The sequence below is a fragment of the Eupeodes corollae genome, chromosome 1 (genome assembly GCF_945859685.1).
Source record: "Eupeodes corollae chromosome 1, idEupCoro1.1, whole genome shotgun sequence".
Taxonomy (NCBI): Eukaryota; Metazoa; Arthropoda; class Insecta; order Diptera; family Syrphidae; genus Eupeodes; species Eupeodes corollae.
In genome coordinates, this window is record NC_079147.1 from 120,504,979 (window position 1) to 120,577,067 (window position 72,089).

Sequence of the window (72,089 nt, forward strand, 5' to 3'; positions counted from 1 at the left end):
GAAGCCTTTTTCAACTCGCGTCCCCTTTGCCCAGTCACCGAGGACTCAAGTGACCTATCTATTTTCACACCAGGACATTTTTTAATTGGATCTTCGCTTAACACTGTACCTGAGAAGGATCTAACCGAAATAAAAGACAATTACTTGGACAGATGGCAACTCATGCAGAAGATCCAACAAAATATCTGGAAATCCGAATACTTGGTTCGGTTACAACAACGTCCGAAATGGCTTAAACCCAATTCAAAACTTAAAGTTGGACATCTAGTGCTCCTACCCGATGAACAAACACCTCCCACTCTCTGGCGGTTAGGCAGAATCACCGAAACGCACCCTGGAGCAGATGGAAAAGTTCGCGTTGTTACAGTTAAGACTGCTACTTCCTCATTTAAACTCTGTGTTCTACCTATGCTAAACGACTCGAAAACACAAACCGGCACACACACACTTTAAAACCATTCGCATCTTTATACCACAACTGAACAAAATAATTTTACTTTATATTAAATTTTAAAACATATTCTATCTAAACTATATTTATACATTTCTTTATTTCACATAACTTCATTTCTATTCTTTTTCATGTACACAACAATCACTCATCAATAAGTCACCGTCTCACAAATCTACACTGGATGTCTCGATCAACTTCAAGAGACGATGACTTCTTCTCCTTGTGCGGAGGCCCGGCAGGATGTTGCAACACAACATGCAAATATATGACCAAACAAAAAAAATGTTACATCCAGTTGCCGACGGCAAAACCATTTTTTACAAAGTCAACTCCCGACGGAAACACATTTAAAACTTCTCCGCAATTATAAAAGGCGCCAAAATTACTTACTTACTTACTTAAGGTGGCGCTACATCCGGGGCGGACCTGGGCCTCAACCAACAAGCGTCTCCAGCCAGCTCGGTCCCTAGCTAGCTGTCTCCAGTTTCGCACGCCAAGTTGGTTGAGGTCCTCTCCCACCTGGGTGCGCCACCTGAGTCGCGGTCTTCCTCTACTGCGCCGTCCCTCGGAATTGGATTCGAAGACCTTCCGGGCTGGAGCGTTGATGTCCATCCGCTCTACATGACCTAGCCATATAAGCCGTTCGACTTTAATTCTGCTAACTAGGTCAGTGTCGCTGTACAGCCCGTACAGTTCGTCGTTATATCTTCTCCTCCATTCTCCATCTATGCGTACGGGACCAAAAATCACCCGAAGAATTTTTCTCTCGAAGCATCCTAAGACGCTCTTATCTTTCTTTGACAGGGTCCAGGCCTCAGCGCCATAAATGAGAACCGGGATGATGAGTGTCTTATAGATGGTGATCTAACATGCTCGAGAGAGGACTTTTCTTCTCAATTGCCTTCTAAGTCCAAAGAAGCAGCGATTTGCAAGAGTTATTCTTCGTTTGATTTCAGCGCTGGTGTTGTTGTCTGCATTAATAGCGTTGCCTAGGAACACGATGCTGAAGAAGTCGCATGACAGTGCATCTCCTTGTCTAAAACCTTTTTTGACATCAAATGCATCGGTAAGATCTTTTCCGACCTTGATAGAGCAGCGTGCATTCTCCATCGTCATTCTGCACAAACGGATAAGTTTGACAGGGATGCCAAAACTAGACATTGCTCGGTAGAGCTCTTCCCTATAGATGTTGTCATACGCGGCTTTAAAATCGATAAAGAGATAGTGGGTATCGATTTGAAGCTCCTGGGTTTTTTCCAAGATCTGCGAATATTTGGTCGATAGTGGACTTTCCTGGTCTGAAGCCACACTGATAAGGACCAATCAGGTTGTTGACGAATGGCTTCAGACGTTTACATAATACGGCAGAGAGGATCTTATACGCAATGTTAAGGAGACTGATGCCTCTGTAGTTGGCGAAGTTTAGAGGGTCTCCTTTCTTATGTATCGGGCACACTATGCTGAGATTCCACTCATTGGGCATGCTTTCTTCCGACGATATTTTGCAGATGAGTTGGTGCATGCTCCCTACCAAGTCATCGCCTGCTGCTTTGAATAGTTCGGCGGTGATGCCGTCAGCTCCAGCAGCTTTGTTTGACTTAAGTTTAGATATAGCTATCTTCACTTCGTCAAGGTCGGGTAGGCGGAATTGTTGATCTGCGTCGCCGAGGTTGAGTGGTTCTATCTCCCTTACAGCGGAATTCGGTTCTTCATCGCCGTTATATAATTTGGAGAAGTGATATTTCCATATTCTCAGCATCGACTGTGGTTCTACTTCGATGTTCCCTTGATCGTCTTTACAGGCTTCGGTTCGTGGCTGGTACCCTTGGGAGGTTTTTTTTACCTTTTGGTAAAATTTACGAACCTCATTCCTGTTGTGACATCCCTCTATCTCCTCGATCGCGCGCTTCTCATACTCTATTTTTTTCCGTCTAAGAAGCCGGTGTTCCTCTCTCCTCTTCTGCTCGTAGAGCTCGCGAGCAGCTCTAGTCCTTTTGTGCAGCGCCGTTTTGTATGCCTCTTGTTTCGCTGCGTGAGCTTGCCGGCATTCGTCGTCAAACCAGGGGTTTCGCTGTGGTGGCCGTGTGAAACCTAGCACTTCAGAGGCGGCATCTCTGATGGCTGCAAGGCAATGTTGCCACTGGTTTTCAACGCTTAATGCAGGAAGCATAGGACTCCTTAGGAGGTTATTAGAGACTCGATGGGAAAAGGACATGGCAGTCTCTTGCGATTGTAGCCGTCTAACGTCGAATCTTCTCACAGTACTTCCTTGTTTTGGCTTGGATCGGGATATCCGTAGCCGTACCTTGGCTACAACGAGAAAGTGGTCCGAGTCAATGTTGGCCTCTCGGAATGTTCGGATATCCTGGATACTGGAGAAGTGCCGTGCGTCGATCGCAATGTGGTCAATCTGGTTGACGGTTGATTGATCAGGAGATTTCCATGTCCCCTTGTGGATATTGAGATGCGTGAACTGCGTACTAGCTACCAGAACGTCTCGCCCCGCAGCGAAATCGACCAGTCTGAATCCGTTGTCGGAGGTGGTGTCGTGCAGGCTGTATCTACCGATTATGCCACCAAAGATGTCTTCTCTTCCTAGCTTGGAATTAAAATCTCCTAAGACAATTTTAATGTCATAGCCAGGGCACTGCTCATATGTCTTGTCCAAGAGCTCGAAGAATATGTCTTTGGTGTCTTCATCTTTCTCCTCTGTTGGGGCATGCGCGCATATTAGGCTTATGTTAGCGAATTTAGCTTTGATGCGGATTGTCGTGATGCGCTCGCTCACACTGTTGAAACTCAAGACTTTTTGCTTGAGCCTAGTTCCAACAACAAATCCACACCCAAATAGGCGCTGTCTTTGCTCTCGGTAGCAGTCGCCGTAGTAGATATCGCAGTCTTTTAGTTTGCGTTTGCCCGGTCCATCCCATCGCACTTCTTGGATGGCTGTAATATCTGCCTTGCAGCAGTTTAGGGCTTCCGCTAATTGTTCGGCTGCACGTGGTCTGTTAAGGGACCTAACATTCCACGTACATATCCGAAGTTCGTTGTCCTTATTTCGTTTGCGTGGGTTGTCAACAGTGAATCCGTCCGTATCCGAGGCTTGTTGTTGCTTCGAAACTATGATGTTTTTACGTGGCCAGGAAGTCACCCCGACGGTACAACCCCCAACCTGGAGGGCCAGATCCTAAGTATAACTCCAAGGAAGGGGAGCCGGATGAACCGCTCCTTATAGGCCTGGGCTCCGAATATGTCGAAGAAGCCCTATAAGGTGTTCACTAAGTAGTTCGACCTTACTGGAACTGTAGACGCCACCGTTGATTCTATTTCGAGAATTCGTCCGCTACCGCCTGGATAAGGAGAGGTGCCTTAGTGGAAACACCTCTCCCCCCATCTCTCGTTTGCTGCCCCCAACAACTTTCCACTGGGGTTGGAACCCAATCTCCAGTTGAGGTACTAGGCACCCGATGTTCACCGCGGGGAGGTGAGAGTAGGAGTTGATAGACAGAGGTGGGTTTTGAGAAAAACCTGTGGACGCTTGTGTCCTCTTGAATGCACATGTCTACCATTTGAACATCAGGCGCCAAAATTGGGAGATCATAAGGATGACATCAGACATACATAATTGTTTTTAAAAACCAACAATCAACAACAATGCTGCTCGTAGTTGGGGTCCGCCCAATATGCGATGTTTTTTTTTTGTGTATGTACCTATGCACATCTAATGGTCAAGCATGATGTTGGTGGACGTGGATGAAGGTGAGGTACAGGGGGAAGCATTGAATTTGTATAATGACTAAGATTATCCGTAATCCCAACGAGGGTCAATGGACACATAGATGACGAACGGAAAGGTCAGCTATCCTAGACGAAACCGAGGTTTCACGAAGACGATGACGATGCTGTGTAGCGTATAATCAATTTGAAAGTCATGTACGAAAGTTAAAATAACAATAAAATTTAAACTGAATTTTGAACCCCTTTGAACGGGAAACCAAATTTTCTTTTATTTTTTTGAAACTTAGCGAATATCCAGCACCTGTTTGGTAGTTGTAAAGTGCAATTGTTGTTGGTTTTGGTATTAAATATTTTGTTTTTGCCTATATTAAGATTCCTCCGGCAACCAAGAGATTTTTTTCTTTTCGCTACAAATTGCCCGCGGAGATTCAATTTTTTTTTTACTTTTTTATGCTAGGGTCCTTGCGATTCACATTGGTCCTTCGAGCTGGATATCAAATATCTTAAAAAGGGATCAGTGCAAAAATCTTATTTAAAAATAAAAAAAACATTACTAAAGAAAAGAGGTTCCTGTGCGTCGGGCGTTTCAAATCAAACCATAAAGACAATCGCGTTGTGTGTGTATCGTGTTAGAACCGGTCGATTCATACCCATGTACCTACTTCCTGTGAGGATCTGGATCTAAAGAAGATGTATCAACGATGGAGCAAAGCTTAAATAGAGATGTGTGGCACTCTTATAATAATTCAATTATTAAATTTAAAACATTGATCCTTGTTGATCTAAATCCAAACGCGTGTTGTGTGTTATTGGTTATTTTTGAATAATTATTTTCATTCAAAATGAGTAAGAGCAAAGTTCCTATTTATGTAGATGTTATTCAAACAATTGCACAAGATATAGATGCAGACTAGGGGGCTTATGTTTGCTTAGAAGCAACAAAGAAAAAATCTGTTCATATGAACGAAGCGCGTTTATCTGAATTAGAAGCATCTTTTGAAGAGGCTAGATCTTTGCATCAAAAAATTGTTGAAGCTCTTCCAGAATAATTGAAAGTGATATATATGGAGAGGGAGACCCTTACATTTCACAAATTTAAAGAATTTTTTTTTTGTTATTCGTCTGAATTAAGACAGAAGCTTACGGTTATCGAGACTCAAAATAGTTTTAATAAATCCATAGGTGGTTCAAACGTTCCTTCGGTAGAATTAAGGCTTCCCCACATTAGAATTCCAACCTTCGATGGTTCTCCTAAAATGTGGCCAGAATTTAAAGAGCTAAATATTTGAAGACTTGGTTAATAAAAACACATCGGTGTCATAAGCTATATTATTTAAAAAGCAATATAACTGGTGAAGCCGCAAGAATGCTGCGAAGTACAGATACGAGTTTTGAGTCTGCATGGGCGTTGTTGATAAAAAGGTGTCAAAACATTCGTTTAATAAAGGATAATCAGTTTAAACTCTTTTTTGTTCAACCTTAAATTACACAGGAATCTTCTGAAGATCTAAAATTATTATTAGATACAACAAACGAGTCGAAGCAATCTCTTAAAAATCTTGGTGTACCTGTAGAATCATGGGAAGACGTTCTTATTTTCCATACGGTAGAAAAACATCCGTTTACTACACGAGGGCTTTGGGAATACGGTATATTGGAGGATTTCATTATCATGAGATCCAGAACCTTGGATATCCTTGGACAATCCTCATCAGGTTTTCAGCCACAAAAACCAAAACCTAAATCGTCGTCAATTCGTGCACATAACTCTACAATTTTGAACAACTGTTCACTTTGTCAAGGTTAACATTCAGAGTGTTTACTATCCTTTCAAAGTGTAATGATGTCTCCCGTACAGAAAACACAATAAGATGCAGCCTTAAAGCATTCAGAACCAGTCCAATTAAGAACTTACTCGCTGAAGGAGGTTTTTCATCAATTGTAGAGAGAAGAGACCAGCTTACATCCTGAGTTGTACCAAAAATATACAATTCTTCAAGATCTCTGATTCACGCTGCGTTGATGAAACTAAAATCTTAAACAGGAAAAAAATCCCTAAAGTTCCATCAGCTCTCTACAACGCCTTGAAATTTGCCAAAGACCTCGGTCTCAACCCAGCTGTGAACAAAACAACCATCGAAAAACACCCGCCATAGCTTTTGCCTCCTGCCTCAATTAACACCAAACCTGTCCAAATTCAAGAAAGATGACAAGCCAAGGGAAACCTATCTTCAGATGTTCCACGAAATGATTTACACCTTCCAGGAAAACAATTGGGATATCTTTTTCACGGACGGCTCAAAAACTGATGATAATGCAGAATATGCTGTAGTCAACTCTAATGGTTCTCCTATATTTGCTGAACGGGTCTCACCTTATTTCTCAATCTTCTCCATCGAAGCACTGGCTGTACTCCAAACTACAGAAAACGTTTGCAAAACGAAAAAAAAACTGTTGTATGCACGGATAGTCTATCGACAATAACAGCTGTAATAATAAATTCAATAGCAAAATAGATTCACTGACTGCACAACTTGCTAGGAAACTCTGACCATGTCGAAAATTATTCTAAACAGATAATGCACGAAAGAATAACGTGCAACGTATCCTTAGATGTTGTAAAATCACTGCCAGAATTATCTGGTAATCAAAACGCATATGTCAGTTGGCGAGAGACATGATAGAACCAGAATGATCAATACTAAGACAGGGAAATAATACGGTGATAGACCATTATAATTAGGTTAATGACAAATTAACCTTGATAATCAACAAAACGGTAATGACCCATGGTAACAGTACACCCATGTCCATAGAGTTAAGCAGGTCTATGTCAGGTCTCAATGGTAACTTATCTTACATCCTATTTTCTATAAATCCAAGTGGTTTAACCCCTGCTTTAGCAAAAGCACAAGAATTCCAAAGCATTATTTGCTCCGCAATTCACATCCCAAATTGAAAGAAATAACAACCTACGGAGTCAATAAAAACAGACAATCACCGCATACAGACACAACAAAAGGTCGAACCAATGGAGTTAGGAAGTTTAGGAAACAGTCATTTGAAAAGAAGCGATGTAAATCACTAAAAACAGCTTCATACCCAAACAAACTATCAAAGACCTGGCAGAAGTCGCGGTTATAACCCTAACACTAATTGGAAGTGGACGAAACCCCGTTTTAATACTTACTCGTACAATAACTCACCACGTCCAATTTTTAAAAGACAATGAGACGTTTCACAATATAGAAGGATCGGTTCAAGCAACCGTTCTTAAAGTAAATCGTAAATAGTATCAACGAAGATGAACATCGTTTAGACGAATGTTTGGACTACCTCACATATCACGAAAACTAAATGATAAAACGATACAAATATTAATCGATAGGGGTGCCAGTAGTAACCACTGCAAACCAAACACTTTCGAGAATTTAATTTCTCTACCAATTTAAAAAGAGCGCGAACGCCAAGTGGCGAAATAATTATAAAAAAATATCACGAAGTTCCATATTACATATTTAACAGAATTAGTTTAAAACATTTACATGCATAGCTTATCAGCCGTCTGCCCAAAATGCAAATTGTATGAATTAAATTCTAATACGTTTATAGAGAGTACAGTTTATAAATTTCATTAAAAATATAAAATATAAACCTAACATCAATGAAAAGAAGAGTCGAAAACAAACATTATAAATATAATATTAACAACATACATAATTATTACAATTATAATAAATAATACTAATATGATAGAGAAGCTCTTCTCGTAACAGACTCTCTTGTCCGGGTTATTGATTTTTGTTACATTGTTTCATCTAAAGGGTGTCCCAAAATTAACGCATGATTTGAATTTGCCGCCATTTGTGCAGTGAAGTGTTGGTAACCCTGAAAAAAAGCAATTTGACAGCTAACAGTATAAGGTTATTAAAAATGGAGCGTTACGCGATAGAACAACGTGTCTTCATTATTAAAGAATATTTCAAAAAAAGTGGAAGCTTGGCGGCTGCAGTTCGAAAATTTCATACAAAATATGGTCGGAATAGTGTTTTAACTTCGTCAACTGTGAAGAGATTAATTGAAAAATTCATGGAGACTGGATCCGTTGGAGACGCCAAACACACTGATCGTCAAAAAACAAGCCGTTCAAATGTGAATGTCGAAGCAGTGTGTGAGAGTGTTGCTGACAATCCAGGAACCTCAATTCGACGTCGTGGACAAGAATTGCAAATTTCAAGAACCTCTCTACAGCGTATACTCACCAAAGATCTGTGTCTTCATGCTTACAAAATTCAATTAACACAACAATTGAAGCCTAATGAACATGGACAGAGAAGAGAGTTCGTTGAATGGATTATTGAACATCAACAAATGGACCCTTTTCGAGCAAAATCATCCTAAGCGATGAAGCACATTTTCATCTTGATGGCTTTGTCAATCGCCAAAATTGCCGCATTTGGGGTTCGTGATTGTCGAAAAACAAATGAATCCACAACGCGTGACTGTATGGTGTGGATTTTGGGCTGGAGGCATAATTGGGCCATATTTTTTTGAAAATGATGCTGGTCAAGCAGTGACTGTTATTGGTGCTCGATATCGCAACATGATTGCACAGTTCTTTCTGCCAAAATTGGATGATATTGATGTGTCCAATATGTGGTTTCAACAAGACGGTGCCACATGTCATACAGCCCGTGAAACAATTCAATTACTGCATGAGACATTTCCAGGTCGTGTACTCTCTCGTTTCGGTGATCAAAATTGGCCTCCTAGATCGTGTGATTTAACACCATTAGACTTCTTTTTATGGGGTTATTTGAAATCACAAGTCTATGTCAACAAGCCCACAACCATCCGTGCATTAAAGGAGGAGATTCAACGCTGCATCAACGAAATTCAGCCACATTAATGCAGAATGGTCATGGAAAATTTCAACAAAAGAGTGCGCATGAGCATGCAAAGCCGTGGAGGCCATTTGTCCGATGTGTTATTCCTTACATAACCTTTGTACTTTACGAGTCAATAAAAATATAACTATCAAAAGACTAAAAACGGCTATTTCTATTTAATTCAAATCTTGCGTTAATTTTGGGACACCCTTTATAATAGAAATTAGGTCTTACAGTTCGTTTCAAAGTGCTTCTATATTATCAATACTTAGTGACAACGGATAATTATATTCTGATGCCAAATCAAACCAGTCTTCAAAAGGAGCTTTTAAAATAATCTTTTTCTGAATAGTATTATTAGGTCTACGCATGACTTTAACAATATAGTCTGCGTTAGCTTTGAGGTTTTTAAGTAAACTGGAGGCAGGCCAGATTCAATGTAAATAGCGTAGTTTGGTGTATTATAATATTGTTTTAATTTGTTAATCTGGAGCTGCAACAGAAAGACTAGGTTATCTGCATATAAAAGCACCTTGATAAGTACACCTAGTGAGTGCTTAAGAAAGTCAAAAGTTTTTTTCAAAACTTAATAACTTTAAAACTATTGAAGAAAACAAGTGGTGTAAGATTGCGGGCGCTGAACATCTTTTTTATTATATTACTTAAATTGTTTTTATTACATATTTACTTGCGACATATAGGAACTATATGGCAAGTTTTGCATTCGTGCAAAATTTCGAACTCGAGATTTCAATCAAACATGATATTACGATGGTAGAGAAGTCGAAAAAAGTGGGTCCCGCGATTCCGTCCGGTCAGTTTTGTCTGTCTGTCCACGCTCCTACAGATTCGCGTTAGGCGTTTTTTTTAGTTTTTTTTAAGATCAAAACTAACAGTGGCCCCCATAAAATTTGTTTGGTCAAAAAACGAAAATTGGAATTTTCTCAAAAACAAACCGATAGATTTTTTAAAATTTTATTTTTTAACTTGGCTTCTTTTAATAAGAAAAACATATTTTTGTATTGCTCAGGAATGGTACCGCCCATAGAACCGTTATTTTGTTTTTTAATTTTCGCAGCAACTTATGAACCGATTTCAATATTTTTTTTTTGAATAAGCGCTTATATTGCCTTAACAATATTTAATTAAAAGAATTAAAAGTGCGATTTGTTATTGTTTGGATTTTTAAAAAAATATTGAAATTTTTTTTTCAAAATTCGATATCTCAAAAACGGGTAAATATTTTTTTACAAAATTCAAATGTATAGCGTATATTTTTAATCTCTAAACAACTGCATACCAAAAATATTTTTAGAACAAAACTGAAAAATTTTATATATACAAAATTAATTAAAAAAAAAACCGCTCTAACGATTTTCAAAAAAAAAAATTGAAAAATCTAGGGTTTTTTCATTTTTGATTTATAAAATGGCATTTAAATTTTTGAAGACAAACTTATTTTTCAGGTAAAATTTTGAATCTTAAAATATTTCTTTTTTAATTATTTTAATTTATTTATTTTTATTTTTAGTGAATTATTCTGACAAAATTTTAATTACATTCCTATCTTCTATCCGAACTAGTGCATTTGGCAGAATTTATGTATTTTTATAACTATAACTATTGTAAATATACCAATTTTGGCCGTGAAACGATTATGATATGTTTAATCAACAATCTATTTTAAAATGTCTATCAAGAAGTATTATCTTGGTACTTCTGTATATTAGATTTTAAAATATTATTCTTTAAGAATAAGGTTGTTTAACACATATTTTACTTGCTTTCGATTATATAAAAGAATAAATACTTATTACTAGTTAAAGAAACGTACAACCTCTACAACTACTGCTTACGTGTCACTTCATAACTAAAATCCAAAACGCACAAGAGCTTGACTGTAACCAACACATGAATAGCAACTGAACGGAATAACAACATGTTTGCGCTGAAAAGAAGGATACCTAACAATAAAATTCTTTCACTATCATAATAAATATGTCATTATCTTTCTATCTGTATAAAGCTGAGCACGCGAAGTGAACTATTCTATGTTCGTTTTAGACACCTACCTAACTACACAATCAATAGGTGATCGCTTTACAATTTAAACATACCATATTCTTCCTCTTTCTTATATTCAGATAATTTACTTTCCATCCTGGTTCTTCTAACATGAAATGAAAATAAGGCTATCCAATTGAACGAAATAGTTGAATACATAAACAATTGTTTTCGTTAATAACGGTTACAAGTATATTTCACTTGCGGGATGAAATGTCCTAGGATGAGTTGTGTCTTCGGATGAATTGCTGGTTTTTTTGACAAATCAAATATCATTTATATCTTTGAAGACAAACTTATTTTACAGATACATTTTAAATTATTCTTATTCTTTTTGCATACAGGAGCAAGTTCGCGCGACCCAGTCGTGCATTTTATTTATACTTACATTCTATCTCTATCTATTGATTATTTGAGTTTCTTTTTTGAATTGTTTTATAATTAATTTCTTTAATTTCACGTTTTCATAAATTTTTGTTTTCAATTCTATTTATTTTATTTATATTTATGTATAAGTTTATATTACTGATTACTTATTCACTTTATACTTATATAATTTATAAAAAATAGTTTATATGTAAATTTATCTACAAAATCTAATATTTGGACTGATTATTGTATAATTCTTTCTATTGCTTACTACTGCTTATTTATCTATACTAAAAACAAAAATTGGCATGCAAAATATATTATTATTAAAAAAATGTTAAACAAAAAAAAAAGAAAAATCGCATTATCGAAAAGAACAAAGTGTTCAATTATTCATTGTGAAACAGCAAGAACGTTTAGATATAAAATTATTTGATTTTCCAAAAACAGATACTAAAAAGTATACGCAATGGTTAACGTTAGTAGGAGAGTCACGAGAACACGTAGAAAGCCTTAAACGACCCTATATACATATGTAGCAAACATTTTGAGAAAGCATTAATCGGAAAAATATTTAAGAGAGAATGCATATCCCTCACTCTATTTAAAGCGATCTGAGGAGGTGTGCATTTCAGATAGTGAATCCGTAAATTTTGATAACGTATGAAAAAAGAAATGAAGCTGATATGAGTTATGATAAAATTGATGCTGAAGAGTTGAGTCGTGCGTCAAAACTATCATCAGCAAAAAAATCAAACGTAGAAATAGAATTCAGCTGTACACTAGGGTGACCGCAACTCCCGAAGAAATTTCTTCTTGTCGAATTCGTTACGGGGGAACCCCATAAAATGATCTGCCTTTCCAGATTTTTAGCTAGCCAAAATTTCAGCTCGATTCGATAACGCTAAATGGTGCCGACACACGCTCAAAGTTTCAAAAAACTCTATTTTTTCTCTGTTTTGCGAAGTAAACTAGCCCTAGCTTACAAACAACTGTCCCTATTCTCATTATTTATACAGGGTGTCCCGTAAGTAATGGATAACCTTGAAATGCCGCATAGTAGACTTTATGACCGTCCTGAAAACTGATAAAAAAAGTTCTATCCAAACCACAAGAACAGTTATATGCATTTTTTTGTTCAGTGCATTATTTTTTGTCTTACTTTACATTTTTGTGGTACTAGAAGTGAATGAGTTTCATCATTTTTTTGTAGGAATATTTTACTTTTTTTTGTTAAAGCCCTATAGCACAAGTAAAATTCAAAACAAGCTCGAAAATGTAACCGTTTCTTGCACTTTTTTGACATATTTATCAATAATGACGCGCGGCCACATATATGGGGCTAATACTTGGTGGAGGTATTCAATGGGGTACTAGGTACCTCCCTGTATATTAATCTGCAGCGCTTTAATAAATCCCAAAATCCCCTCTGGGGGTCCCCTACTATCAGCGTAATGAGCGTAAAGTTGGCTGCTCAAATTCTAAGTAGATCTGTCGCCTGTCGAATTGAAGAATTAAATAAACTGGGAAAGTTTCCGAACGAAATAAATTAATTTTCAAAATCAACAGCAGCATTTACTAAAAAAATGATTCGTCTGTTTGATCTATTAAATGAAAAACCAGCGCTCATAAAAAATGAACAAAACATGTTGTTTATAAAAGATATGAAGCTTTATTTACTTAATATAGAACTAATAAATGCAAGAGCTAGACCTTTTTGTTTTAAGGAATGAGCATTAACAATTTAAAGCATTCTTTGCATACGAGAAGCATTATTTAAAGAGTATAACGATTTATTAACATAAATTTAATCAAGATTCATTGGAAAACTTATTTGAAAAGTAACAAAAATAATCCCAGTGTATCAGAATTCGGTGCCCTGTTAGCCAAAGTTATATCGCTCAAATTCTTATTTAACTCAAAATGTTCCAATTGCAGAGCGATACAGACGATAAATTGTTATCCAAGAAGCAACCTCATATCAAGGAAATTTTTGAAGTGACCGAATGCATTGAAAATGACATCAATGTTAGCAATGTAGAAGATAATCAAGCTAAAGATGCAACAACTGTAAAGGTTCCTGAAATCAACGACCATGGTACTAGACATATTTTCAGTTTTTTTGATTTATAAAAAAAACCGTTTATTGGATTTCTTTCGGAAAATATACTTGTTTGCTATCATGTTCCAATATATAATACACAATTTAATTCAAGTCTCTAGCGTTATTGGTTAGTGAGATATTTTGGGTTAACCAAAATGTTCACCTTTTGTTTAAACTGATATGGTAAAAAAACCACCCATGCATGTATTATTATCTTTATACCAAAATTTATTTGAAGTCGATAGACCAATTACAATAACTTCCTATGGGAAGTTAATAAATCAAAAGGAAACACGTTTTTTATATACAGTAATATCAAGGAAACATACAAATCAGGGGCAATACAAATCTACAGGAAGACCCTTATTTAAATGTACTTGTCTATTTTTGAGGAAGTTACCTTTCTAAATTAAAAAAAATAAGATCAGTTCTTTTTAAACTAGAAAAAAAATATTATTTCAATTGGTGACACATTATGCACAATGAGTTACTTACATTTGCATTGAACATAGGTACCTCATCACCAATTGACACCAGTCAACATTCAACAACACTTTATTACGTTTAAAAAGATATAAAACAGAAAAACGTATATTCGTAAATATTGTTTTTCTGGTCGTCGACAAGCGATCAACTCTCCTGCACCTGTTTTCAACGCATCACCACCAACCACACTACACCACCACCAAATAAAACGAGTTTTGTTTTCATTTGTGATAAAACGAGTTTTGTTTTCATTTGTGAAGAATGATCATGGGGTATTATGTGGGTCTATGCATTAGGATTATGAGCGCAAAAGAACATACAAAAATGATTTCAGTTTTTTCCTTGCCTTAGTTTTCATTCATAGGAAAGAAGACGAGCAACATAGATTTCGTGTATACATTTAGTAAATGTGTTGAAACTTTTTGAAAAAGCTTTTTTTTTGGTTGATTTCAATTTCATACCTATATCATTTCTCGCCATAAGGGTGAGACATCTGTATAAATTTATTATATGTGGTTATAGTGAATGAATTAATATGATCGATATGGGATACTGTTTTTTAAACTATAAATTGCAATGTTCACCCAAAATTTTTGTGTGCACTCCATTTTTTCATTGTTTAAACCAATTATGATAAATAAATAATTTTTGAACACATATTTTCACTTTAAATATCTCTCAAATTAATTTCTACTTTTACTTATGCCTACAAAGCCTTAAGTGGAAAATACAACACTGAAAAGGTTATTTGCAAGGTAAAGGGATTATGCTTAGATTACTGAAAAAAAGTTAATTTAGAAACAATTAAAGAAACCGTTTTTAACGCCGATGGAAATTATCACATTCAGATTATTTCTGACAGTATTTGCAGGACAAGGGATCATCAAGTGATAACAAAGACTGAGTGTAATACCTATAGACCAAGATCGGAAAAACGTCACTTTCTCTCTAACCAAAGCTACCTACCTTTTGGATTTTATCGTCAAAATAGTGCCACGGCATTCTTACCCTCTTAGATTAACAATAAACTTGTTACATATTTTGGTATTTCCTTGAAAATATAAAATACAAAAATGTAAAAAGGCTTAAATTAAATTAACTAGAAGTAGAACATTGCTTATGTATTTATTTATTTGGAATGGTTATATGGTGAGTATTGGTTTTAACAAAATCATTGAGCATGAACCCAATTGGTTAAAATATTGTTAGATGAAATGATTTTTTTATTTGATTACGTATTAGTTTACACATCATGACAGTCAATTTAAGTAAGTTTGTTAACTTCTACAGTAACTAGATTATATTCTATTACACGGTCATGAAGAATAAGGCAATACATAGTAGTTAAAAGTGAAACTGGAAGTGATGTTTTAAGTTCAATTTTTATATCCACTGATCCTGTTTTAATTGATTCATTTTGACGGGAACAATCAACCAAAACTATTGGGGCGATATCCTTGAAGTTTTGTTGTAAAAAAAGTGGCTGTGAGTGTTTTTGCTAGTATGAGTATTGAAATTTACTGTACATTTAATAGAGAATGACATACTGGTCTAGTTTATATCTAAGATTTAAATCTTCACGAGGGTACGATTCATAGTTTAAATGCTCCTTTATCTCGGTTTCTCAAATTGAGTTGAATTCTTAACTGTGCATACATGATCAGTGTAAGTTGATAGTGTTGGTTATTCGTACATTTCCCAAGTTCGAAAATGAATTTGAATTGGATTTAATTGTATTTGATTCAATAATGTAATCTTGAATCGGATAAGGTAATATGGGGAACTCTCCATTGCAATTTTAATAATTGATAATTTTATTTCCTCTTTTTCTGTAGTACAATAAGCATTCTCATTACTTCGTGCACGTATTAGAACCAATTCATGGCTTGCGCTTACTATAATCCTTTTATAGTCTTCGGCAAATCCCAACAGATTCTTTAGTGGTACACAAAAATTTAAAGTACCCGATACAGGTGTAATGCTGGAATTTAAAGTCCATGAAGCATTTTCTAAGCTTTAACTTTCATTCTAAGAAGGTAGGTAGGTCTTATTTTCAGATGATTTTGATCTTGACGATGGTGATGTTCTAATAGAACTAAATAGATGGTTACTTTTCGTATCTATTTTATAATTATTATTATAGATTAACGTTATTGTGATTTTGGAGTTAAATGCAGCCCCACAGTTATTCTTCCTCACCTGAAATTTATCAAATCACGGTCTTGATCCACGAGTGTTAATGCTGCTTATTCCGTTGACGTTCACAGGTAAATAGATGACATTTTTCGGGACTTCTATAATTTTATTTCCTGCACAGGTATGCACAGGATTATTATTAAAATAAGAACCAGTAATGATATAACACTCAACTCGTATTACATTCACCTTATTTATATCAACAGGTAAATCCGACAAATGTACCACAGCGGGGTCAAGAACACATTTACTGAAACCAAGCAATTTTCCAATAGTTCTATCCTTATTGAAATATATTTTTTCGTTGCTCCGGATTTCAGATACCATAGTATTATTATTTGCCCCTATTTGAACAGTAGCTGTAGAATTTCGCGATAATAATTCTTCGGAAATAAATTTTGCAATGTTATCAATTTCGTAAGACCCAGTTGGGATGTCAATTTCATATTTCCCTATATGAAACAAATTGTTACGTTCATCTACATTCGGAATAGAGTTCTACGTTTGAAAATCAATCAATCCGCAAGTCCTCATCCAGGTTCAAAGGAGGAAAATACTCAGCTAATAGATTAGAAGTTCTTCCGCTTAGCGTAAGTGTCAATGCCATGCTTATAAAAAATACAATGAATCCATTTTTTAAGAAAACTCTTTATTCATTTGAAATTAAACAATCATATAAAAATCTTAAACATTAATGGCCACACTTTTAATTGTGGTCATTTATGTTAAGTCGTAATCTTGATATTTAGTATATTTATAGTTAATTTTGTCACCCAAATAGTTAATAATTTCATTAGGAGGCTTTAAATTTCTAAAGCCATCAAAATATTCAATTTTACTGCCTTCTTTATAATACGCTACCCAGTGCGTTCCAGGCCCAATTGAGGAATCAAGAATTACAATCCCAGATTCATTTCTCATCGGTTTAGTTTTTGGTTAATTACTCCTCGAAAATTCCGAATTAAATTCTTTGCAAAATTTCTCAAATCTATTTCATTTAATGCGCGATTGGGTAGCGAACTTAGGAGTTTTTTGACTTTGGATTTAAATAAAGTCCAAGCCTATGTTTCATACATTTCCGGTAACATATATAAACATGACATTTATAGGAATTTATTTAGTTTTCATCACTATGCGATTCGTTAAGCAACAATACCAGTTACCGGTACAAAATATGGAACTGGATAACAAGATTGAGAGAAAAAAGCTTGGTAAATTATTCCCTCATAGTATAAGGGGGTAAATTACTGGTCCCTCAAACTGTGGAAAAACAAATGTCATGATGAGTTTACTACTACATCCAAATGGCTTGAAATTTAAAAATATCTATGTATATTCTAAATCTCTACATCAACAGAAGTATGAGTTTTTACTAAAAGCCATAAAACCAATAAAAAACATTGGCTTTTTTAAATCTCTATACATCAACAGAAGAATGAGTTTTTACTAAAAGCCATAAAACCAATAAAAAACATTGGCTTTTTTACATTTTCCAATAATTGTGATGTAATTTGACCCGAAGAGGCTAAACCAAATGGTATATTCATCTTCGACGATATTGCCTGTGAAAAATAAAAAAAAACAATTCGAGTGTATCTTAGTATAGGACGACATCATCACATCGATATTTTTATTTGTGCCAAACATATACAAGAATACCGAAACACTTAATTAGAGACAATGCGAATATTTTCATCGTCTTCAAACAGGATGATATGAATTTAAAATATATTTATAATCATCATGTCAATTCTGATATGACATTTAAAATGTTTCAAAAGGTATGTGCAGAATTTTGGAACACAAATTACGGTTTTGTGGTCATTGATAGGGACAGCCTCTAGAATGAAGGTCGATGTAGAAAGAGTTTTGACTGCTTCCTTAAGCTAAAAAATAGATACAATTTTTGATTTTTGCATCATATGTACAGTAATGCTCCATGAGAGCAGTACAGAACAGTTCAGCGACAGATTATAACAGTTAAAAGCGGTTCAATCGAGTTTAAGACCCAGTATTCTATACGGTTAAGACCAGTAAGCGCAATAAAAAATTCGGTTTAAGAACTATCGAAAGATTTTTCATCAACTTCGATACTTATTTTTTCAACTGCATTTGTAAGAAGAAATAAACTTTACAATAAGATGAACATACATGTAAAACTAACAAAGGAGTTTATTAAAACCACCAATGTCTACGAAAGAAACACAAATCATTCAAGACTGATATAGATTTATTAACTTCCCATAGGAAGTTATTGTAATGGGTCCGATTTGTCAAATTGAAAATTTTGACATTTCTCGACGTTTCAAGGTCCCTAGAGTTAAAATAAAAGATTTTTAGAAAGATGTCTGTGCGTGCGTGTGTGCGTACGTTTGTACGTCGGTACGTTTGCACGTTTGTACGTCCGTACGTTTGTGACGTTTTTTTTCGTCGTCCATAGCTCGAGAACGAGACAAGATATCGACTTCAAATAAATTTTGTTATACAGATAATAAGGCAGTTAGATGCAAAAATGGATATCAAGAAAATTGCGCGGGTGTTTTTTTTATTCATGCTTCAAACTTATTTTATCTTATAAAAAATGTTGTTTTCAACATTTTAAAAAATGTTGAGAAAAATCAAAAAAGTTATTTATTTCGATATTAAGTCATTTTTAAACACAAAACCAACAGTCCGTTTTTTTCATAAAAAATAAAATCTACAAAATTTGGAAAAATTGATACGAGTACATGTAGACAAACTTTTAAGCAAGACAAATCGGCAGACGGTATGGGAAGTTATCAGTGTGGGTCGCATCCCAGCCTTTTTTTTTAATAATTCCAACACTCTTGATAAAACGTATGGTATTCGTTTAAAAGATGGAAAGTGGTACATCGGTAATACTGAGTTCGGCAGGGATATAGAAATTAAAAATAAAACCTTTGAAGGAAAAAATTGTTTTAATTATTGAAGAACTTAAAGAAGCCGATATTATCGAATACAAAATAATGAGTGTTGATAAATTTGGTCGTTATTCATATAGTCCCAAGAGGGAAACAAGGAGAGCCGTGGCCACCAGGCTTACAGGGAGAGCGAGGATTAGCGGTGATTACAATCTAACGTTTAAACGACTAAAAAATATTCAAGATCAAAAAGAACAGGGAGACACTGCTAACAAAAAATGTGTTGATAATGCAAACGAGCAACTTAGAGAATAATCAAATATAAAGTTGTTGAAAAATTTGAGAAGACTCTTGTTTGACACAATTAATTAAAAAAAAAGAAAATAATCACAATTCAAGGGAAAACTACTTTTTAACTTAAAGTCAATCATAACTTCACTTAAGTCTTTAACTAAATGCCTCATTGTGTCAACTCAATTATCATGTCTAACATTCTCGATTCATTTTTGATGAAATTTTGGAGTTTTTGAAAATAAATCGTAATAATTTATTGGAAAAACCTCATGAGGAGCTTTTAAACAATGTTATCTAAATATGTTGAAAAGATTTATGAATATATCGACTACAACTTTAAAACACGGGTGTCATCTTACTAACTGTCCATGGTCTTCAAATTTGTGTAAACCTGGACCAGATACATGCGCATGCCACATGCTGAAAAAAATGATATCTCTGTATAAAAGACCAAAATAGTATCTATATACATATATGTAGGTAAACCTTGTTACTATATATCAAATAAAAGAATTTAAATACTTACTTACTTACTTAAGGTGGCGCTACAGTCCGGGGCGGACCTGGGCCTCAACCAACAAGCGTCTCCAGCCAGCTCGGTCCCTAGCTAGCTGTCTCCAGTTTCGCACGCCAAGTTGGTTGAGGTCCTCTCCCACCTGGGTGCGCCACCTGAGTCGCGGTCTTCCTCTACTGCGCCGTCCCTCGGGATTGGATTCGAAGACCTTCCGGGCTGTAGCGTTGATGTCCATCCGCTCTACATGACCTAGCCATCTAAGCCGTTGGACTTTGATTCTGCTAACTAGGTCAGTGTCGCTGTACAGCCCGTACAGCTCGTCGTTATATCTTCTCCTCCATTCTCCATCTATGCGTACGGGACCAAAAATCGCCCGAAGAATTTTTCTCTCGAAGCATCCTAAGACGCTCTCATCTTTCTTTGACAGGGTCCAGGCCTCAGCGCCATAAATGAGAACCGGGATGATGAGTGTCTTATAGATGGTGATTTTACATGCTCGAGAGAGGACTTTACTTCTCAATTGCCTTCTAAGTCCAAAGAAGCAGCGATTTGCAAGAGTTATTCTTCGTTTGATTTCAGCGCTGGTGTCGTTGTCTGCATTAATAGCGGTGCCTAGGTAGACAAAGTCCTTAACTACCTCAAAGTTATAGCTGTCCATGGTGACGTTTTGTCCAAGACGTCGTCGTTCAGTGTCCTTTTTTGATGACAGCATATACTTGGTCTTGCCCTCATTGACCACTAAACCCATCTTCTTCGCTTCCGTCGCAATGCTCAAAAACGCTCCACTGACATCACGCTTTGATCTTCCAATTATGTCAATATCATCTGCGTATCCGAGTAATTGGATGGATCTTTGGAAGATTGTGCCTCTAGTGTTGACGATTGAGTTTTGCACAATTCTTTCCAGAACGATGTTGAAGAAGTCGCATGACAGTGCATCGCCTTGTCTAAAACCTTTTTTGACATCAAATGCATCGGTAAGATCTTTTCCGACCTTGATAGAGCAGCGTGCATTCTCCATCGTCATTCTGCACAAACGGATAAGTTTGACAGGGATGCCAAAACTAGACATTGCTCGGTAGAGCTCTTCCCTATAGATGCTGTCATACGCGGCTTTAAAATCGATAAAGAGATGGTGGGTATCGATTTGAAGCTCCTGGGTTTTTTCCAAGATCTGCCGTAGTGTGAATATTTGGTCGATAGTGGACTTTCCTGGTCTGAAGCCACACTGATAAGGACCAATCAGGTTGTTGACGAATGGCTTCAGACGTTCACATAATACGGCAGAGAGGATCTTATATGCAATGTTAAGGAGACTGATGCCTCTGTAGTTGGCGCAGTTTAGAGGGTCTCCTTTCTTATGTATCGGGCACACTATGCTGAGATTCCACTCATCGAGCATGCTTTCTTCCGACCAAATTTTGCAGATGAGTTGGTGCATGCTCCCTACCAAGTCATCGCCTGCTGCTTTGAATAGTTCGGCGGTGATGCCGTCAGCTCCAGCAGTTTTGTTTGACTTAAGTTTAGATATAGCTATCTTCACTTCGTCAAGGTCGGGTAGGCGGAATTGTTGATCTGCGTCGCCGAGGTTGAGTGGTTCTATCTCCCTTACAGCGGAGTTCGGTTCGTCATCGCCGTTATATAATTTGGAGAAGTGATCTTTCCATATTCTCAGCATCGACTGTGGTTCTACTACGATGTTCCCTTGATCGTCTTTACAGTCTTCGGTTCGTGGCTGGTACCCTTGGGAAGTTTTTTTTACCTTTTGGTAAAATTTACGAACCTCATTCCTGTTGTGACATCCCTCTATCTCCTCGATCGCGCGCTTCTCATGCTCTCTTTTTTTCCGTCTAAGAAGCCGGTGTTCCTCTCTCCTCTTCTGCTCGTAGAGTTCGCGAGCAGCTCTAGTCCTTTTGTGCAGCGCCGTTTTGTATGCCTCTTGTTTCGCTGCGTGCGCTTGCCGGCATTCGTCGTCAAACCAGGGGTTTCGCTGTGGTGGCCGTGTGAAACCTAGCACTTCAGAGGCGGCATCTCTGATGGCTGCAAGGCAATGTTGCCACTGGTTTTCAATGCTTAATGCAGGAAGCATAGGACTCCTTAGGAGGTTACTAGAGACTCGATCGGAAAAGGACATGGCAGTCTCTTGCGATTGTAGCCGTCTAACGTCGAATCTTCTCACAGTACTTCCTTGTTTTGGCTTGGATCGGGATATCCGTAGCCGTACCTTGGCTACAACGAGGTAGTGGTCCGAGTCAATGTTGGCCTCTCGGAATGTTCGGATATCCTGGATACTGGAGAAGTGTCGTGCGTCGATCGCAATGTGGTCAATCTGGTTGACGGTTGATTGATCAGGAGATTTCCATGTCCCCTTGTGGATATTAAGATGCGTGAACTGCGTACTAGCTACCAGAACGTCTCGCCCCGCAGCGAAATCGACCAGCCTGAATCCGTTGTCGGAGGTGGTGTCGTGCAGGCTGTATCTCCCGATTATGCCACCAAAGATGTCTTCTCTTCCTAGCTTGACATTAAAATCTCCTAAGACAATTTTAATGTCATAGCCAGGGCACTGCTCATATGTCTTGTCCAAGAGCTCGAAGAACATATCTTTGGTGTCTTCATCTTTCTCCTCTGTTGGGGCATGCGCGCATATTAGGCTTATGTTGGCGAATTTAGCCTTGATGCGGATTGTCGTGATGCGCTCGCTCACACTGTTGAAACTCAAGACTTTTTGCCTGAGCCTAGTTCCAACAACAAATCCACACCCAAATAGACGCTGTCTTTGTTCACGGTAGCATTCGCCGTAGTATATATCGCAGTCTTTTAGTTTGCGTTTACCCGGTCCATCCCATCGCACTTCTTGGATGGCTGTAATATCTGCCTTGCAGCAGTTTAGGGCTTCCGCTAATTGTTCGGCTGCACGTGGTCTGTTAAGGGACCTAACATTCCACGTACATATCCGAAGTTCGTTGTCCTTATTTCGTTTGCGTGGGTTGTCAACAGTGAATCCGTCCGTATCCGAGGCTTGTTGTTGCTTCGAAACTATGATGCTTTTACGTGGCCAGGAAGTCACCCCGACGGCACAACCCCCAACCTGGAGGGCCAGATCCTTAGTATAACTCCAAGGAAGGGGAGCCGGATGAACCGCTCCTTATAGGCCTGGGCTCCGAATATGTCGAAGAAGCCCTATAAGGTGTTCACTAAGTAGTTCGACCTTACTGGAACTGTAGACGCCACCGTTGATTCTATCTCGAGAATTCGTCCGCTGCCGCCTGGATAAGGAGAGGTGCCTTAGTGGAAACACCTCTCCCCCCCTCTCTCGTTTGCTGCCCCCAACAACTTTCCACTGGGGTTGGAACCCAATCTCCAGTTGAGGTACTAGGCACCCGATGTTCACCGCGGGGAGGTGAGAGTAGGAGTTGATAGACAGAGGTGGGTTTTGAGAAAAACCTGTGGACGCTTGTGTCCTCTTGAATGCACATGTCTACCATTTGAACATATAGAATTTAAATAAATAAACTAATAAAAAGGTAAATTGTTTTGTCGTTTTAATCATTCAGTGAAAATATGAGTAAAAGAGCCATTGTCGAAGAACTATACAGGCCAGCAAGAAGAAATTTCAAAAAAAAGGAGAGTCGTTAACAAGGGGCTTAATGATATATGACAAGCTGATCCAAAAGGGATCGTATTCGTCAGAAAATGAAAACTACCGATATCTTCTCATAGTTATTGATACATTTTCTAAATTTGGAGGAGTAGTTCATCCTATTAAACATAAAACTGGGGCAATGGTCACTGTTGCCATGCAAGATATATTCAACAACAGTCGATGGCTTAAGAATTTACAAACAGATGATGGGAGAGAATTTTTCAATAAAATATTTTAAACTCTAACGTAAAAACATTAAATCAACCATTATTCAACATTTACTCCACTGCATCGATTGTCGAATGATTTAATCGCACATTGAATTCTTCTATGTGAAAATAATTCAGTTTTAAAGGCATATATAAATGGATTGATATGATAGGGTTGCTGACTAAAACTTATAATAATTCAAAACATTGAACAATAAAAATGAAAAAATCTCAAGTAAATGCATCAAACGAAAAACAATTACTCTCAAAAAATATATCAAAATCAAATGGGGTGGCGCAACAGTCCGTTGTGAACCAGGGCCTAGTGACTTACAACTCTCAACCATTCCTGTGTGCGAGTACTGTTGTCAGGAATGGAAGGGACCTACAATTTACGGCCGAATCCGAACGGCTAATTTGAGAAAGCACTTTTTCATGACAAGAATTACTCTTGAAGGAAATGTCAATTCCTCGCAAGAGGCAGTACCCGCGAAAATTATTTTTTTTTAAATTATGGTGGCACAGGCAGGGATTGAACCCAAGACCCCTTGCATGACAGTCCAACGCACTAACCATCATGCCACGGGTACTACCTCAAAAAAAAAAAAATATATAATTACATCAAAATTCATATTATTCCTAAATTCAAGGAAGGAGACTTTGTAAGAATTAGTAAATACAAACATGTTTTTTTATAAAGGGTACACTCCAAATTGGAATACTGAAATCATTAAAATAATCAAAGTACATGGCACAAATCCTTTTACATATACACATGTTAGAAAACTATCAAGGGCATCCAATCAAGGCCAGTTCTTGAACTAGAATTACAAAAAACTAAGTTTTCCCATAAGAATGTGATTGAAGAAGTGCTTCAGATGAAAAAGAATAAAATATTTGTAAAATGGCTTGGTTTTCCATCCAAACACATCTCTTGGATACATTTTAATCAATAATAATACTAATAAAAAACACAATATCTTTTGTAAATTTCAGGTTTCATTCGGTTCGGTCAGTATTCATTTTTTTGTTTGCCTTTTTCATCGAAAACGAGCCGATTGTTCACAGCCTAAAAGTCCTAGTCTTACAAAATTACTTTAATTTCTATGGGTTTCTGTTATTTAAACGATTTTTTTTACTAACTGTTTATGGTTTTCAAATCAACAAAGAAGAAGTCTAACCGTGCTAAAACAATTTTAAAATGAATAAACTATATTAAAAATTAAAATACTGCAAGCGTTTTAATCATTCATTAAAAAAAAACCTCATCAAGATTTCTCCTTCAAAGAGATTTGAGAAAATTATATAAGTGAAATTAGAAAACATTTTTTTTTTTATTTCATTTTATTTTATTTTTTCAAATTTAACATTTTTTAAATTTTCAATCCTCATCCGCTTTCTCCCGTATGAATGCTGTTCGGGTACTTTTTCGTCGTCTTCGTTCTCATTCCTTTCACGCTTGGATGGCTGAGAAAACATTATATTATATGCCCCATATAGCACAGGTGGTGGTTGCATGACTTTCATCCAGCAACCTTTTCGCTGGGCCATATCTTCCTCCGTCAAATCGGAGAATTTATTGGGTAGAAAACGTTAACGTTTTTCCAATTTCACAATGACTTTGTCTCCAAATTTGATGTTTCTCTTCGAAGCCTTTATAATCGTCATCTTCTGTTCGCTGAGTGTCCTCAGGGATACTAGAGGCTTCTCCTTCGTGAAGGTCTTCAGTTTTTGTAAGAAGTCCATTTCTGACCTTGTACTTTCAGAATACGAATACTTATACTCTAAATTCAACAAAGGCTTTTATATGAAAATTTTTCTTCAAGTATTGTGAAAAAAAAAATTGTGGTAGGAACCTAACTGTATTCACATAAAAACTGTTTTCTTTCACTCAATATCATTAAAACGAGTCCAGTCGTTAGACATATGATGCACAAATATCTTAAGGATTTCAAAGTACTACTTTCTCATTATAACAAATCTAATCTAATCTATTTGAAACGAGAGTAAGGCTAGGTACGCAACGCAATGCTTTTGTTACCCCAGCGGCAGCTAGTGGTTAGGGATAGTGAGTTATAAAATTTTAATTGTTCTTTGTCTATGGTTATTGCTAGAAAATTAAACAAACAAATAAATCCAATACATCGGATCGCTTCATCCTAAAAAAAAGTTTGTTTACAAACATCAAATTACTTTAATAGCCATTTTTAAATTAAATTTATTTATATCTTTTTGACAATTATTATTATTTTCCTATAATACACTCTTATTTTATCCTCCGCAACGACATACAACAAAGACGACCACAACCTTTACGGCGACGACCATATGACGACGACGACCACGACGACGCGAACGACCGACCGACCGACGGAAGCAACCACCATCAAACACATTACCCACACCTAGTACAATCATAAACGATCATCACTACTTCACACACATCTTCTTTAAACTCTCTCGCCATACCACAGTCAATCCCCCATCATCCCTCACACTCCCCCAAACACCAAACAAACATTTGTATTAATTATTACGTTTACATCATCACCACCGACACACAGACTACCCTAACACACTCCGCCGCCTCTTTCTTGCTTCTATTCAAATCCAATATAACATTTACGATCCTCAACAGCACTAACCAACCCTTCATGATCATCACTTCCGCATGCGGCACCACACCAATTAAAAACACATTAAAAACTATTCAAAACAAAACTCATTAAAAAAGCCATACAAAAAGTTCTCATGCTAAACCATGATGTCTTTCTTGAGAGTAAAAATTGAAGATCCGAAGGAGAAAAAAAATTCGCAGTCTTAGGCTTCTGCTAATAAGTTTGCTGCTGACATGAACCTAGACTAGAATTTATGTCCAACTAAAAACAATGTCTACTTATATAGAAATAAATATACATGAAGCCTTTTTCACAATGTTATTTGTATTACCTGGTATCTTTAATTATTTCAATGCACTTATATTATTTTTAAAATACTTCTTATTTGTATTAACTAAAAAGATTGATAGATTTTAAATAAAAAAAATTGTTGGTCACAAAAAGAATGGCCGTTAACACTTCTATTTGTCAACCTATCAAACGTAAGAATGACCATACAAACCCTTAGGTTATTATTAATTATTATTATTAAGCCTATCTCCTATTAACTAAGTAAATAGTTACTACTACCTCTAAGTGAGATCACTATTTCCACCTACAATTATTTTCCATCCCTATCACAGATAATTATTCCCCCTCATCCATGTCCAAGAAAGCGTACCCACACATCTACACTACTACTACAGTCTATTTTCTCTTCTATTACTCAAATATCAATCTAATTCCTAAGTTCCTTAATAATGCTATTATTTATCTTAACTAATTAATCTTATCTTTACCTTATCAATCTTATTTTGTCTTAATTTTCTAATTAAATAACTTTTCATCTCTTACTGTCCTACCCCTTAACCAGTGAGTAAAAATAAGACAAAGCTACTATTGCATGCAACTAGATGGGATACCTACATATGTATGAATTGCCAAAACAAAATCATAACAAACATGGACGTGCACTGGGAACAATAATTATTTTGGTTAGTATTAAATTAAATTAAACTAATTCTTAGCAACAATAATTATCTTTTTATTATTTTTATTTCTTTTTCAAATATTGCTAAATGCTTTTTATATAATCAAAGAAAGATTTATTATTTCCATTGTTGAGCAGTTCTACTATAATAAATATGATTTAAAATATAACTAGTATTCATACATGCGTTTCACCCCGATTTAATGGTTGGGCTCATCAGAAGATGACAATTGCACCTTGTCTTGACGCATATTTTCCCGAATAAATAGGGATTCCATATTCCATACGTAGAGCAATGCGAATTATATACGAGTAGTTGCTACAAGTCTTCAAATCAAAGAAGATAAATTGTAGGTATTTTATTGCCTTGCTATGGGACTTCTTGAAAAAGAAATATTTGACTGTAAACGGTCGAAATTTTTTTTCTGAACACTGCAATTCGAAGGAGAGGATTTTGAAGGACTGTAGTGGAGCGTCCGTTACGTGTTTAGGAAAAGGAGCAATGGATTTTGTAAAATATCAAAATTAAAAAAATTAATACGATATTAGAACAGCTGATGGAAATCAGCAGAAGATAGTAGGATGTTTTAGAGCGAATGTTTCATCTTTGTATATATGAAAACCATAGTACTCTCATGGTGGAAGTCGAATAGGGCGGCATCTACATATTTTTTGTGGAACGTCTAGCGAAGACATTCATGGACAAATCCATTGCAGTCGGGAGACTTTCAAATGTTATAATTTGAAATAAAGAAAGACTATAGTGAATTAACGAAAGTCTGAGTGCGAGGGGAATACACATTTGTTTCTTTGTGTTTGTATTTTGGTTTGGTTATATTTTTACATACGCAAAACGGTAGACTTTCTATACAAATATGATAAGCCAAAAGCAGGTGAATTGCGATTTCGTGTAGGAATTTAATATTCTTGGTTGAGATTTTATATTTTTGATGATTTAAAGATTTCATAAGGGAATTATAACTTAAACTATTATAGGCAAGTAAATATGTAGGTATTGTATTGTTATGAATAACAGAAAATAAATAACTTTTTTTTTTAATTTGATCGCCTTAACCTTTCTTACAGTTTGTTTAAAAAATCGAGCATAAATAGGTTTAAATCTTCAAAGTCTTAGAACGATGTTTTTTTATAAATAAATTTGTTGATTGATACTAAACGCAATTGAAAAGCTGGTTACACAATTATTAACAACTTATAGTGAAATACAAAATTTTGATGCATGTTAAATTTTGTGCACATATAGAAAGATAGTAAACATACCTACCTATTATCGCATAATTTAAGGAAATTTTAGCTTGGACGTTTTTTAATGGTAGTGAATTTTTAAATGGGATGAGGAACTTTTAAAATCGTTTGTTTAAAAAATTAATACAAATAATTGAGTTTATAAAGTACCTAGGTAGTTATAACTTCCGGTAAAAAAAGTATTTCAAGGACAAATTTGAAGACGGTTTTACTTAAGTTCTTATGATATTATGCTATATGTAGGCATTTATTATAATCTATCTACAATAGTAAGTCCTCAAAGATGTAAGGAAATGCTTTCTTTTATTTTAGTAAACCTACCCAGGCTCATTTTTAAACTTACATAAACTTTGTTTGTATAAGTAAGTATTATCGATTTTTTACCGTTAGCTCTGTCACAGAAAAAAAACGCTTTTTAAATATATGGCTGTTCATAAAAATAGCATTGCATGACAAAGTACCAGATCTATTACATAAGAAGTAAGACAAACTGTAATAAGTGATATGAAAGTATACAAATCATTTTAGCTTACAATTAGTACTTTGTTGCATAACCATTGTTTTTTATGATGCCTCGCATCTACGTGGCATCGAGTCCACTAAATCCTGACACCTTTCGACTATAATTGCATTCCACGAATCACGCACTGCTTTCCACAATGCTTTCGAATTCTTGGGTTTTGCTTTATGAACTGCGTTCTTAACATCACTCCATAACGGTTAACTTCTTCTGCGCAAACATGATTTTGCATTTTTTGACGTATGCTTTGGGTCATAGCTTTGTTGGTATACCTACCTAAAACCAACGGCATTTCTACTTCAGCATAGGGTAACATAACATCCTCGAGAATTTTTACATACTCGGTTGCATCCCTTATACCCCCATGGGATAAATAGGCCCGACCCCGTAATATGAAAAGCAAGCTCATATCATAACTTTTCCTCCACCATGCTTTACTGTTTTTATAGTGTACCGTGGATTGTATGCTGCATTTTAGGATTTTCTCACATTGGACTCAAAAAGGACGACTTTGCTTTCATCGCTCTACAGAACATTCCTCCATTTCACATTTTCTGTTTTATTAACGGAACAATTTTTCTGTCAGTTCTTTCAGTAGCCATCCTTTTTGGGCCTCGCGTTTTCGGGTTATTTAAGACGTTACTGACTATTTTTGCTGAACAGCCTAGGATGTCTCGAATATTTTGGTAGGTTTTTCCCTTCAAACGCAGTTTTCGAATACGTTGACGAATTTGTTCCGTGCAGTGTCTTGACCGTCCCATTGTTTATTTTTGAGCTAATGTTTATTAATTTTTAATATGCTAGTATGTTAAAAATACTTAAAACTTTATATCGTAAAATATTCACTTGACGAAAAATAAAAAAAAAGAATTTTAACACTTTTTAACTATAAAATCAAAAACAATTCTATTTTTATGAACACCTATATCCAGAGAGTTTGAAATAATGTGTGTTCACCGGAAGAAGTAGAGTATAACTAACTTCAAGTCTCTAATATGAAAAGGAAAGACCGTTAGATGCAGATAACATGGTCATTTTTTTTTAAGAATTTCCGTTATTTAATAATAAACAATAATAAAATATGCCCAGCACTGCTATTTTTATGAACACAACTGTACATAAATGTAATGACTTTTTCTCAGTGGTGAGATATATAAATGTATGCAATTTTTTTCTGTCAGAGCAAAGTTTTTAAATTTGGGGTAATTTTTCTATAAATTTGAAATATTTTGTTTTCAAAAATGTTAGTGCCGTTTGATTTCTCATAAAAAGGTTTGTAGGTTTTCGTGTTTTGTAAAAAAAGTTATTAGTTGAACTATTCATAAAAATTTTAAAATTACCAACAATATTTTGCATGTGATGAAATAGTTTGATTTCAAAATATATATTAGCAAGAATTGTTACCAATTTTAGTAGCATTTCTTAAAATATTTTATTTCTTAGTTAGCTTAGCTTTTAATAATCTGTGATATTTAGTTAGTAAGCTGAAGTACCTAATTTTTAGTGGGATAAAGACCGATTTTTGTACCTGTGATATTATATATATAGCTAGTTCAAATTAGTAAGTATTTATTTTAACAGAAGCTGTGATAATTTTCCTTTGTAGGTTACTGGTTCTGGCATTTACTTCAGTTTTTATTTCTTATATAAACCAATACAAATTAGATGAATGAAATTAATTTGAATTCAATATCATCTATTGTTCACGAGATATCGAGAACCAAGCATCAATTTTTTTCCAAATGTGTGTACTATTTTTTAGATTTTATTTTTTTACGACAAAACGGACTGTTGGATTTTTATGAAAATTAACTGAATGTCGAAAACAATATTTTTTATAAGATGCAATGAGCTTAAACCATAATATGTACATATTTGAGTCGAAAATCAATATAAAACTTTTAATAATGTTTTTGTATAGGTTTTAATTTTTTATAACAAAGATGTCGAATCGATTTGTCCCTAAATTTTACCATTAATATCAAAAACGTTATACTTGTTGCACACAATTATTTTGGACATAAATTTATCTTTTGTTCGTAAAATATTCGAGGTGACAAATATTTTGTTTTAGTGTTTTTGATTTATGAAAAACCGTTAATTGTTTTTTTTTTTCAAAAAATATTAATTCAAGTCTATAGCGTTATTGCTTCGTGAGATATTTTAAGTCAACTAAAATTTTAACCAACATTTTAAAATTGCTATGGTAAGAAGACCACCCAATCATTTTTTTAGAGCCCTTTTCGCACAATTTTGCTTCATTATCTGTGTAAAAAACATTATTTGAAGTCAATATTTCTACTTGTTCTTTAGCTATGGACGACTAAAAAAACTTCGCGAACGTACTGACGTGAGAACGAACGTATACACGCACGCACAGACATCTCTCTAAAAACCTTTTATTTCGACTCTGAAGACCTTGAAACCTCGGAAAATGTCTATATTTTCAATTCGACAAATCGGACGATTACAATAACTTAATCGGACGATTATAATAAGTTAAAAATGCCTTCTTCTACATTACATTTACGAAACTATATCTACTTACTAATAGTTAATAAGTTAAAAAAAAAACTTTTAATTAGATTTTTTTCTTAAAGTCACACATCATAAAATAGACGAGCTGATAAAATTGGATTAAAGGTACTTACAACAGCAAACAACATATGTATACATACCTATGTAAATACCTAAATGTTTACAACATTTGTATGTTGTTTATGCCTTCTAAGGTGTATTGTTATTAATTAAAAATTATACCTACAACAAAAGTAGGATTTGAACATAAATAAAAGACATACATTTCAACTATTAAATTATTCAAATTATCTGGACCAACATAAAGAATTAATTTGTTTTTATTTTAAACAACATATTTATAAAAACTGTACCTACCTATCTACTAACCTCAAACAAATTGCTAAGTGTACGGATATTATCACTGCCCGGATACTAGGTACCTAGTAGGAATTCCCTATGAAATTTTATGAAATACCTTCCTATACCTACGAATACCCTTTATATTTTAAATTTGAATTTTATATCAAACCCACATCCTGAAAAAAAATCATCTACCAATTGATATTTATCTACAAGAAAAAAACTTTTAAGTCGAAACAAATCTAATCTTCAAATATTGCAGAAAAACTTAATGCCAAATAAAAGCAATATACCTACCTACCAGCAAAAATATACATTGCTATATCCAAACGTATAACTACCCCCATATTCTTCTTCTTTACAAAGATCTGCAAGACAAAAATCGCATCGTAGCTTTGTATACATAATACAAACCATATTGTGCATATTATATGTATGCATAAAGATCGTACACAAGGAGAAGCAGCCTTATGAACATAGAGGAAATATATTATCTAGAGTCCCGACTTAATGGGTTTGCTCTCTTTCGGACTACAAGCTAAATTGGGAGGATTTTGTCTATAAGGATAAGCATGTGTTAGTGGTCCCGTGCTTTTCTTATGGGACCAAGCCATTATGAATGTAGTTGTTATGGAATTTGTGCCCACATTGCTCGACCGCGGGGGAAAAAACTATGAGGTGAACTCAGACGTTCAAAAAATAAATCCGTTGAATTCAAAAATTGAAAAATGAATGCAATATTTTTAGAAAAATGAATTTTACAACTTCTTTTTAGTGAAATCTGTGCTAAAAATAATATTTGAATGCTTTTGGCACACAAATTCTATGTATTTTATGAAAAATTTCGCTAAAAACAGAAAAAATCGTGCTGAAAGTATAAGCGCACCCTAGAACTGTAATGCGAACGTATCCCAATTTGAGTTATGTCAAGTTTTGACAGATCAACAGCGAGGTGAGTATTTTGACAATTCTACGAAAATGTAAACAAACCAAAATTCAGTATCAATAAAGCAAATGAAGGTAAAACAAAATATTAATTTATTGAAACAAAAATATATATTGAATTTAATTTAATCCTCAGATAAAAAAGACCCCAAGGATTACGTTGCAACAAGAAAAGTGGAAGTGGAAGCCCCGCGTTGGAAGCCAGCAACGCCGACATATTTATTGTGGAGTGAATAGGTACAAATTGAAGGTAAATGTGTTCATATTAATTTTTAACTCAAATTATATGAATATTGTTTTGTTTTGTTTTTTAGTAAAAAATTACACTGCTCAACAAGACTGGCGATCAAATCGCTCTATTCTGATGGCTTATATCCTCATTGTTAACCCTGTAGGAATGAGAAGGGCCGATTACAGCGAAGGGATCGATGTTGCAGAAGTCTGAAAAGCTTCGCTTTGCAACCTATCTGACATGCTTCATTTGACGAGATGGATATACAAGTCGAGAGTTGTTATAAAGTTGAGGAATTTCTTTACTTGGTGGTCATTCATAGCCAAGCCAAATACAAATACAAGTTGAATTAATTGCAGCGTGTGATAGCAGTAGCACATTCACGTAATGTGCCAACATCTTTGCAATGCAAAGCACTTCTTTCAGCCAGCTACGGATAGCCGAAAGATCGCAATGAATGCAAGTCCTTCCTCATCATGAGAACAATAGTTAATTTAATCTACAGTCAGTTTTTCAAGACAGTACCTACCACCTAGGATTGGCCAATTGATCTGTTTCACTATGTTCTTTTTTACAGAAATTCACATTTGAATATCTTCCCTTTACATTTGTTGGCGAACTCTGTGATGTAGTTGGTGAGGATGTGTTTATAAATAATAAAATAAGAACTATCTTAATTTTCGCTTTTTCTAATTTAAATTGTAGGTCTCTGGAATTCAATTGAAATACCTTCTTTCAATTATGATTTATTGCTTTCAATGCCGTCAATATCTTCAATTCAATTCTGCCTCTTGTTACCAACGAAGAAGGAGACAAGATCGGAAAATTTTCTGGCGATGGTATTTGGCTGGACGAAGGAAAACCGTCGCCTTTTTCTCTTTATCAGTTCTTTTTGAAAATGCCAAATTCTGAAGTCGAGAATCTTCTCAAGTCGTTCACGTTGTTCAAGTAGTTTTATTCCACTGGAAGAAATTGCATTTCTCATGGAACAACACAAAAAATCACCAGAGAAGAGAAAAGCACAAACGATTCTAGCTGAAGATATGACGCTTCTAGTCCATTGAGGTGATTTTTAATAAACAAATAAATCACTTCTTTTAGCTTTCTAAGTTTTTCTCTTTCAGAGGCGGGTCTAAAACAAGCCGAAAAAGTCACAGAAGCGCTCTACAAGGCAAATGTTGAAGGACTAGGTGAACTGAACTACAACTAAATCATATCGTTAAGATTTTTCCAGAGCCTGGACTATCCATTCTTGATCTGGCACTAAAAGCTTAATGTTTTACAACAGAGAGTAAGTGAAAAGTGTTATGTTTCTGCTTGAGGTAATTTATTAACTTCCCATAGGAAGTTATTGTAATGGGTCCGATTTGTCAAATTGAAAATTTTGACATTTCTAGACGTTTCAAGGTCCCTAGAGTCGAAATAAAAGATTTTTAGAAAGATGTCTGTGCGTGCGTGTGTACGTACGTTTGTACGTCCGTACGTCCGTATGTCCGTACGTCCGTACGTCCGTATGTCCGTACGTTCGCGACGTTTTTTTCGTCGTCCATAGCTCAAGAACCAGAAGAGATATCAACTTCAAATAAATTTTGTTATACAGATAATAAGGCAGAAAGATGCAGAAAGGGCTCTCAAGAAAATTGCGTGGGTGGTTTTTTCACTATAGCAGGTTGAAAAAATGGTGAAAATTTTGGTTAACCCTAAATATCTTACGAACCAAAAACGCTAGAGACTTGAATTAAATTTTATATAATATATTGTAACGTGATCTCAAAGAAGTATATTTTTTGAAAAAAATCAATATAACGGTTTTTTTTATAAATCAATAAAACTGAAAAAAAAAATTTGTCACCTCCAAAATTTTACGACTTAAATATGATTTCATCTCTAAAACAATTTTGTGCAACGAAGAATAATGTTTTTGACATCTGATAAAATTTTGACAAAAATTGAATTGACAGTTTTTATTACAAAAAATAAAAACCTAAAAAAAAAATGTATAAAAGTTGGTAAAAATTGATTTTCGACTCAAATATCTCTTCAAAAATTTTAAATATTGGCTTCAAACTAATTTTATCTTATAAGAAATATTGTTTTTAACATTTGGTAACATTTTTAAAAAATTCGAATTGACAGTTTTTTTACAAAAAATAAAACTCTAAAAAAAACAATACCTACTAAAACTTGGTAAAAATTAACTTTCGGCTCAAATAGCTTTTCAAAAATTAAATATATATGCATCAAACTTATCTTATTTCACAGAAAATATTGTTTTCAATATTGAGTTATTTTTATATAAAAATCCAACAGTCCGTTTTTTTCATACAAAATAAAATCTACAAAAAATAGAGCGCAAATTTGGTAAAAATACATATAGACAAACTTTTAAGCAAGACAAATCGACAGACAGGATGGGAAGTTATCAGTGTGGGTCGCATCCCAGCCTCTTTTTTTATAATTAAAAATCTTCTTTCAGCTGATACAATGAGAATCATCACAGCTGGGGGTTCTATATCAAGCAATAGCGAACTCAAAACTTCGCACTAACATCCACTACCTCATCACCACAAACATCAGATACCATTTATATCTATTAGTTAAAAATGTTAAATGTCTCCTTTTTGTTGGCAAGGATGAGCATATGAATAAAAACAATTTGTTTAGCTTATATCCATATTCAATTTTACATTAATTAAAAGTCATTAATAATAATATTGTATTCTTTTTTGTGATAAAAATAAATAATTTGAATCATTAAATATGTAGACTCCCTGGTTTGTCAATCATGTTTATATATTTTTTTAAATACAATGAAATTAATTCAAATATGTTTTTAAATTCCATTCGGCACTCAACGTTATAATTGGTGGTAATTGTGATGATTTCCAAATGTACAATATTATTTCAATATTTCGCTTAAATTTGTTTCGTACTTTTCATCTAATCAAATTTATATCGTTTAAATGGGCGGGTAAAAATTCCAACGAACATTTTAGTTATGTAGGTCCCATTTTGTTCAAGGTTCGAGTTGTGCTGCCCCCAAACAACCGAAATGGGATGTTTTATATTGGCTAATCCGATCAATTTGTACATTACCATTTGTATATTCTTCAAAATTCACTTGATTCAACCGAATTCAACCCCTGAAGAAAAAAGCACCAACATCTTTGAATTCAAAACAAATTCCTTTATTATTAAAGTAAAATAAATCATAAATAATTTTGAATAACAATATTCCTAGTCAGCAAAGAAATAGTAGAATATACAATATATACAAAATTTACACTATAGGTCAAAATAAATAAACAAGTTGTTTGCAAAAAAGATTAATTTCTACATATACATAGAAATAAATTTAGGCTTCAATTTGACCAACTTTTACAAAAACTTTCGATGATAATGCGTGTTTTTGACGTTCTTTCTTTTCGTGCGTGTGTATATATTCACAAAAGCATATTTCATCAAAAAACTAAGGGTAACATCATCGCCTGGTTTCAGTCCTTCTTCAGGTGTGAAGTTCAATTTGATTGTTACTTTATTGGACTTTCTTCAAGTCGTGAAACTATAAAAAAATAAGAGAAACAACATAGAATAAGAATTTACAATTCGATTGTTATTTACTTTGGTTATTTTCGTTGAACTTTTATTCGAAGTCGATCATTTGCCGTTCCTCTTCCTTGGTTGGCAGTTTCATAATGGTTGTGGCCATATGGTACATCGTTGGGTTAGTTAACTTGAGGTTCAATTCAGTGGACGTGCCAGGCTTCAGTGGCTTTTCACAACGCACAAGCAGAACGTTGGGCACATGGTAGTTAGCAAGCAATTGAATGCGATACTTGATCGATCCTGGATGGTACTACGGCTTGATGACATTGTTTTCGCATTGTCGACAACGCAGAGATCGCTTCCGCTGCGAATGGAGGTTATTCACTGTGAATAGTTGATCGGCAGGTTTACCATGACGCTGCTAAATTTTCGTGACTATAAATTAATTTGCATTAACAAGAAATCTTAAATGGAAGTTGACTTACTTTTTTTGATGTTGATTTTCTGTGTGAAAATCAATGGATTCCACTCGCCGACATCGTCAGTAGCTGCCGAGAGACTGATCTGAATCTGTTTGGCTTCTTGGGCATTCTTGTCGGACCAGCTCATTTGCCTCCGAATGATTGCCACCGTTAAACCAGTGCGATTCTAAGGAGCAAAATAAATGGATTCGTTGTAGATTTAAAATTTGAACTCTCTTACAGTCAAGGTTGGACAATTTTTGAGTTCCTGCGATTGTATTCTTGTTTTTCTTGTGTCTCTTGCAGAACTGCAGACTGGTAGTAAACTCTTTACACCTAGAAGATAAAGATTAAGCTAGTTGACTACGATATGAATGTTTCGATACGTACTTACACAATTGATGGAGAAGGGCGTCAGCGGTCGACTATTACATGGCAAAACTTCCACTTGCATCATTGACTTGGTGGTGTTGTTTCTAATGGTTTTGATGGTGACACCTCCGCCGTCAACGCCTGCGGCAGCTCTTGCCATTGAGAAGTACATACAAAAACAATGGGTAGCATCTGCAGTTAAAAACATTGATATTATTTTGTTAAGAGAAATATAATATACAAAAAACTTACCAGCAAATCAGCGCCTTGTTTGTTTTGCTTTCCAAATTACTTAAAGGAAATTGCTTCCTGCATTTTGGCAATATCTAAAATGAAAAGACAGACTACAAAATAAATCCATTATTGTTGCACCTCCTTCACTTCAATTTGACTTACTTTTTATTCAATGAAGTGAACTTGTATATACCCTCTTCATTATAAAGAATTTTGGTCTGAAAAATATCAAATTATATTAAAAATCAAAACAATTAACAAAAACTTACTCTTAAAATCCGAAACCCATTGCTCATTTTTGACAGGTCACAAAAATTCCATAAGTTTCTTTTTAGCCCAATCCCCCATTTTGCTTTTTTTTCTCCACTCACATGTATTCACCGATAGAGAATTTGAGAGATTTCACCTCGAATTTGGGAGAGTTGACCTCGAATAAAATTTGAGGGTGTTTCAGGTAGGACGGGTACCGGTCGGGACTCTAGATAATATATTTCCTCTATGCTTATGAATGTAAATAAAAACAAAAATCCGTATAAGATCCTTAACAGCTGATGTAAGCATACAAATTTTTTCATATATTAGACACAATATTGAGATTTTTTTTTTTACTTTGCACGTTTTCCATATAAAATTCCATTGATATAAAGCAACAACAAAAACAAATTCATTGACCATCATAACATGGAAGCTTTGTATATGAAAACATATACAAGGATAGACTCTAATAGAAGAGGAGATACTTATTCATAGTCTTTTGCAACCACTGTTTCTAGGTGTACATTTCTGGAGTTCTTATAATGTTACTCCAAATAAAATTAGTGAGCTTAACGCTAAAGTAATGACGAAAGAACAGCCAAGTTGGAGTGCATCAAGTCATTGCATCCCATTTCTACAGTAGTACAGATTACAGAAACTGATGCATGCTGAACTGGACAGAATGCTGGAGATGGGAGTGATTGAGGAGAGTAATAGTGCTTGGAGTTCTCCGGTTGTTTTAGTGAGAAAGAATGGGAAAAACAGGCTGTGTCTGGATTCTAGAATCGACTTGAAAGATGCCTTTTGGAAAATTCCTCTGTGAAAGCATGTCAAGGGAGAAGACAGCTTTTACAGTCTCTGCGCGCCCATTATACCAATTCACTGTTATGCCATACGGGTTGTGTAACGCCGGCCAGAGAATGTCTAAGTTAATGGACAAGGTCAATCCTGGTCACTTTCGACAGAAAATCTTTGTCTATCTCGATGACATCTTGATTTTTTCTCAAGATTTCAAAACACATATGAAGGTATTGAAGGAAGTTGCTATAGCTATACGATAAGCAGGATTGACTATAAATGTAGAAAAAAGTAAATTTTGTTTCAAGGAGGTAAAATACTTAGGGTATGTAGCTGGTGATGGATGTACAAGTACTGATAATGACAAAGTATCGGCGGTCGAGAACCTTCCGATACCGAAGACTCCCAAGCAACTCCGTAAATTTTTAGATATGACCGTATGGTATAGACGTTTCATACCAAACTACGCAACTATAGCAGCTCCAATGACAGACTGTTTGAAGAAAGGACAGACTTTTAAGATGACCAACTAAGAAACAACAGCATTTCAACTACTCAAAACGAGTTTAGTTACCGCTCCCATCCTCACGAATCCAGACTTTTCAAAACATTTATACATACAATGCGACGCTTCAACCTCTGGAGTAAGGAGTGAGATCTTCCAGATGGATGAGGAGAAAATTGAACGACCAATAGCATTCATGTCCCAGGAGCTGAATTTTGCTCAAATGAATTATAGCGTTACAGAACTTGTCGGGGAAAAAGTTCAGAGCCTCCCTGGAGTGTTTACCCTTTTTTACAATCACCGATAACGTAAGTCTGAAATGGTTGATGTTGCAAAAAGATCTCACTGGACGATTGACCAGGTGGATTTTCAAATTCCAAGGATTCGACTTCGTAATGGAACATAGGAAGGGTGTCCAAAACGTGGTTCCTGATACTCTCTCACAAGTCCATATGGAGGAGATCACGACCGAAAATTTAGCACCAAAGGTGGACTTTAAGTCCACCTTTGGTGCTAATATGAATATAAAGAATATGTTGAGCTAAAGAAGACAATAGAAAAAGACAAGAACAAATTGCCATACATTTGCAGAATTGGGTGAGATCGTGTGACATTTGCAAATGCAGTAAATCAGGAAAAACAATTGTTTTCTAGCTTCTTGACTAGATAAGCTAACGCGTCTGAAAGGGTAGATAAACCAATCTGTTTTATCGAAGATTCGGTCACATCTCGGTAGTGACCAAAAACATTTCGATAATCTTGCTAGCAATGTGGCGTTCTTATTGCGAAACGTTGTACATGATGCTATTAACGTTGAACCATACTACGCGATATTTGGAACACCAATAATGGTTCAAAACGGCAAAACATATGAACTTCTCGGAAATTCTTACTTACTTACTTAAGGTGGCGCTACAGTCCGGGGCGGACCTGGGCCTCAACCAACAAGCGTCTCCAGCCAGCTCGGTCCCTAGCTAGCTGTCTCCAGTTTCGCACGCCAAGTTGGTTGAGGTCCTCTCCCACCTGGGTGAGCCACCTGAGTCGCGGTCTTCCTCTACTGCGCCGTCCCTCGGATTTAGATTCGAAGACCTTCCGGGCTGGAGCGTTGATGTCCATCCGTTCTACATGACCTAGCCATCTAAGCCGTTGGACTTTAATTCTGCTAACTAGGTCAGTTTCGCTGTACAGCCCGTTCAGTTCGTCGTTATATCTTCTCCTCCATTCTCCATCTATGCGTACGGGACCAAAAATCACCCGAAGAATTTTTCTCTCGAAGCATCCTAAGACGCTCTCATCTTTCTTTGACAGGGTCCAGGCCTCAGCGCCATAAATGAGAACCGGGATGATGAGTGTCTTATAGATGGTGATTTTACATGCTCGAGAGAGGACTTTACTTCTAAATTGCGTTCTAAGTCCAAAGAAGCAGCGATTTGCAAGAGTTATTCTTGGTTTGATTTCAGCGCTGGTGTCGTTGTCTGCATTAATAGCGGTGCCTAGGTAGACAAAGTCCTTAACTACCTCAAAGTTATAGCTGTCCATGGTGACGTTTTTTCCAAGACGTCGTCGTTCAGTGTCCTTTTTTGATGACAGCATATGCTTGGTCTTGCCCTCATTGACCACTAAACCCATCTTCTTCGCTTCCGTCGCAATGCTCAAAAACGCTCCACTGACATCATGCTTTGATCTTCCAATTATGTCAATATCATCTGCGTATCCGAGTAATTGGATGGATCTTTGGAATATTGTGCCTCTAGTGTTGACGGTTGAGTTTTGCACAATTCTTTCCAGAACGATGTTGAAGAAGTCGCATGACAGTGCATCGCCTTGTCTAAAACCTTTTTTGACATCAAATGCATCGGTAAGATCTTTTTCGACCTTGATAGAGCAGCGTGCATTCTCCATCGTCATTCTGCACAAACGGATAAGTTTGACAGGGATGCCAAAACTAGACATTGCTCGGTAGAGCTCTTCCCTATAGATGTTGTCATACGCGGCTTTAAAATCGATAAAGAGATGTTGGGTATCGATTTGAAGCTCCTGGGTTTTTTCCAAGATCTGCCGTAGTGTGAATATTTGGTCGATAGTGGAATTTCCTGGTCTGAAGCCACACTGATAAGGACCAATCAGGTTGTTGACGAATGGCTTCAGACGTTCACATAATACGGCAGAGAGGATCTTATACGCAATGTTAAGGAGACTGATGCCTCTGTAATTTGCGCAGTTTAGAGGGTCTCCTTTCTTATGTATCGGGCACACTATGCTGAGATTCCACTCATCGGGCATGCTTTCTTCCGACCATATTTTGCAGATGAGTTGGTGCATGCTGCCTACCAAGTCATCGCCTGCTGCTTTGAATAGTTCGGCGGTGATGCCGTCGGCTCCAGCAGCTTTGTTTGACTTAAGTTTAGATATAGCTATCTTCACTTCGTCAAGGTCGGGTAGGCGGAATTGTTGATCTGCGTCGCCGAGGTTGAGTGGTTCTATCTCCCTTACAGCGGAATTCGGTTCGTCATCGCCGTTATATAATTTGGAGAAGTGATCTTTCCATATTCTAAGCATCGACTGTGGTTCTACTACGATGTTCCCTTGATCGTCTTTACAGGCTTCGGTTCGTGGCTGGTACCCTTGGGAACCTAATTCCTGTTGTGACATCCTTCTATCTCCTTGATCGCGCGCTTCTCATGCTCTATTTTTTTCCGTCTAAGAAGCCGGTGTTCCTCTCTCCTCTTTTGCTCGTAGAGCTCGCGAGCAGCTCTCGTCCTTTTGTGCAGCGCCGTTTTGTATGCCTCTTGTTTCGCTGCGTGAGCTTCCCGGCAATCGTCGTCAAACCAGGGGTTTCGCTGTGGTGGCCGTGTGAAACCTAGCACTTCAGAGGCGGCATCTCTGATGGCTGCAAGGCAATGTTGCCACTGGTTTTCAACGCTTAATGCAGGAAGCATAGGACTCCTTAGGAGGTTATTAGAGACTCGATCGGAAAAGGACATGGCAGTCTCTTGCGATTGTAGCCGTCTAACGTCGAATCTTTTCACAGTACTTCCTTGTTTTGGCTTGGATCGGGATATCCGTAGCCGTACCTTGGCTACAACGAGGTAGGGGTCCGAGTCAATTTTGGCCTCTCGGAATGTTGGGATATCCTGGATACTGGAAAAGTGTCGTGCGGCGATCGCAATGTGGTCAATCTGGTTGACGGTTGATTGATCAGGAGATTTCCATGTCCCCTTGTGGATATAGAGATGCGTGAACTGCGTACTAGCTACCAGAACGTCTCGCCCCGCAGCAAAATCGACCAGCCTGAATCCGTTGTCGGAGGTGGTGTCGTGCAGGCTGTATCTCCCAATTATGCCACCAAAGATGTCTTCTCTTCCTATCTTGGCATTAAAATCTCCTAAGACAATTTTAATGTCATAGCCAGTTCACTGCTCATATGTCTTGTCTAAGAGCTCAAAGAATATGTCTTTGGTGTCTTCATCTTTCTCCTCTGTTGGGGCATGCGCGCATATTAGGGTTATGTTGGCAAATTTAGCCTTGATGCGGATTGTCGTGATGCGCTCGCTCACACTGTTGAAACTCAAGACTTTTTGCCTGAGCCTAGTTCCAGCAACAAATCCACACCCAAATAGACGCTGTCTTTGTTCTCGGTAGCAGTCGCCGTAGTAGATATCACAGTCTTTTAGTTTGCGTTTGCCCGGTCCATCCCATCGCACTTCTTGGATGGCTGTAATATCTGCCTTGCAGCAGTTTAGGGCTTCCGCTAATTGTTCGGCTGCACGTGGTCTGTTAAGGGACCTAACATTCCACGTACATATCCGAAGTTCGTTGTCCTTATTTCGTTTGCGTGGGTTGTCAACAGTGAATCCGTCCGTATCCGAGGCTTGTTGTTGCTTCGAAACTATGATGTTTTTACGTGGCCAGAAAGTCACCCCGACGGCACAACCCCCAACCTAGAGGGCCAGATCCTTAGTATAACTCCAAGGAAGGGGAGCCGGATGAACCGCTCCTTATAGGCCTGGGCTCCGAATATGTCGAAGAAGCCCTATAAGGTGTTCACTAAGTAGTTCGACCTTACTGGAACTGTAGACGCCACCGTTGATTCTATCTCGAGAATTCGTCCACTGCCGCCTGGATAAGGAGAGGTGCCTTAGTTTAAACACCTCTCCCCCCTCTTACTTTTGCTGCCCCCAACAACTTTCCACTGGTGTTGGAACCCAATCTCCAGTTGAGGTACTAGGCACCCGATGTTCACCGCGGGGAGGTGAGAGTAGGAGTTGATAGACAGAGGTGGGTTTTGAGAAAAACCTCGGAAATTCAGGAGTAGTGAAAGAATCAAAGATCGAAATTCTCAACAAAGACGACCGCCTAGCGTTAATTAGGACGAAGATTTTTGAAAATCTAAAATTAGCAGATTTTTTTGTCATTTATTCAAATATGTCTTTTTATATTTACATTGATAGTTTGTGATATTTTTCTTTAGTTTACTTAGTTAGCTTAGCTTTTTATAATCTGTGATATTTAGTTAGTAAGCTGAAGTACCTAATTTTTAGTGGGATAAAGACCGATTTTTGTACCTGTGATATTATATATATTGCTAGTTCAAATTAGTAATTATTGATTTTAACAGAAGCTGCGATAATTTTCCTTTGTAGGTTACTGGTTCTGGCATTTACTTCAGCCCTTCAAAATCCTCTGCTTCTAATTGCAGTGTTCAGGTAAAACATTTCGACCGTTTACAGTCAAATATTTATTTTCCAAAAAGTCCCATAGCAAGGCAATAAAATAGCTACAATTTATCTTCTTTGATTTGAAGAGTTGTAGCAACTATATAATTTGCAGTTGCTCTATGTTACTCGGATTATATGAAATAACGATTTATTCGGAAAAATATGCGAAAAGACAAGGTGCAATTGTCATCTTCTGATGAGCGCAACCATTACACCGGGCGAAACGCATATATGAAAACTTATGTTGGTTTTTTTTAAATTCATATTTATGAAAATTAAACAGTGTTCAGGAAAAACATTTCGACTGTTTAAGTCAAAAATTTCTTTTTCAGTTCTATTATTTTTGTTTGTTTTCCTTCAGACAATACCTACGTATACTTTTTGGTAGCAGCCTACTTTCTAAAGTACAAAGGAAAATTATCACATCTTCTGTTAAAATAAGTAATTACTAATTTGAACTATCTGTATATATAGTATCACAGGTAAAAAAATCAGTCTTTATCCTACTATAAATTAGGTACTTCAGCTTACAAACTAAATATCACAGATTATAAAACGCAAAGCTCACTAAATAAACTAAAGAAAAATATCACAGACTATCAATGTTAATATAAAATGACATATGAGAATAAATTTAAAAAAAATCTAAAGTATCTTTACCAAACTCTTATAACACAGTGGGCAACATTATCTGAGGGCGTCAATTTTATTTTTCAAATCAAGCCAACTCCTTCCTTATCACCTTTTAGATTTCCTATTTCATAAAGGGAATTTCCTATTAGTTTTAGAATAATAGATTTTATAAATTTCGGAGCGAGTTTCGAGTTATAATTTTCAATTGCATTGCTTTGCTTAAAGTTTCGTCTGTAAACTATTTGTCCAGTTGTATACTGGATTTCTCAACTTAGTGTATTATATACTTTGGTAGCTTTTTGGTGTGCTAACTTCAGATTTTCAAAAATCTTTGCTTTAATTAACGCTAGGCGGTCGTCTTTGTTGAGAAATTCTTTTACTGGTCTTTAATTTCGGAGTAGTTCATATGTTTTGCCGTTTTGAACCATTATTGGTGTTCCAAATATCGCGTAGTATGGTTCAACGTTAATAGCATCATGTACAACGCTTCGCAATGGGAACGCCACATTGCTAACAAGATTATCCCACTGTTTTTAGTCACTACCAAGATAGGACCGAATCTTCGATAAAACAGATTGGTTTACCCTTTCAGACGCGTGTTATGAATGTAAACAACTCTGATGCACATAATAACGACGACATCAGATTCTCCATTCCGTCATCTAGATTTTAAATATTTTTATATGTATAAGTTATTTTTAAGTTAGAAACAAAAGAATAGAGAATAAAGATTTAGTCATTGTCTTGAAATGAACGAAAAGTGTTTGTTTTAATCATAACTAGCGGCGCACTCGCGAAAAGAAGAACTGAAATCATTTGCACAATAAATATGTTTTAGTTCTTGCTTAACTCTCGTCTTATTCATGACACCTATCTCTACTATTGAATTGAACAGTTGGAAGATTTGAGAAACAAAAACAAAGCAAACAAATGAAATATAAAACATTTTTTTTTTTTCAATTAGCGATTTAGCAGACTAAAAATCAGTCAATGCAAATAAATAGAAAAAAAGTGAAGTGATTCCAAATGTTCAAATTCTATTTACAATAGGAAAGACGAACAACTTCCAAGTAGTAATAGGAGAATTGGTAGCTCAAGTGACACATATAGTAAAGGAAATTCTTGCAACGACCGAAACTTAAAGCAGACGACAAACATTAGTAGAAAAAAAATCAATGTGGTACAAGTAGAAACAGCAAAATAACACAGTCCGATCATATGTCAGTTGACGCTTTAAGTGACGACGCTGATGTTAATGTAGTCGATGATTCGTTTTTTATAAACTAGCCTCGGAAAACGAAATCATTCTCAGATTAACTTTTCAGAATAAAAAATGTACTGCTATGCCGCTATGGTATATACTGGATCAACAATCAGCTTATTAAATGAAACGACATGCAAAATTGACTATACGGTTCTGAAGTCAGATCCCACACTTATTACAACCATACAAGGCGAAGTAAATAGACCCAATAAAATAGTAGCGACAGTTTGTCCCAAAGAGTTCATGTATCCGTGTAATTCAAGAATGAAGTGGATAGCTATGGGTATTGAAAAGCCATATGAGCTTATCTTAGGTATGGATTGGATGAATTAAAATGTAAGGTAGATAACTTAAGAGACTCAGGAGATAATTATGACAAATGAAGTTAACCTTCCTTTTTTGACAAAAACAATTTCACAAGAAATCAATGTACTTGAAGAGAGCAGAGTGCAAGAAATTCCATTAGTTGTCAGTGAAAGCTCGAGTGGGGAGTTTCATGTCCTCGTCGTGTTCTGCATTTTTTTTCCGATTATTTGTTGTCTTGTCTCCCGTCCCCGTCGCAGTCTCGTTATGTTAATTTATTTAAAACAATACGAAACAAAAAAAAAAAAACTGAAATAGAACCAAATACCAAAAAAAAAAAAAAAATAGTGATAAAAAAAATATAATAAATTAAACTAAAACAACAGAAAATAATAATGATACAAAAAAACAGTGAAAAACAACAGCATTCATATTAAAAAAAAAAGCAACACAAAGGGAAAAAGAAATAAATAATAAAAAATAAACCTACCAGAACACAGTAAGTGCATTCCCTTCACTCTTCCTTTCATTTTTCTCTACAGTTGAGTGGCTCAGCAGGTGCATGCATTGGGCTAAGCTTTTTGAAAGCTCGCTCAATGATGTGTATGTGTTAGTTCATTCTATAACAAATGGATTGTAGATTACTGTTTTGATTGTCAGGGTCCGGACCAATTCAACGTCACTACTAAAGGCATAACACTAGTAGTGTGGTTGTATTGTAAAGATCTTTAAATAATCTTATACAGTAATATACTTAGAAGTTCGTTTGTTTTGATTTTAAGATTTTTTTATATTGCAATGACTGGTTATTTTTGAGTAGACTATAGTAATGTTCGTGGGCTAAGATCGAATTTTCTGTCTGTATACATCCACATTAATTCTAACAGACCAGCTGTTTTGGCATTGAGTGAAACCCAAGTAGGTGAAGATTCCGATCCTGCTGAATTTTTTATTCATGGGTATTGCTTAGTGCCATTATTCTTCTCACACCATGGTCTCGCCATATATATTAGGAATGATGTTGCATATCAACTTTTACCACAATACGGTCATTGAACCAACTCCCTTTTTAATTTCATGTGGTTAAAACTTTCCGTGAATAAGCACATCATTCACTATTGTTTTCTTTATCGGAGCCCAAACCTGGACAGAGTTTCAACTTCTCAGGAATTTGATGCTCTGTCTGACTCCATACAAAGAATTGTCTCCCTGTATCCTCACACTGAAATCGTTATTACGGGCGATTTCAATGTTCACAATTCTTCGTGGCTTCGTCATTCGGACCAGACAACGCCCGAAGGAATGTGTGCTGAGATTTTTGCTGAGTTTAACCATCTTACTCAGCTTGTCAATGAGCCTACTCGAATATCAGACGTTAACGGCCGAGCAGAAAATACCCTTGACTTGTTTCTCACTTCTGATCCTGATAAGTACACAATCAGTGTATTGACGCCTCTAGGCACATCGGACCATAGTGTTATATCTGCTAATTTCTCGTGTCAAACAAATCCAGTTAAAGAAAGAGCTCCAAAGAGAACCGTTTGGCAGTACGAGAAAGCCAACTGTGACGGTCTCAATAATTTTTTCAGGATCTTTAACTGGTCGCTATGCTTCCTCGGTAGCGACGTAGACTCCAGTGCATATATGATTTCTAGTATGATTCATTTGGGAATGGAAACGTTTATCCCGAATAGGGTTAAAAGTATTAAACCCAAGGCTAAATCATGGTTCGATTCGAGCTGCAAAGAGGTTATCAAGGAGAAAGAGGTGAGCTTCCGGTGTTTTAAAGCCAACCCAACTGAGGAAAACCGAAAAAGTTTAAGCAAGCCAGGAAGGCCTGCAACGCCTATATTCGAAGGACCAAATTTTTACATGACCAACAATTACGGCGAAAAATACTGCAATGTCCCAAAGGCAGTAAGAATTTTTGGTCATTTGTAAAAAACATGAGGAATTCTTCCTCTTCCTCGGTTCCTACGCTTGTTGTCAATGACACTCCTTTAGTTAGCTCTATTGATAAAGCCAACTTATTTGCAAGGCAGTTCGCCGAAAATTCCACCTTACCAGATAGTGTCATGACTCCCCCAGTTCTTGAACGCGTAAATGATTCTATGGGACCAATCTTTTTTCGTACTCGAACTGTGGCGAGAGTTCTTAAAGATCTCAACATTCATAAATTCGCTGGCCCAGATGGTATCCCCGCTATTATTCTGAAGAGGTGTTCTTCCACGCTAGCAAAACCACTGCGTAAGCTTTTAAATCTATCCTATTCTTCTGGGCTCGTTCCGAGTAGTTGGAAAACTGCATTTGTTCAGCCAATTCCAAAAAAAGGCGAATCTTCTTCTCCCACAAATTACCGACCGATAGCACTAACGTCCCTTCTTTCTAAGGTCATGGAAACGCTGATTAATTATCAGCTTAAGAAATATTTTGAGGAACGGAAGCTTCTTAATGACCGGCAATACGGCTTTCGTAGCAATAGGTCCACTGGTGTTCTCATGGTTCATCTCACCGAACAGTGGAACAGATCTTTACATCGTTTTGGAGAAAGATTATTGCACTTAATATTTCAAAGGCATTTGATAAAGTTTGGCATCTTGCTCTCTTATCGAAAATGCGTGCTTTCGGTATCGACGAATCTCTTCTTCGTTGGATTAGAAATTTTCTTTCGAACCGTTCAATACAAGTTGTTTTGGACGGATTCAAGTCTGAAACTCATAAAATAAACGCTGGTGTGCCCCAGGGCTCCGTTCTGTCTCCGACCCTCTTCCTCATTTTTATAAATGATCTCCTGTCTGCTACTTCTAATCCAATACATTGTTTCGCTGACGATAACACTCTAAGCTTTTCATATTCGTTTCCAGACTCACAACCCTCCTCTTCAGATGTGGAACTGCAACGGCAAAGTATGATTAGCTCATTAAATTCCGACTTACACAGCATTGTACAATGGGGAATAAAAAATCGTGTGGAATTTAATGCTTCGAAAACGCAATGCTGTCTTGCATCGTTAAAGCGAGATAAACCGTCTTTGCCACTATCTATGAGTGGCACTTGCATCAACGAAACAGAAAATCTTGAAATCCTCGGAATGTGCATCAGCAACCACCTTTTGTGGAGCGATCACATACGGGATGTTGCCAAAAATGCTCGTAGGTTTTTTGAGACGTTGCAAGAAATTTTTTTCTCCGTCTGATCTGGCTACAATCTACAAAACCTGTATACGTCCGAAACTTAAATATAACTCTCATCTCTGGGCTGGTGCTCCAGTAACTTATTTAAGCCTCTTGGACAGTATTCAAAAAAGAGCTTTTAAAATGATTGGTGACATTAACATCATCAACTTGTTTACATCACTCGAACATCGACGCAAGGTTTCTTGCCTCACCCTTTTTTAACGTTATTTTAACGGACTATGCTCTAGTGAAATAGCCAGTTGCATTCCTCCCCTTAAACAATTTAACCGTAATACCCGCGCTTCTAGGAATGCCCATCAGTTTACCCTTGAGCCCAACTTCGGACGTACTATGAAGTACAGAGATTCTTTTTTAAGCCGTACTACGCGAATGTGGAACGCCTTGCCACGCTCTATCTTTCCCTGTCATTGCAATGTTCAGAAATTTAAAACCAATGTACACCGACACCTCCTATCCAACCCTTCCCTCTTTTCCTAATGCTCACACTGTGTCTTTGGCATATTAAAGGTATAAAAAACCCTTTTAGTGTTTGCTAATTATAAAAAAAAATTAACGAATCTGAGAGGGGGGCAATTGAACCAGTTATTAAAGAGTTTAGGAGTCTTCTATGTAAAGATAATGATGTGCTGACCAAAACAAATATAATTGTTCATGAAATCCGAGCCACAACGAATAACCAAATTAATTCCAGGCTCATCGTTATCCGAAAATCCATGAAATGGAAGTGAGGAAACAGTTGGAGGAGATGGAAAAAATGGCATTATAAGAAAAAGCAAAAGCAGATATAGCGGCGATGTATAGTAACGTTGATAGGGGCAAAGTAATCGAGACCAGTATACGTAAATGGTCTAACAAACGGGGTTAAGCGATCTTCCGGAAGCTGTCCCATTAAAGGGGGTATTGGTTGAGCACTTCGAAAACGACAAACTGGACAGTGTTTTCTAATCTTCTTAACAACAGATCGAATGTTCGGCACAAAAAATCTTTGCCTAACCTCATTGACTATAGTTTCATCGTTTTGATGGCGTAGACGATCATGGAATTCTTCAACGAATAACTTTGTAACAGGATGGTTTTGCGGTAGAACCTGGCAGAGAAAGGAATTGATCTGGCAGCATCTATTCGTCCAAGCACACGCAGCAATCCTTTTTTATCAAGATATGGAGTAAGTTGAAAGATTTTACTTCCTCTCTTAATAGAAAGGCCTTGGTCAAGAGCATCTATTTCGGTATTGAAAGCCTCTTTCTGAACTTGACGACATATAAAGCGTTCAGCATTTCTAAGTTCCTATGCCGATATCTCCCCTTCTCCAAAAGGTTCAATAGGTATACGGCGTAAATTGTTTATGTAGCGCAACAGATAAGCTATTGTTCTTTGTAGCTTCAAAATACTAGACAATCTGTCTGCGTTAAAAAGCTGTATGCTTAGAACATATTTCGGTCGTAATTCTTCCTCACAATCATGACTCATAATGTCAGTAGGCAATTGAGGCCAATCGCATTAATCTAATTTTAAAAACGAAGGCCCATTAATCCATTTATTGTCAATTTGAAACTTCGGAGGATACTGTGCACGAGTGGCTTCGTCTGCTGGGTTTAGCTTGGAAGGAATCCAACGTTACTGACTGATTTGACACATTCTAATATTTCGGCGATTCAAAAGGCCAAGAATTCCAATGCAACACAGTTTTTGAGTCACTCCAAAACGTGCTCGTGGAAAACTTCAAGTCGTGGGACTGAACGATAGAGTTGTGGAGTCGAGTACCTAGAACTGCTGCTGATGGTATTGATAAAAGCTTTTTTGGGGCACCTCTGGTTCTTACACAGATGAATGATACGAGAAATTCACCATTATGCTTGATACGAAGATATGTCACGGCACTGAAGGCATCCTCACTGGCATCTACAAATGTATGTAGTTCAATCTTATCAGCTTGAGTAAAATGAAAGTAGTGAAATCTTGGAATCTTCACTTGAACCAAGCTTGGTAGCTCCGCTTTCCACTGCTTTCATCGGACAAAGAGCTCATCGGGTACAGGTTGATCCCATTCCACGCCAAAGCGCCAAAATGATGGGAGTAGAAGTTTTATAGGCAAAATAAAGTTTGATATCATACCGAATGGGTCAAAAATCGACATGGTTATACTCAGAAATTCCCTTTTAGTGGGGCATCGATCATTCATCATAACAGCTTGACTAACTCGTGGAAATTTTAAACGAAAGACAAATACATCGTAAATACTATCCCAGCACATGCCAAGAACCTCCTCAGCCACTGCTGCTCCTTTGATATCCATGTCAAGCATTCCTTCTAAAATACTTTCTCCATTATGATTTGTTATTTTACAAAGAACGTCTTTCGAATTTGACACAAAGTTTCGAAGTTCAAAGCCACCACTTTTATGAATATCGATGACATCTTTCATGACTCTTATAGCTTCTGACACATCTTCGAAGCTATCAACATAATCATCTACATAATGATGACAGATTATGGCTTTAACGGCTCTCGAGATAGCGTTTTTGAACTTCGAAGCATTGAGGTTTTTTTTAAGGTTTCGGGCTCGCCCGAACAGGGCGAGCAGCTGGCTCCAAATGTCATTGCCCTCAAAACATGCACGCCTATTGCCTCAGTGTCTTGAGGTCGGCAAAGAAAACGTTGCGAATTCTGGTCTTCTGGTCTCATAAGAATTTGGTGAAACATTTCCTTTATATCGCCTGCTACCGCAACGGGACCTAAGCGAAAATTGTACAGGACTGTGACTAATGGTATATAGTCATCTGGACCCTTTAATAAAAATGAACTTAATGAAATGCCACTGACCTCTGCTGCTGCGTCGAATACAAGGCGGACTTTCTCTGGCTTGTTGGGATTTTGTACTCCAAAATGAGGATGATACCAAGTTTTCTGTGAAGTTACATCCACCTCGGCTTGTGTCAGCTTTAAAGCATAGATAAAAGTTGAAGTGCTCTTTTTTCTTCACTAGAAGTTAGCTTTTCCGCTGGGATCTTAACACTGAAGTTTTCGATATTAAAGTAGACTTCTACAAGACGATCAAGTCGTATATCTTGTTCGGGTTTTCTATCGTTTAATAAAACAACTTTGTTTTGTTGGTCTAGAGATCTTACCTTTCCAAACACTACCCAACCGAGCTTTGTACGTGATGGAATTACTCCATCTTCCACTGGATTTGAGGTTTCTATTGGAGCTCCAAGATGAATGTTGTCGAGACCTATAAGTATTTCTGGCCTGGCGTTATGGTACTCGGCTACTGCAACAGCATTATGACTTAACTGGCTAAGTTTTGCAGCACCCAGCGATTGGGTAGGTAGGCACAGATCCTGTACAGTTTGAACTCCAAACATCATGAACTTGTTGGCAAAATCACGATCAGCGCTTATCTCAACATTCACAGCAAATGACTTCTTAGAGAGAGCCTCACGACCAAGCCAACGAAGATTAAGGTTATTTTCTTTACCATTTAAGCGAAATCGCATGGCCAGAACTGAGCTTATAATCGTTACAGAGGAGCCTTCATCAAAAAGGGCAAACGTGCGTATGACTGTATCGCCATTATGAACTCGGACAGGAAGCACACGGAAAAGTATTTTCCGATCTGCATCCTCGCTGCTCAGTAGCCTCTGTTGGGAAATGATACCTTCACCAGGATTATCTTTAGATGTAACTATCACTGCATTCGTGAAATCATTTTCATGTAACAACCGATGATGCTTCTTAACGCACCCATCCACCCCGCAAGTCTTTTTTGATCTGCAAACTCGTAAGCCATGGCCGAACTTCAGACATCCGAAGCAAAGGTGGTTATTCTTCGTGAATTCCCATTTTCTAGAAAGTTCAAGCTCAGTGAAACTAGGACACTTGGTGACTGGGTGTTGTCTTTCTTTGCAATATCTACACTTCCTTTTATGGACGTACTCATTTGCATTAGGGATGTCACTAACGCGAAGAATACTTGCATTTCTCTGTCCCGAATAGGAAGTTGATATTGAAAATGTCGTTGCAACGCATGTAATACGCGCTATATGATCCAACCAATCATTGAAATGCTTGGTTGTTACCAGTGGTGCAATGGCCAAACGGTATTGCACCCAATCTAAACGTTTGCTCATGGGAAGTTTGCTAACTAATTCATCAAGAAGTGTAGGACTGACCAAATACTGTTGCATCCCACTTGCTTCCAGAAAGGCAGTTAAGTTTTTTACTTTAGTAGAATATTGTATTATGAGCTCCAACTTGCTTTCTGAAATTGACCCAAACTCTCTTACCTTCTTAAGTTGGCTTTGTATCAAACACTCTGGACGACCGAAGCGAATCTCGAATGTCGACATTATTTGATCAACATTGTTTGGATGTATGAGAAGGGATTCAATAACTTCTCTTGCATCCCCTTTAATGCTTTTCTGAAGACGAATCATGTTCTCGACAAGGCTGTATCCAAACATGTTTGTAGATTCTAAGAAGCTGGTAAAAAAAATAGGCCATTCTTCAGGCCTCCCATGGAATTCAGGCAAATCATGAAGTTTCCGATGGTTACTAAATCCAGATGGTGTTGGAGACTGTTGAGGAACTGCTTGAGGCTGAGGGCTATACGATGATTGGTGCAGGAAACGATGGTTGTCAGCGTTCTGATGAGAGGTAAGTGGTTGCAGGAATGTTGGAATAACACTTGAGGTCGTAGACCTATAGCCGATGCAACGCTAATAAATGGAGCTAAAAAAGAAGAAGCTAAAGTAGAACTGGAAGTATTTACAACAAATGTGTTCGCAGTGGCAGTAGTTGTAGTTGTAGAGGTTGCTATTGCTGTAGATGTTGAGTTGCAACTAGAGGCTCCAGGCTTTGTAGCTTCGTCTAGCAATGCTTGAAGACGCAAACACTCTCTCTTCTCGGCGTCAAGTTGATCTTCCAAATGTTGCACTCGTTCTTCCATAGTTCTTTCGGAATTGTTCTCAATTATTGTTTCTGGTTCTTCATCTGATGCCGTAGCTCTGAGAACCGGGTTTCTTTTCTTTGGAGGCATCGGAGATGAAATTTCTTGAGGAAAAGTACTGACTTCTCCCGTTTAGGGCGAATTCAACTATAGTATGCCAAATAAGATGGTTGATGAAAAGTACTGACTTCTCCCGTTCTCGGCGAGTTTAATTAATCAGCCAATTAAAAAGATTTGCTCTCCCTCGACGATAGACCTTCTGATAATAGCTTATTTCTCTCTGTGAACTGCTTAAAATTGCTGTAGGTTGGCTGTTAGAGCTTCTGGTGGCAATAAACTCTAAGCTGGCGATGACATAAAGGCAATTTGTGATAGGTTCTCCGCTGACTGCTGGAGATTCTGTCGGCTATACTTACATATATATATATAATATATATGCTGGCGGGAATATAAAGGCTGAGTTTGTTCTTCTCCGCTGACTGCTGATTTTGTCCGAGTCTTTGATCTGCAAAGTTGCCGGAGAAATTTAATATAAAAAGACGCACTTTTTAGTTCGATTTAAATTTATTCTTTTACGGCAAATCTGGTGGGCTGCTTGTGGACTCGATGACAACTGAATACTCTACCATGAAATTTATTGAAGAAGGTAAAACAAAACGAAATGTCAAACTCTGATCAATTTTGTGAACGCTGTCCATCCAATCCACAAGTCTTATATGTCGATTACATTTAAGCATTTAACAAAAGATCATTTAATTTATTTAATAACAGGTTCTTTTATTTTTATTCTGGTAAATACGTCTGCTACATAGACCACCATATAAAGACCGGAATCTTTCGTACGTTTTACCCTCTAACACCGATTTGTTTACATTGTTGTATTTGTAATTTTGACATTACGTCCATTTTGAAATGTGAAATCCAACAACAATTCGATGTGGTGTATTTACTTATTTTGACAGATGTCTTTTTTTTAAGTTGCTGTGGTGAAAGTTTTAGATTTGATTTTAGCTGTCAAATGACGCAAGTGTTGTTTTGTTTATTAGAAGAAAGCCGAATGCAAATTTTCCAGAAAGAAAACATTACATCTGAAAAGTGAGTATCGCAAACTCTATACTCTTTTCACAATTCAGAGACACACAGAAATTGCCGACATATTTCCCTACTATTTATAAAAAAATTAAAACAAATTATGAAATTAAAAAAAATTAATGTAAAAATTCTTAAACATTTTTGATACACTCAGAAAAAACAATTGTAGTATCAAGTATTTTACATTTTGGCTCAACAACTTTTGTACTTTAAAATAAACCCAAGTAATTCTAAACTTAAAAATGCAAGTGTTGAACGTGCAATAAGAACTTTTATTCCTGATTTAAAGATAAGAAATGTAATAACTTAAAAAATTTACATTGTTCCCTCAAGAAAGAATTGTGCTCAGCAATTAAAATTGTATGGCCAAATACTAAAATACTTAAAATTTCAAGAGCGAAAATTGTTGCGAGAAAAATTGACATTTTAATAGTTGGATCAAGAACAAAACATGTAAGACTTTTAAAACTATAGATTGTTGACCCAAAACAAATTGTCAATAAAAAATAAAAATGAAATCGTTTGGTCAATTACTAAAAATATGAGGTTTCCGGAAATTGTTGTGTTGAATATTGCTCATCAAATTACTTTAAGAATAAAGTTGATTTCTATATAAAAATGTGTAGGTTTAAATTGCGCATGCACTACACTATATTGCATAAGAATTTTATTGCAGGTCATTGCCATAGATCTATCTCCACGTTCCTATAGCCAACCCATTTCTCATATGCACTCGCATTTCATTCACTGCAGAAAATTATTTACTAAAATGTTGAATGCCACTTGAGTCTCAGATTACTTTTACTATGGTCGAGTGTACCTACCTATTCGTGAAGTTTCAACGCACTGCATGCTGTGTAGTAAATATGCCTGAACGAATTTGGATGCATTTGTGCATTGTGAAAGGGGCATGCATATTGGTTATGATTATTATGACATATCAAGTATGCTGCCTGATTCTGTCACTTGTTTCCCACAAAATAAAATCTTGTATAAAAATTATCCCAGAGTATGGAGGGGAAGCAGAAAAACTAACCATTTTTTAAAATTTAGTAGACTATGTTGACAGCTCTCTTAGTGAAGAAAATGAAAAAAAACAAGCTCATAAAAGTTGTTTTAGGAACTTTTGTCCGGCAAAGTTGGGAATAACTTAATACTGTTAAAGAATCCAAAACAATCAAAGAACTGAAGGAAATCTTTATACAACTTTTTAAAAGTAAAAAAATTCTCTTCGAATAATTTCACAGCTCTTCACTATATAACATAATTTAAGCACAACTACTACCTTTGCAACAAAAAAAAAGCTCTGGTATCAGAGCTCACTTCTGAGCAATTTTTAGAGCAAGCAGATGTAGGTAGGGAAACGATCTGCAAAATGAATGACCAATAAGGTTTAAATGCATTCAAAAATGGGTTGCAACAACCAACAAAGTCAACGGTCTTCTCAGCTAGACCGAAAACACTCAATGAAGCAATTCAATTAGCAGCAGAGTTAGACTCGTCTAATGAGTTTGCACAAGTAAACCATTTCAAAGTAAATAACTCCAGGGGTACCAGTTATCCAAATTTTAATAGGAACAATAGCAACAGATTTAGTAAATCAAGAAATCAAAACAACAATACTAGATTCAACACAAGATATAATAGCAATAGAAATAACAATAACAGTTACAATAGTAGTAATTATATCAACAAAATGAGATATTATAATAACAAAAGATAAAACAATAATAGTAATAACAGATTCAATAATAATAGATATAATAATGCAAACTACAATACACAAAGCCCAAGAACATTAAACTATATTGAAGGTTCGGAAAACACACAAGGAGTCTCCGAAGCCCAGAGAGACTCACACTTCAGTTTAGAAAAAAACCAATAAGAGCAATCCTGAATCTTAACCTCCATTTTACAAATCATATAATAGCTCAATCTGACATAACAAGAAAAGATCAAAAGTTTTGAATTGATACAGCTGCTGATATCTAAATCCTGAAGAGAAGTAGCTTTAATTCAGAAAATAACATAAATATAACAGATAAAATAACGATAAAAGGGGTCATAGATTCGGGAGTATATTCTATAGGTTCAATACAAGTGCAATTAATCGAGGGCGAGCAGATCGAGCAAAATTTCCAAGTAGTAGATGACAGTTTCCCAATCAATACGGATGGTATTCAAGGAAGAGACTTTTTGATAAAAAAAAAACAATTGTAAAATAGATTATGAAAACTTTACCCTTTCTCTTTTATTCAAAAATGAAGAATTCATTTTCCCAATGTTCACACAGCTTCCTTAATCACAAAATATAATTTTACCCGCAAGAACACAATCACTGCAGCGACTAAATCTTGAAGTACTGGAAGACAGCATCGTGCTCAATCAAGAAGTTCAAAATGGAGTTTTTATCGCAATTTCAATTATCCCAGCAAAAGGCATCACTCAAATAGCATTTTTAAACACTTTAGAGCATGACATAACTTTAAAACCATTCAAGCCCTAAACCATTCCTGTCAGTAAAAAATGCGAATCATCCTCCCCCTCTAACTATCGTCCAATAGCACTCACGTCCCTTCTTTCCAAGGTCATGGAATCGCTTATTAATTATCAGCTTAAGAAATAACCTTTCGGACCGTTCAATTCAAGTAGTGTTGGGCCGGTTCAAATCTGATATTCACAATATAAACGCTGGTGTTCCCCAGGGCTTCGTTTTGTCTCCGACGATCTTCCTTATTTTTATAAATGATCTTTTGTCTGAAACTTCTAACCCACTAAATTGTTTCGCTGATGACAGTACCTTCAGCTTTTCATATTCGTTTTAAGATTCTCATCCTTGTCCTTCGGATGTGAACTTCAACGGCAGCGTATAATCGATCTCACAGCATTGTACAATGGGGAATCAAAAACCGTGTAGAATTTAATGCTTCGAAAACTCAATGCTGTCTCGATATTGCAAACAAATCTGCTAGGTGCTTAGGATTTCTCCGACGGTGCATGAAATTTTTCACCTCTTCTGATCTGGCTGTAATTTATAAAGCCTTCATTCGTTCAAAACTTGCATATAACTCGAATATTTGGGCAGGTGCCCTTAAAACAATTTTAAGTATCTTAGACATGATCCAAAAAGAGCTTTGAAAATGATAGGCGATAGAACTATAAAAACAATGATGTCACTTGAACACCGCCGCAATGTTTCATGCCTTTCGTTGTTCTACCGATATTTTTATAAACAGTGTTCTATCGAATTAGCCAGTTGCATTCGCCCCCTAAAATAATTCAGCCGTAATACTCGTATTTCTAGGAATGCACATCAGTTTAACGTACTGTCAAGTATAGAGATTTTTTTTTTAACCGCACATCGAGAATGTGGAGTGCTTTACCCAACTCTGTTTTTCCCTGGCATTTTGATATTCAAAACTTTCCAATGTGCTTTCATCTGCTTTTCTCATGGCCCATGCGTCTGCACCCTATAGGAGGACGGAGATCATAAGGGTCTTATATAGCAACACTTTGGTCTCTCGACCAAAGTCGTTGTTTTCTGCGTTTACAGCGGAGCCTGCTCATACGTTTTATCTAGGAACTCGAAGAACATATCTTTGGTTTTGTCGTCTTTCTCTTCCGTGGGGGCGTGCGCGCGTATCAGACTAATTTTGCCGAATTTAGCCTTGATGCGTATGGTCATGAGGCGCTCATTGATGCACCTATAGTTCAAGACGTTTTGCCTTAGTCTGGCTCCATTGACGAAGCCGCATCCAAATAAGCGCTGTTGGTTTTCGTGGTAGCAGTCACCATAGTAAATATCGCAGTTTTTCATCCTCTTTTTGCCCAGCCCATCCCATCGTATTTCCTGGATGGCGGTGATATCTGCTTTATAGCAGTCTAGGGCCTCCGCTAATTCTTCGGCCACACGTGGTCTGTTAAGGGACCTAACATTCCACGTGCATATCCGTTGTCCTTTAATAGTTTGCGTTGGTTGTCAACAGTAAATCCGTCCGTATTCGAGGCTTGTTGGTGCTTCGCAACTATGAAAGCTTTTACGTGGCCAGGAAGTCACCCCGACGCACAACCCCCAACCTGGAGGGCCAGATCCTAAGTATAACTCCAAGGATGGGGAGCCGGATAAAACCGCTCCTTATAGGTCTGGGTTCCGAATAAGTGGAAGAAGCCCTTTAAGGTGTTCACTAAGTAGTTCACCCTTACTGGAACTATAGACGCCAGCGTTGATTCCATCTCGGGAATTCCTCCGCTGCCGTCTGGATAAGGAGAGGTGCCTTAGTGGAAACACCTCTCCCCACCTCTCTCGTTTGCTGCCCCCAAAAATTTTCCACTGGGGTTGGAACCCAATCTCCAGTTAAGGTACTAGGCACCCGATGTTTACCACGGAGAGGTGAGAGTAGGAGTTGATAGACAGAGGTTGGTTTTGAGAAAAATCTGTGGACGCTTGTGTCCTCTTGAATGCACATGTCTACCATCTGAACATGTTATTGATCTAAAAAAAGAATTTTGGAAGAACAAAAAAGAAATTCAATATGAAAGACTAATAAAGGAACTTGATACCGACATATCAGATTTTAAAGCAAAACATTCCATTTTAGACATATGTAGGGAATTTGCTGATTGTTTCCGTCTAGATGGAGGTACATTGACAGTAAACAATTTCTACAAACAAAGGATTTCTGTGACAGACAACAATCCTGTCTTCATTAAAAATTATAGAGTTCCCAATGGACAGATAGAAGAAATCAATAAACAAGTAGATAAACTTCTTGAAGATAACACCTTTGCTTGCGGTACCGAAGAAAGGTTCCCAGGCAGAAAATAAATGCCGTTTAGTTGTAGATTGACGTCAATTGAATACAAAAATAATAGACGATAAATTTCCCTTGACAAGACTGGATGATGTACTAGATACACTGGGCAGAACTAAATACTTTAACTAGCTTAGATTTAACTAGCTCCTTCCATCAAATAGAATTGGATGAAGAATCTAACCAAAAACAACATTTTCAACAGCCCGTGGACATTTTCACTTCAATAGGTTACCATTTAGAATTAAAATGTCAAGGAATAGCTTCCAACGTATGCTATCTGTAGCCTTAGCAAGTCTTAGCACAGAAGCTTTTTAATATGTTGACGATATAATTATATTCGTCTGTAGCCTTAATCAACACAACAGTAACCTTATATAGATTCTTCAAAGGCTCAGAAAATACTATCTCAAACTGAACCCCAAAAAATGCAATTGGCTGCAAACGCAGGTAACATATCTTGGACATTTATTAACAAATGAGGGAATAAAACCAGATGCGCAAAAGTATAAAGCTATTACTGCATATCCAACACCAAAAAATGCAGAGGAAGTCAAAAGATTGGTAGCTAAATATAAGGGAGTAGAATTCATTTGGATCGAAGAATGTGAAAATGCCTTTATCACTTATAAATCCGCCTATCCTTAAGTACCCAAAGAGACGTTCATAATAAAAACTGATGTTTTGAATGTTGCAGTACTACCATAAGGTGAGATAGGTAAAGATCTATGCCAGTAGAAGTTTAACCAAGCATGAGCTGAATTTGAATAAACCAATAATCGAGAACGAACTGCTTGGCATACATTGGGCAATAAGCTACTTCAGACCATACGTATATGGAAGAAAATTCCCTGTGGTAACAGGTCATAGACCGTTAGTAAGTCTCTTTACACACAAAAATCCATCATCAAAGTTAACAAGGATAAGATTGGTATTAACAGAGACATCAACAACAAGTTTTGAAGTAGTAACATCAGACACCGTAGGTCGACTAAGACCCTCAAACGACTTTAGGTATATACTCACTCTACAATGTGATTTAGCAAAATACATCCCCCTTAAACCCCTAAGACCGTCTACAGACGGTCTTCATATAAATCCAATTCTCTTCTTACTGAATCATTTTTCCGCTCTCACCTCCATAGAAGTTTTGTGCACTTTGAATTTACCTCTACAACAGTACCGGTTTGCAGCCTATGAGTAGAATAGTTGTATAGATATAATCATTTCTAATAAGAATTTGATGCAAACAGGTTGAAAAATTAATTGTGAATTTTGTACAAATTAAATTATAAAAAAAAATACTTTCCAATAAACAGATCAACACGGGAATTTTTTTTGGTAAGTAATGAGGTGTTATATTTCCATATTTTGTTTTTGTTTGATTTGTGAAATAAAAAGTTTTGTGAAAATCGTGTTTTTGTGAAGACGGTCTTAGTGGCTTAGCTGTAAAAAATTGTGCACCAATGTCTTATTGGTTCTGTGTTTTTTTGTCAGTGTTGTTTTGTTTTGTTTACTAGAATTAAAAGTTATTATGCTTTTTTTTAGTAAAATAATAATGTCTCGTCGAAGTGATAGAATCAAGGCTTGTGATAAGTCGAAAAAAATAAATCTATCTGCCTTGAATGACGAGGAAATAGCAGTATTGATGGATTCATATGAATCCGATGATGATTACGAAGTCTTCGATGATGAGATTGGAGACCCAGACTATTGTTCTGATGAAATCCAACCTGAGCTTGCAGCTCACTTCATCGTTTGTCAATGCTGTTAATCTTTCTTTGAATGTGAGCAATCTGAGCTTGATTTTGACTGACGGATTACCACAAGTGTCAAGAGAAGTTGTAAACAATGAAGTGGAACATGCTGAAGCTCTAATCGAGCTTCCCTTATCGGCAGGAACGCAACAACAAGAAGTGTCAACGCCGTTTAAGCCAAAGAAAAGGGCTCGGTCACCGTTAACTACAGAAGAAGCTTCAGGCCCTTCAATTATGCCATCAGCTGGTGGCTATAATGGATGTGGTTAGTAGTTTAAAAAAAAAACATTATTCCAAAATAAATAACTCATTTTGCCATCATAATTATATCGTTTAGATTTAGTAAATATCAGAAAGGATTCATCGGAATTCAAAGACATTTTGTGGCGAAAAATATGCATGCAGCTGAATGTGAATGAAGTTGCGTTTAGAGGGAAAACTGATTTGCCACCTGAAATAAAAAAACTTCAAACACCTTTTGAGTTTTTCGCATATTTCTTCACCGACCATCTTATCGATATGATATCCCTCGAAACAAATCGGGCTGCTATCTTAGAAAATGTCAACACCCAATTCAAGATTGACAAACATGGACTTCGAAGGTATATTGGAGTTCTGATTTTTATGTCGATTTTTCGTTACCCAAACATCGAAGCTCACTGGATCGAATACGGATTTCAACACATACCTGATACGTCGGATCCGCTTACGGTGTCGATATTACCACAGTTCTTTGGAAGGACACGAAAAATGTCAGACTATGCTCAACGTATGTTGGAACAAAGCCGTTTTTAAAAACTAATTTGGTAAGCCAGCCATCAAAAATTGCTCGCTACAATAGGAAAGAGAAAACCTATCATGAAATCGACTGTCCACAAATTATACGTGAGTATAACGCCCACATGGGTGGTGTCGATTTGATGGATGCCTACATGGACTTCAAATAAAAACACAGGACATGGCGACAAGAATTTTCTATCATCTTTTGGATATGGCTATAACTAATGCGTTTATTTTATATACACGACGGAACGCTGAAAAAAATCGTATTGAAGAAGAACAAATGAAAGATATAACGATGTGTGAATTTCGGTTGAGCATTGCCAAAGAACTCTGTGCTGCTGCTGAAAAAAGATGTGTTGGTCGACCATCATCTGCTGCACAGGCAACTTCCAGCAAACAGGTTGGGAAAAAAGCTGTACATCCGGTGGCAAGTGAGAGATTTGATGGAACCAATCATTTTCCAGAATGGGGAACAAAAAAATCTTGCAAATTGTGTAAAAAGTCCGATACACACACATTTTGTACCAAATGCAATATTCATTTATGTTTTTCAAAAGTAAAAAACTGCTTTAAAACTTATCACACAGAACAATAATTTGTAATTTTGTAATGAATAAAAAATTTATTTTGGATTTGAATCATAGATTATTTGAAATGTTTTTTTTTCCGCTAACCACTAAGACCGTCTACAGACAGTCTTCCGTTATTTTCACCTGGCGCTTCCAGGTGACATTTTTTGGACAAACGGACTTCATATTCGTAATTTTCATCCTAAAATCATGTAAGAACCAAAATTCTTTTAAGAAAATATCTTATATTTTGATGTCAGTGGTTTAAGGGTTGTACCCAAATCATGAAGAGACGTTCATAATAACAACTGATGTTTTGAATGTTGCAGTACTACCATAAGGTGAGATAGGTAAAGATCTATGCCAGTAGAAGTTTAACCAAGCATGAGCTGAATTTGAATAAACCAATAATCGAGAACGAACTGCTTGGCATACATTGGGCAATAAGCTACTTCAGACCATACGTATATGGAAGAAAATTTCCTGTGGTAACAGGTCATAGACCGTTAGTAAGTCTCTTTACACACAAAAATCCATCATCAAAGTTAACAAGGATAAGATTGGTATTAACAGAGACACCAACAACAAGTTTTGAAGTAGTAACATCAGACACCGTAGGTCGACTAAGACCCTCAAACGACTTTAGGTATATACTCACTCTACAATGTGATTTAGCAAAATACATCGAAGCTATTCCTATTAAAAGCAAAGATGCAAACACTGTAGCAAAAGCATTGGTAGATAATTTCCTTCTTAGACACGGTAGTTTCAGAACATTAAGAACAGACATGGGGACAGAATTTGAGTTTAACTTAAAAGAAAGTTATGTTGAAAGATTTAAAAAACTTACGACAATGACATAAAGAGTCGTCTGTCGGGTAAGTGAAAAGATACAAATTATTTAAATTTAAGTACATTTATAAAAAAGATACAACTTTTTATTTTACATAGATTTAAAGAGAAATCCTAAATTTTAAAGTTTCAAAGTGATGTGTACACGTTCATAGTACACAATATTTTCAAATCAAATAAACTCTTTTAGGATCTGTTTTCTATAACTTATAGCCACGTAAATATAACTCGAGAGTCTGTTCCAATGAGCTCTGCAATTTCCGTTAAGGACAGCAATAATTTCAGCTTCATTTAGAGTTGCCCTTTCAAAATGGCATCATCTTAAAAATTCGTGTGCTGCTTCCACTCGCTCTCCGCTCTGCTTTTTGATTAGCCTGCGATTTCAGTTGATCAAGAATTTGTGAGTTATTGACAATCCAATCTTTTGCATTTGTCATGTTCTCATCCCAGTGCAAGCCGAACCTGTTTCCGATCATATTAATCTCCTTAACTCAAAAAAGTTGTTTGGCTAAGAGGATTTTGGTAAGTCGATTAGGTAGTCTCGTGTCACTATATTAAAATATAGTCTTTTGTACATATCTAAGGTGTAAGTCCAGTGTGTAGTAGTGCCCGTCTTTAGCTGCGGTTTCAATCGGTAATGCATAGTTTGGAGTGCATGATGGTAAGCTTAAAACTCTTTTCAGAAAGTATCGTTGTAGCTTATCCACTTCTTCAAAAGTTCCAAAACCCCAGACTTGTACTAAACTAGACACTATAACTTTGAATAGCTCTCCATACTGTCAAAAAGAGTTTCTATTTTGACCTAAGGTTGATATTCTGCCTACTCAAAAAAACAATTCCATGTCGCGTTAATACTGTTCTTTGCTGCTGCATTTCTTTTCTCTACATGTTTAAAAAAGTTCATCTTTGGAGTGAGCAGAACACCAAGATATGTGTACTGAGGTACTATCCGAATTTCTTCTCCGTTGAAAATCCACTTTTCCCTATTTGATAGCCTGCCACCATTACCTACACCTCGACGTAGTTCGCTAAGTAAAGTATGCTGCTCATTTCTTGCCTTGGATTGAGAAGGTGTCTGATATATGCTTGAAATTCCAAAGCAGTAATGTCAGCCATCACATGTTGGTCTTGGTGTTTTATCTCCTTGGCTAGACGCCATCAGTCACTGCTGTTTCGAACTGTATTAATTCTTAATTCAATTTGTTGTTGGTATAATTTTTTGCTTTTTTACAAACATTTTAATAGTCTTGTTGAGATTTTAAATAGCATAGTTAAGTCTCTTGACTTTTTGATTTGCGAAATGCATTGAGGGATTTGAACGTTTTTCTTTGTGCGATTTCACATTCGGAATTGTACCACTTGTTTTTCGGGTTGAACGTTTTTGAATTGTTGTTTTGATCCTTTTCGATCATGACTTGCTGAAGATTTAAGTTTAGATTTATTTGGTAATCTGCTTTTTTGGTCTCATTCCATTTGAGTTTTGGCAGCAGATTCCGCTATCAGTGTTGTTTTTCTGAAAGCTCAATTTTATTGGTAAGTGATCCGACCATATAGCATTTTTTACATTAAACCGTTCGACAAACATCAGCATATCCTGTGAAACCGCACAAATATCTTTCACCGATTCTCCTATATTACTAAGGTAAGTTAGATTCCCTTCTTCGTCTCCTTTTGTTCAGCCCTTAAGAATAATGAGCCCGTTGTCGTTGCATAACTCCAAAAACTCCTTCCCTTTTGTATTAATAGTGATATCTTTAGAACGGCGTATTTCGAGTCCAGCAGTAAGTCTTAATATGTAAAAACCCTCGATATCTTGCTGTAAATTACCCATTCTTACATTCATATCACCCATAACTATGAGATTTTTAAAAGTATTTTCATTAAGAAAGGATTTAACTGCCTCGAGATCATTTTGCCAGATTGCCGTTTTTAGGTACATTGGTAAAAGAGTTAAGACTTTGCCATCAATTTTAATATTAATTATGTCATTGCTTTCGCTGCTTATATATTCATGGCGTATATGATCTTTGATCAGGCTCTTTTTGATTAAGTAAACCATTCCCCCACTTGCTCTTCCAAAACGGCTACTTCGCATGGCTGGTCTCCAATATGTGTGGAAGTCTTTGAAGTATTTATTTAACTGACTTATTTTATCGTCTTGTAAATGTGTTTCTATAAGTACAAATATCTCGTGTGATGTTACATAACTGAAAAAGTGAGTGAGTAGAATTGTGTTCTCTAAACCGTGTACTTTATATGACATTATGCTAATAGCTTGTTTTAGTCATTTAATGTTTACAAGATCATTATTTCCTAGATTTGACATAAAGTGGGACATATTAAGGTCACGACGACAGAAATTTTTTATTTCTTTGTTGTGTTTGCAATTGCAGTTTAAGCTATCAATTTCTCCATTATACAGCTCCTTGAATACGCTTTCACCTTTAAGGGCTCCACATGCAAGTTTTTTTTTTATATATTTTATTGTAGCAGTAATTATTTACATTTTTTCTTATAATTATATTGCACAATTTACAGAGATTTAGTATAACCCTACTTTACTTCTGAAAAAAAATAACAATTTTATATAAAATTATCACAGTTTAACATAACAAACAAATCGAAGGAAAAAGCTAAAAAAAAAAACCTTCTTCAAATTTTTATGAAACATGGTTATCCAAGATTGGAGAGAATAGGAGGCTGGGAAGCATCGAAAAACGCTAATCTCAAAAATGCTTTACAAGTAAATAAATAAATACAATCAAAATAGAAAAAGGAAATATGTTAACAACCAAAAATAGATAGATAAATAAATACATAAATAAATAAATAAATAAATAAAAATCAAACAAAATAAATAATTACAATAATAATTAGAATAATAAACTAATAATCAAATAAACAAATGCATAAACATTTAAATAAATAAAAACAATAAAAAGAAAGTAAATATGATAAGATACAAAAATAAATAAATAAATAAAGAAAGACAGAAATAAATAAATATATATATAATATGTATATATTAATAATAATGAATAAATAAATAAATAAATAAATAAGTATATAAAAAATAAATAAATAAATAAATAAATAAATAAATAAGTAAATAAATAAATAAATAAATAAATAAGTACTAATTAAAGCTTTAACAATTTTTTTTTTAAGTTTTTATTTTTACATATTTTTTTTTATAGTTTCGTGTTTTTTAAAAATTTTTTTTTTGTGTTTTTTTTTTTTTATTTCTAAATAGCCAAATTTGAGATAAGGTGGTTTTCCGATAGTCTGCAAGATGCATTATATCGCTCAAACAAATAACTTGTTCTAAATGAAACTTTTTCAATTTTGGCAAGTAAGTGGAGATCTTCCGTAGAATAGTGCCATGGCAGATTTAACATCATTTTTAGTATTTTATTTTGGGTTCTTTGTAATCGAAGTAAGGTGTAAGTCCAGTGTGTAGTAGTGCCCGTCTTTAGCTGCGGTTTCAATCGGTAATGCATAGTTTGGAGTGCATGATGGTAAGCTTTAAACTCTTTTCAGAAAGTATCGTTGTAGCTTATCCACTTCTTCAAAAGTTCCAAAACCCCAGACTTGTACTAAACTAGACACTATAACTTTGAATAGCTCTCCATACTGTCAAAAAGAGTTTCTATTTTGACCTAAGGTTGATATTCTGCCTACTCAAAAAAACAATTCCATGTCGCGTTAATACTGTTCTTTGCTGCTGCATTTCTTTTCTCTACATGTTTAAAAAAGTTCATCTTTGGAGTGAGCAGAACACCAAGATATGTGTACTGAGGTACTATCCGAATTTCTTCTCCGTTGAAAATCCACTTTTCCCTATTTGATAGCCTGCCACCATTTCGAAAGACTTGAGCCTTACGTTTCTCAGCACATTCCTTTATTCACCAACACAAAATGGCATATCTAATGACACCACATTACCTACACCTCGACGTAGTTCGCTAAGTAAAGTATGCTGCTCATTTCTTGCCTTGGATTGAGAAGGTGTCTGATATATGCTTGAAATTCCAAAGCAGTAATGTCAGCCATCACATGTTGGTCTTGGTGTTTTATCTCCTTGGCTAGACGCCATCAGTCACTGCTGTTTCGAACTGTATTAATTCTTAATTCAATTTGTTGTTGGTATAATTTTTTGCTTTATTACAAACATTTTAATAGTCTTGTTGAGATTTTAAATAGCATAGTTAAGTCTCTTGACTTTTTGATTTGCGAAATGCATTGAGGGATTTGAACGTTTTTCTTTGTGCGATTTCACATTCGGAATTGTACCACTTGTTTTTCGGGTTGAACGTTTTTGAATTGTTGTTTTGATCCTTTTCGATCATGACTTGCTGAAGATTTAAGTTTAGATTTATTTGGTAATCTGCTTTTTTGGTCTCATTCCATTTGAGTTTTGGCAGCAGATTCCGCTATCAGTGTTGTTTTTCTGAAAGCTCAATTTTATTGGTAAGTGATCCGACCATATAGCATTTTTTACATTTAACGGTTCGACAAACATCAGCATATCCTGTGAAACCGCACAAATATCTTTCACCGATTCTCCTATATTACTAAGGTAAGTTAGATTCCCTTCTTCGTCTCCTTTTGTTCAGCCCTTAAGAATAATGAGCCCGTTGTCGTTGCAAAACTCCAAAAACTCCTTCCCTTTTGTATTAATAGTGATATCTTTAGAACGGCGTATTTCGAGTCCAGCAGTAAGTCTTAATATGTAAAAACCCTCGATATCTTGCTGTAAATTACCCATTCTTACATTCATATCACCCATAACTATGAGATTTTTAAAAGTATTTTCATTAAGAAAGGATTTAACTGCCTCGAGATCATTTTGCCAGATTGCCGTTTTTAGGTACATTGGTAAAAGAGTTAAGACTTTGCCATCAATTTTAATATTAATTATGTCATTGCTTTCGCTGCTTATATATTCATGGCGTATATGATCTTTGATCAGGCTCTTTTTGATTAAGTAAACCATTCCCCCACTTGCTCTTCCAAAACGGCTACTTCGCATGGCTGGTCTCCAATATGTGTGGAAGTCTTTGAAGTATTTATTTAACTGACTTATTTTATCGTCTTGTAAATGTGTTTCTATAAGTACAAATATCTCGTGTGATGTTACATAACTGAAAAAGTGAGTGAGTAGAATTGTGTTCTCTAAACCGTGTACTTTATATGACATTATGCTAATAGCTTGTTTTAGTCATTTAATGTTTACAAGATCATTATTTCCTAGATTTGACATAAAGTGGGACATATTAAGGTCACGACGACAGAAATTTTTTATTTCTTTGTTGTGTTTGCAATTGCAGTTTAAGCTATCAATTTCTCCATTATACAGCTCCTTGAATACGCTTTCACCTTTAAGGGCTCCACATGCAAGTTTTTTTTTATATATTTTATTGTAGCAGTAATTATTTACATTTTTTCTTATAATTATATTGCACAATTTACAGAAATTTAGTATAACCCTACTTTACTTCTGAAAAAAAATAACAATTTTATATAAAATTATCACAGTTTAACATAACAAACAAATCGAAGGAAAAAGCTACAAAAAAAAAAACCTGCTTCAAATTTTTATGAAACATGGTTATCCAAGATTGGAGAGAATAGGAGGCTGGGAAGCATCGAAAAACGCTAATCTCAAAAATGCTTTACAATTAAATAAATAAATACAATCAAAATAGAAAAAGGAAATATGTTAACAACCAAAAATAGATACATAAATAAATACATAAATAAATAAATAAATAAAAATCAAACAAAATAAATAATTACAATAATAATTAGAATAATAAACTAATAATCAAATAAACAAATGCATAAACATTTAAATAAATAAAAACAATAAAAAGAAAGTAAATATGATAAGATACAAAAATAAATAAATAAATAAAGAAAGACAGAAATAAATAAATATATAGATTTTTTAGATTTAGATTGGTTTTATTATTTTTTCAATGATTAAATTCCTAATTTACAAAAACATAAAAGCATGGCATTTTGCCGTCTGCCTAGTTGACAAAACATGAAAATTTCACATAATATGAAAATTTGTTTTTGAGCAATAATTCGTATGTATTTTTGCAAAATATATTTATAAAAAAAAAAAAAAAAAATTAGTTTATCTTAGAAGCTTTCATTTATGATTTTGTTTCTGTAGAGAAGAGCAAGCCTGCAGTATTTGTATAATTTTTGTATATCCATATTGTTAAGCAGTTGTATAATTTGGCTTTGTGTCAACATGTCACTTCCGAATACATCCCTTCTGATTTCTCTTAAGATCGGACATTTACCCATAAAGTGAAAATTATCTTCTCTTTCACCTAAGTTGCACAAAGAGCACACAATGGGTAAATCATCTCTATGAGGTATGTAGTTCAGTGGCATAAGTTCGCTCCGCAGTTTTACCATCATTGAAATCTCGGCTGTACTATTGTCATCCCTAAAATAATTTTTCTCCTCCAGGTTATGATTCAATTTGCTATATAGTTGTCTGTAGATAGATCCTGTTGCCTGATTTATATATTTATCACGATGTTTTAAGTCCACTGCAGCAATGAGTTGATAAAGCGAAGTTTCTAATTCTTCACTGCACAGGTTTAAGACTATCCCACATTCTGAAGCAAGTTCCAACCAATCAGCGCACCAACTTGTCTTTGTCCTTATGACTTCAAGAGCTACTATTTTAGGTAGTCGATTATCATCCATCTTCAAGACTTTCGTGACATAATCCACTTGCATTTTTAATGTTCGAATGAACAATGGCGAGATTCCTGTTTCTAACATGATAACGTAGTTAGGTGTGCTACGCGGAAGCTGGAAGATTCTTTTGCAGTAGTATCGTAGAAGATTTTCCACCGTATCGTACTGCCTTGTACCCCATGTCTGAGCTGCGTAGAAAAGGATTGATGCTGATATCGCTTCAAATAATTTGAATTTACTGCTGTGTGCTATATTTTTGTTATGAAAGCATCTATTCCATGTAGCACTGATTGCAGTTTTTGCCTTCATTAATTTTTCCTTCAGATGTTTTTCCATACTCAGGTTTTGCGTGAAAATAACTCCTAGATATTTGAATTCCGTTACAACCTCTATATTTTCTCCATTATAATGCCATTTTTCGTTTGCACATTTGCGGCCTCTTCCACTCATGAATATTAAAATCTTGATTTTGTCAAGGTTAACTATCAGATTCCAAACCCGACAGTATTCGAATAATCGGTTAATCATCAACTGCAATGATTCAGAAGAGGCTGCAAACAGAACAATATCGTCTGCAAACATCAATAGTTTTATTATCGTCCCCGCGTACTCTACTCCACATGGCAGAATGTCAACCAGATCATCAATGAACAATGCAAACATGCTTGGGCTCAATGTACAACCTTGCCTGACTCCCGATTGTGTTTTGAATTTTTCCGAAAGCGCTTCACCATTCCATACTTTACTTGTTGTGTCGTCGTAGAGATTCTGTATGACTCTTCCAAACTTGCATGACATACCTTTACTATATAGCTTATAAAATAGAGCCTTTCTATCGATCATATCGAAAGCAGCTCTAAAATCGACGAAGAAGGCATATAGCTTCTTTTTATTGCGAAGGAATGTTTCAGCCATACATCTAAGGGTAAAAATATGATCGATCGTTGAATATCCACTTCTAAATCCTGCCTGGTACTCCTGCAGTAGTT

The 72,089-nt window shown here is 36.0% G+C and overlaps 2 long non-coding RNA genes across 3 annotated transcripts; one reads left to right on the forward strand and one right to left on the reverse strand.

The window, feature by feature from the left end:
* The first annotated feature begins 33,852 nt into the window (after window positions 1–33,852).
* On the forward strand, window positions 33,853–36,063 carry LOC129940998 (uncharacterized). Its single transcript, XR_008780796.1, has 4 exons — window positions 33,853–33,911; window positions 33,982–34,341; window positions 34,401–34,567; window positions 35,753–36,063. It is a non-coding gene; the product is annotated as an uncharacterized LOC129940998 (long non-coding RNA).
* Window positions 36,064–37,626: 1,563 nt separating this feature from the next.
* On the reverse strand, window positions 37,627–38,180 carry LOC129942003 (uncharacterized). Of its 2 annotated transcripts, XR_008780960.1 has the most exons (4): window positions 38,159–38,180; window positions 38,052–38,107; window positions 37,908–37,981; window positions 37,627–37,847 (listed from the first exon to the last, which is right to left on the reverse strand). It is a non-coding gene; the product is annotated as an uncharacterized LOC129942003 (long non-coding RNA). The 2 variants fall into 2 exon arrangements; XR_008780959.1 differs by having other exon boundaries at window positions 38,052–38,171.
* Window positions 38,181–72,089: the final 33,909 nt, after the last annotated feature.